Source organism: Protomyctophum bolini (assembly GCF_963924005.1).
Source record: "Protomyctophum bolini genome assembly, chromosome: 11".
Lineage (NCBI taxonomy): Eukaryota > Metazoa > Chordata > Actinopteri > Myctophiformes > Myctophidae > Protomyctophum > Protomyctophum bolini.
In genome coordinates, this window is record NC_137872.1 from 18,066,150 (window position 1) to 18,131,977 (window position 65,828).

At 43.1% G+C, this 65,828-nt stretch overlaps 1 protein-coding gene across 2 annotated transcripts; it reads right to left on the bottom strand.

Moving 5' to 3' along the window:
* Positions 1-6,315: 6,315 nt before the first annotated feature.
* Positions 6,316-44,583, bottom strand: gsg1l (gsg1-like). Of its 2 annotated transcripts, XM_080774986.1 has the most exons (6): positions 44,180-44,583; positions 26,249-26,296; positions 14,594-14,746; positions 11,604-11,715; positions 7,248-7,655; positions 6,316-6,880 (listed from the first exon to the last, which is right to left on the bottom strand). In XM_080774986.1, the coding sequence occupies exons 1-5, from the start codon at positions 44,466-44,468 to the stop codon at positions 7,262-7,264; spliced, it is 996 nt and encodes a 331-aa protein (XP_080631112.1). In that variant the 5' UTR covers positions 44,469-44,583; the 3' UTR covers positions 6,316-6,880; positions 7,248-7,261. The 2 variants fall into 2 exon arrangements, with proteins under 2 accessions (XP_080631112.1, XP_080631111.1); XM_080774985.1 differs by having other exon boundaries at positions 6,316-7,655.
* Positions 44,584-65,828: the final 21,245 nt, after the last annotated feature.

Below are 65,828 nucleotides of genomic sequence, written 5' to 3' on the forward strand. Positions count from 1 at the left end.
TCTCGCCTCTCCCCTTTTGTCCCACACAGTAAATCTTCCATCTCCATTTATAACGGCCGGCGATGCGCTGAAACAGAGGCTTTAACTGCTCAGCTAATCTGCCCACCCTGCCTCTCTACAGGCCATTACGGCCCGGAGAGTGTCCATCCATCACACGTGGCCGTGGCACCGCTATGGATCTGGAACAGTATATCTGGCATGTATCTGTGAAGGGATGCTCAAGGATACCAATCTATACACAGTTGGTTAAGTGCTGGGTCACCCTGGGGACAACGGCGTCCCTCTCTAGTGGTCTCTATATAGACCAGTGGTTTTCAACCCTTTTCATATCAAGGGCCATTATTTATTCTGCATTTGAGCCACGGACCACCATTTGATGAGATTTAGCCCTGCAGACTCAAAACTAAAGAATATGTCCACTTCCATGCTGTATTGATGTTGGTACCATAGGAGAGAGATAACGGACAAACCAAAATAACAATTCTTCTACATTCTCTAATTGTGTAGACTTAAATTAACTTAAGTAATGCAGATGTTTAACAATAATTTAACTCTTGAGAGCGAGTGTAAAATGAAACCACATGGACCCGTAAGGGTCACACAGCTACAGTAACATATTCACAGCATGGAGGTGAAGTGTAACAGCTTCAATCACACATAAATGGAGTATTCTCCACATACCTTCACATACCTTCACAGTATCATAGTCAGTTCCACTCCGCTCTACTGTTAGCCATTTCTCAGACTCAAGAACTCTACAATAGTCAAAGTGTATTGAAGGCCTGGTTGTTGCCTTGAATCATGTTGTTTATTACCCTGCATATCTGAGTCAAAGCATTAGTATCTCACTGTTTTTCTTTAACATACACTGTCAGTGTCATACCAGAAGATAATTTGGGATAACAGTGATAACACACATTTAGTTGACAAAATAGTCTAAACCGCCACAGCGTCACTATAAGAACATTTGGTTGTAACCTTTGTTCTCCGAGTGAGACTATCTCTCCACCCATACATATGAAATATGTATGGTCTCGATATGATAGAGAACATTCTATTTAGATATTCCCACAAGGACCTGCAAGTCAATTTAGGCTTTGCTGAATCAAGTCCTCATCTTGATTCATCACCAAGCATGGAATGATGGATAGCCTGCTCATGCACTGGCCGGCTCAAAATGCCACTCCAGCAGCATGACATAAGCAACAATTGGATTATATACCATCACATACACTCACTGGACGGCCACTGCCGCTGTTGAATGTTACTAATGAAAAGAGTTGGAGTGGATATGCTCATACTGCCATCATTACAAATGGACCAAACCTTTTCAAAGGTTTCAGCTCGCTTCCATATGGCTGGCCATTAAAGGCCATCGGCCTTGAACTTATTTAGCCTACTGTTATTGGTACCGTCATTTGAGGTTGTGAGTTTATTATTATATATAATCAATACTTTGGTACATTTGATGGTGAAGCAGATGAAGACATGTTGACGTGTGGATATTGTCACGGATGCAGACAGAGTTGAACCCAGGAGCAAAGTCACAACAAACTAGAGTAGATAATAAAGTATTTAATAAAGAATTACGAGATATCTTACACAGGGGAATGCAGGTAGGAATCAGGCATGAATCAGAATGACATCAAAGTCAACACAGGAACAGGCAGGACATCTATGACACATCCACATCCACATACTCCGCAGTATTCTGCTCAACAGGGCTAATGGGTTGCAGACTCATAATTCCAAGCCATAAAGTGTGGGGAGCTGGCTGGGGAGCAGGAAGCAATCCGGTCTCAAAGTCATTAAGCCTCCCACGGACAACATTCAAATGAGGAATAAAATGGCTAACCCATGGCTTCTCTTTGAACCACTGCTGGTGGGTTGAAATCTGCCATTGAAGTTCAGCACGCAGGTTAGGTGGTGAGGCAATGAGCTGATCAACCACAATTTCAAAATCCACCACCTTCTTCTTAATAATGCTGTAACTCAGCTGGGTTCATTTTTATGGTCAGTTCATACTGTCACAGACAGAGTTGAACCCATGAGCAAAGTCACAACAAACTAGAGTATAGATAATAAAGTATTTAATAAAGAATTACGAGATATCTTACACAGGGGAATGCAGGTAGGAATCTGGCATGATCAGAATGACACCAAAGTCAACACAGGAACAGGCAGGACATCTATGACACAGGTTATGAACTGACAATGAGTGTTTGCACTGAGTCCAGTTTTATAGGGAGCAGGTTGATTGGAGAAGTGTTCGCTGCTGGGCTGATGAGGTAGTTGAAGACAGGTGTGTAAATGGAACTGGGTGTGCTGGAATGGGATATCGATATGGGAGTGGCCAGTGTGGAGTCACAGACTGAGGGAGAGACAGACTGTGACAGAGATAGAATGACTCGGTGCAAAGCAATATCATCCTCCTCTCCACTGCTACAACATCAGTTATTGAAAATATATGGCTAACTGGATAAAACAATTCAAATTAGTGACTTTAGTTGCCCACTTACTGTAAGCCCAATTTGTTGTACGCTGAATAGAGAATATAGCCGATCTATTCACAGTTATTTTATACTACTATTATTGTTTGTCTTAAAAATGTGTTTATTTAATGTGCATGACTGTCGCTTATGTGGCAGACATGGAAATAAGACCATAATGGAATTAAGTGCTGGATTGTATTGCGTAATATTGGTGAAGCTTTAACTGTATGTTGATTCTTTAGCACAGTGGGAGCTGTTTTCAACTTCTTGGGTATTGCTTTTCTGTTTTCTTTTTTTCTTCTTATTTTGGTCCATTAAAGACATCTCCAAAACAGGGAGGTTAAACAGTTATTGTGTTTAGTGTTATTTTGTAGTAGCTGATACTGTGGTTAACATGCAGACATGACTGAAGGCAATACATAATTTGTGGTGATAATGTGATATGATTTAATAGCATTGAAGAGACATTTCACAGCCATTTCATAGCCAGTTACAACCTTTCCATTCACAGTTTGCCAATTCAATCTCTCCTAGAAATCTTCGCCACAGTCCGGAATTGATTATTGATCATTACCTTTGCCCTAAATTTAGCCATACTAACTAACGAAGGTACGTAGTAATGTGTCACCTATAGAGCACTATACCTCACCAGGGTCAAATACCTTTTTGTTTTTTAATTTCCCTGATCTTAAGTTATAACCACAGGAACTCTATAGCGTCCATAGTGACTAATGCCGTTTGGCATCTACAAGCTCACAACGCATCATTGACCGGCCATTTTTATAAAAGAGATTTGGTGTAGATGGGGAAAAGCACCCCTGGGGAACTGCGGACTGAACTCATCACTGTGTGGAGTAAGTGTCTTTATTTAAACATTGGCAGGATCAAGAATGAACTCTCATTAACTCATGACAAAGTACAGTATACTATATACTGTAAACATTTTTTCCAGTTTTGGCTACACAATTCAGACATGTTGCAGGGTAAATTTACTTGCACTTCACCTGTAAAACTTCTGTCCAAAAAAAGATGCAGGATACACAATAAACATACATTTATAGCCTATGCAAGTGAATGTAATAAATATATGCAAATGAATGAATACATTCAAACAAACAAAGACCCATAGTGCATTAGGAACGGGGGTGGGGTTGAAGACCGCGCACATGCACGCACACACACGTGCGCAAGCATGCACGCACCCCCTCGACCCTTCCAACCCCCTGACATTTTTATGTTATCCGAGTATAATATATCTCCCAGCCAATTTATTTGGTGGTGTTTACAATCCTGGAAGCCTGGGCTAACACTGAGTATATCAACAAGCACACAGAACAGTGTGTCCTTTACTAAAGCCGGCTCCAGTGCATGTACTCCATTTGTCAACTGCCCACCACATAAACCACATTTACTTGGGCATAATTAAAGCGGCAATCGGGAAATTATTTTAATCATGTGTATCGTTGCTTAGGCAGAAACGTTCGCTGACTTGGTCATACTAAAGTGTCACACAAAAGTAACAAAAATAGCAGATCTACAAGCTCCTTGTACGGTAGAAATCTGTTGTTTCTGCTGTGTTGGAAATAATTGTGAAAATGGTTGAATGTGTCAGTGGGGTTTATATTTACCAATAACATCGGATCCATTCGGAACACAGGCTCAGAAAAGGTTACAATTTTAGACATGAGGTTTCTGTCCGACAGCGAAGATACTGTATGTTACTATAAAAAATAGACCCCCGCAGGATAATCTCATAAGCGCAACATCTCCCCTGTCCAAGTGGGGATTGCTTCTTGAATGAGGGGTAGGCTACTGTTAATGTTTGGTCTCGGGTTAACTGTACACTTTCGGGGTTAAATAAACACTCTGCTCTGGTTTTGGGGAATATTAAGTAGTTTGACCCCACTATCACTATTGTTTGGGCGTAGTGATATGGGCACAAATAACATAGTTCTGTGTGAGGGGTAAAAAAAAGGTTGCACTATATGCACTAATTTGCTACCACTATATTAATTGCAAGTATTTCATAAAACAATTCAGAACTATATCCCTTTAAGTACGCAGAGGACAATGGTTTCCAATGGGGGACTAAATCCTACCTGTATAGACCTTCCAGATTATGCATCAGAGCACAGGATATCCAGAAGTTTAATCAGACTCTGTGTAAACACGCTATGGACCGATTTTTTGGTTCTCAGATCACCACTTTCAATCATAATCATAATTCATTTCTTAAAAGTGGATGAAGACAAGGCAAGCATCAATATGTTCGTGGATGCTTCCTCTGTGTGTACGTGCATGTGACTGAGACAATAGAACACAACACAATGGATGGATAATACGCAGCGTAAACTCCAGTTAATTAATCGTTCACCCTTGAAGTAAGTGTAATGAGCACAGTGGATTGTTTAATACCAGTCACCAGGGTTATTATTAATAGTTAACAAAAACTAACGAGCAAAACCAAAACGAATGAATATTTCAAAACCTGTACAAACTATCCAGACCAGCAAGTGGGTCGAAAATACACATTCCAGCTTTGCTCAAGTCTTACAGTACTTGCCATCAAGTCAAGGGTGCTTTAAGGGCAGGTAGTTAACGTTTACTGTTTCAGTTTCAGCTTCACCCAGCTGGTGGCTGCTCTGATGGTCATGTTGAGCGCACACGCAGGGAGCCGTTAGGGGTTAAGTGTCTTGTTCAGGGACACTTACTGGGCGGAACGGAACGGGGGCGACCTTCCAACTCCCAGGTGCCCTCTCTGCTGGGAACTCAGCATAATACTCAGCTTGGTCTCAGCTGTGATAATAGGTACTTCTGTGCTGCCTAATGGATTAAATTATGTAAAATTAATTTAATGTTATAGCATTGATCATTAACCTGGATTATGAGTCCAGTGAAGGGGATGCAAAGTGCAAGGAAAGATTTAAAAAAGAAAAAGGTCATGCATGTACTATGTAATATGCAGAACAAACTAAGACACTCTGGTTTCATGCCAATTACAATTACAATGACAATTACAGCCCCACGCATCTACCCATTACAATTGTGAGGGTTAATTTATCCATTTGTTACTCTGATAAAGTACAAATGTATAACCAAATTTGGGTTCATTTTGAGTATACATTTGACCTCACAATTCATTTCAGTGTTCTTTTAACTTCCTCAGTTTAAATCCACACTGTGGATGCTTTACTGCGCAAACAGCAAACATGAATGTTTGCAAACCGACGTCGTAAACATTTCATATCATTTGACATGATTCTTTGGCTATGTTTCAGACTCATCAACTGTTGAGTGTCTGTGAGTAGTGTGAGTGATGAATGTATGCTGCATGACGTTGCTCAAGGGTTATAAATGCATTCTAAACTACAGTAGCAACTTCTGCTAAAAACTGAATCCCTTGCGTGACTTCATCTGCCATTGCAGAGATGTAGTGGGTCTTTTAGTCAGAAGTTAAACAGTTTTATAAAATATGACCGGACAAACTGACCTTGAGCATGCCAAAGGCTCCTTTCACTGAAAATGACTGGATTTTCATTTAGTCCTGACATGTGACAACACACTCAGCTTCATAATAACAAGAGAAGCTAACAGAAAGCAGAAATGCACCATGTTTCAATCTATAATACTCATTTAATGTATACATGTTTTTAACTCCAAGAGACCCTCACATGTCCATTTGGTTCCATTTATAAACTCTCAGACATAAAGGTGCTGTAAGAGATATATATTTGTTAAAATATGTCGAATCAGCCTATTCACATAATTATTACTATAGACACGAAAGACAAATGGTGCTATATATTGTAGCACCAAAACTGTTACTGAACAAATATATATTTTCAAATATATAATTCAATGTGCTACAATGGAAACATCAATTTCAACAGATCAATAGGGGGAACTGTAACACTATTAAAGCTGATAATTTGATAAAATCTCTGTCCAATCTGAAAATATATTTCCCGTTTACTAAAGACCTGGAGAGACAGGACAACCCATGTTACTAAACAAATACTAAAGCAATGATTACTACCATCTCATAATACAGAGGTTTACGTTTATGTTACGACATACCGTATCACTTACAGCACCTTTACATTTACACAGAGGATTGTACTGTGTAGAGAAGATGCAGCAGATATAAAACACCTCTTTGTTGCTGAGTCATAGAAAAGCTCACAACGTTTCAGTGTCATTCCCAAAGGACCAGGGAATTGTTTAATGATCTTTCGTTCTACATTCACGTTTTAAGATATGGACATGTTGCGTACTGTATTCGACCAGCTGTCATTGCACTGAATGCCGTCGTCAGAGACAAACAACAACAGATGGGGTATGGTTGGCAGTGTTTAAAGAAGTAATCTGCAATCGGTTGAACATTCTCCCTGTCAGCATAAAACACAAAAAGGAGTAGGGGAGTCAGAAAATCCATGTCAAAATCCCTCTGGGGGACGGGAAGAAAAATAACTTTATCTTACTTGTTCATTTGTCAGTAAAGCCCCCCAAGTGACAGTGTAGCTGAACCAAACCCAAGATACCATTTCAAGCTGAGGCTCAACACAAAATACTTTGAAAAGAAATGCTAAGAATTGCACATAGTCTTTTCTTCACATTCAGTGTCATGAAGTAAAGGGCATGACATTTCACAGAGAAGTCTCTTTATCGTCGATATATCTGCTGGGGGAACGTGTCCCACCTCCCTTGGGCATACAAATAATCTTTATACACAGTTCTGAAGGTCAACCAACTCACCACATTCTCCCCCCTCAGCATTGCTCCTCCCCCAAGGCGTCCATGTTCTCCCTGAGGTCTGAGTGGGTTCTCATCATCCCGCACCGGCCCTGTCCCGGCGGACCGGCTCCATGCCCGCCCGGCCCCGTCTGGACCATGAGTCCTCCTACGGCCACCACGCCGGGCATGATGGTGCCGCTGCCGCCGTGTCCGCCGTGGCCCGGGTAGACCTCCACCGAGCTGGAGATGGACTGCAGGGAGCGGTCGCGGAAGTAGTGGAAGGCCTCCTGATCCAGGTAGTTCTGCTCGTCCCTCAGGCCCTGCTCGTACAGCTTGCGCTTGTGGCGGAACTCGATCACTGTCTTGGTGTAGGAGTTGAGCGTGGTGACGGAGGCCGCCATGCAGCAGGTGAAGGAGCCCCACGCCAAGCTGCGTGAAGGATGAGAGAGAGAGAGAGAGAGAGAGAGAGAGGCAGGGGCGTTACTAGCGCTATGCAGACAACGCAACTGGGTGGGCGGCACACGGCCGCTCACCCGTGCTGTCGGTAAAATAAAATTATTAATACATTAATACACTTAAAAGACAGTGTCGTAGAGCTGAACGGAGATGGAGAAAGGATAGGATAGCCACATCCCACAATATGCTAAAAAAAAGCCATGGCTGATTATAATTATCATTATTTTGCATGTGTAATAAGTACAGTAATAAGTTAATAACCCCCGGGTACTTTTTCAGACCATTAACTCAGCAATTAACCCCAGTCAACCCCTTGAAGCATCACCAGAAAGGTGTGAAGAGTTTCTCACCCATTTTTCAAGTAAGATTTTAACCATCAGACAACAGATTATCTCTGAGCCCAGAGCACTAGGGGAATGCCCCGCCCACCTCCCTGCTATGTTCACTCATTTCGAACCTGCCTCAGTCTCCCTGTCAACCCTGGAAGAAATTATATCTCACATGAAATCCTCCACCTGCACTCTGGATTTCATCCCAACCAGATGTTTTAGGACCCAACATTTTCAACTATAGTTGAAATCAAACCAACTGTGCTCACATGTATAGTGTGCAATGTGATTGTGATGTCCAATAAATAAAGTATTTTAGTCTTAGCCTTAGTCAACGCAATTAATACTGGTACAGTATGCGTATGAACTTGAAGCTGTTTTATTGTTGTCACCTAGGAACTACAAGTTTTCTTGTTGTTGCCTAGGAACTGAAAGTTCTGTGATTTTCCAACTCTGGTACACGCCTATCGCCAGCTTCCTAGGCGTGCACCTGAACAAGTTACTGGAGTGATCTGACAACTCAGATGCCCTCTACAGCCAGGGCTGGAGCAGACTGTCCTTTCTGAGAAGGCTCAGGTCCTTCAGTGTGTGCAACAGGATACTGCAGATGTTCAGATCAGACTGTAATGGCTGGTGTCCTCTTCTTTGCACTCTCTGTGTCTGAACGCATTAGGTGAAAGGTGGTTTGTGTTCTTCTATCTATGCAGATAAACTTAAGTAGGCTAAGAGTAAAGCAAAGAAAGTGAAGAAAATTCTAAGTAGAATGGTGTAAGGAGTCAGTCAGTTGAACAGATGGAGGGACTGATTAGTATACAAATATAACCTCAAAACACACTTTTTTCAAGCGCACAGGAATTCATCAAGTCATCGCGTCCGTGTGCGCACGCTCTTGAGCGTCCCTCGGAGTTGGAAAAGCACTGGTCAGTAGTAAAAAGACGAGGAGTAATTGACCAGATGGCGAAGAACAAATGAGGCAATTTCCTCCAGGCCTAATAGCACTCACAGTGGCATCTGGGGGGATGCTGCCAATGTACCACAGCAATTTAGCCTTTCTCTCCTCTCATAGCCTGCTTCAGCCTTGCTAGCTCCCACACAGGTCCTGTTAATGTTACTGGGAACACAGCGGATGGCCTGCTAATTGTGACGGCCAGGGGAACAGCTCCGGGGAGGACATTTCTGTGGTTGTTGGTCAGCCCCGTGCAGAGACACATTGAACTCCGAGAACGCATAAAGCATGCCACCCTTGTATTAACGGTGAGTATTTGAAAACTCATTAGAAAATCAAGAGGCAGAAACACTTCAAGTGGTCATCTTGGAACCACTTTAATTTACCTATTTCCTTTTTGTTTCCTTATCTTTAGTTACTTTCTGCCCTTTTATCAAGACCGATGTCTGTGTCCACAGACAGATTTCTTGAGCGGCCAATGTGCGTACTGGGACATGAATCACATGATGACTTGCTGAATTCTTGTGCACTTGAAAGAAGATCTGTTGTTTTTAGAACAGTTAGATCTGACAGGATGAGGAGTCGAGGACCAATTACTGTGTAAAAGATGACGTTGGCGATGCCCTCCTTTATGTAATAGATATCAGTACGTCCTCCACCACACATAATTGTGGGCTATCTTACCCTGCGAAGGATGCCTTCACAATGTGCCAAATTGAAAATGGCATTTTCTAACCCTCAGAAAGGGACAGACATTGATGCCTTCTTGCATTCAACATTCAAATTCAATGTGCTACAATGGAACCAGAATAAATAAAGTTTTGCTCTTATTTACATACACACAAGACATGAAGAACGCCTTGAACCTTGACCGTTAAACCTTGCACAGTGTCCGCATTACACCAATGGGCTTTTGTGTGCATGTGCGGATTATGTCCATAGGTTTTCACATGAACTCCAAACACACGCACACGTGTGGGTCATCAGCATTATTCTGACGGTGCGTTGGTCCGACTCACCCCATTACTAACCCTGTCCCTAACCGTAACCGGACACGAAGCCACGTTGTCGGACTAATGTGCCGTCAGAATTACGAGCGGAAACTCCTTCCCATCTCCTTCACCTATTTGTCAATTCATCTCCATTTGCGTGCATTTGTCCCTTACACCCCCCCACCCCACACACACCCATTGTGTCCTTGGTGTTACCTTCTGCCAATGCACCAAAGCGAGGAGATCTAACTCAGACAGCAGCTGCTGGCTGCGCCAAACTCCGAACGGAGAGAAGGTCAAGGCCAGGCTTGTCTGGCTAATTATCCCACAAGATAAGTCCCCTGTTGCTGAGCTGCTACAGTACCTGAGCAATGCCTTCTCAAACCACACCACAGCAGTGGTGAACTAAAGAGTACTGATACTATACTGATACTACATTACTCGACTACAAGTAAAAGTTGCTCTGACAAATGCGTACTTTCTTTAAAAAAAATAACACAGCATTCAAAAGTACAAGTTACAAACATTGTGACATTTCCCCCAAAGATTCAAACATCTAAAAAAAACAAGCTCTCAATATGCATCTTATCGCAGCACGTTGTGAGCTTAGATCTGCTATTTTCACTATATTTGAGATAGGACTAAAGGGGGAGTCAAAAGTACAATATTTGTCTTTGAAATGTAGTGAAGCGGATACAGTACAGACATTCAAAACATTGTGTTTTGGTCATTTGTTGGTCTAAAGACCTTTATACACCGGTGATGTGTTTTGTCTTCTCGCGCGATTAATTCACCTGAAAATATATATTTATTTTACAAAGTGTTGTTTATGTCAGTACAGCCGTCCAGAATGTGAATATTTACATTTACATTTTTCATCCGCAAATCAGAAAATCAGCCTGCATGAAGGAGGCATCATAGTTTTAAAGTAAAAATTTCACCAGAGATTTTCCTATTGTTTATGTGTCACGCCTTTAAAGACCTTTAAGCCAACTTTATACTTTGAATTATGAAGTGCCTCTTGCTGATCTACACACTAACAATACATTGCATCGATAGATTCTGCATAATAAGAACTTTTATCATGACAATGTTTTCTGATGCTTTGTACTTTGTTGTACTTTGAACCACAATTACACAATGTTATGAGCAAATTTGTTTATAAATGCTCTGCTCTGCTCTCCTCTCCTCTCCTCTCCCTGTTTCTGCCTGCCTCGTTCGTTCTGTCACTTTCCTCTCCTCTGCTCTGTCCCAGATTGTATTAAAAACCTTCATTAATGTGTTGAATCCCAGCACATAATGGTTAGATGTCGACGGCGCTATACTCAAGCCAAGCAGACTCAACCGTCCCCGTCCCCCCCTTTCTCTCTCTGTCCATGTGTCTCTGTTTGTCCCACAGCGCAGGGCATCAAGCCGTGGACATACTGCCAAATTCACGACACTCATGGCCAAACTGGAATGGTGCCTCCCTGCAAATCATGTGTTTTGTTAGTCACATGTCATAAGGCTGAACGGACACACACTCACACACCTCTGTGCAATGGGCTTTAACATAGCCCGTCACAGTGTGTGTGTGTGTGTGTGTGTGTGTGTGTGTGTGTGTGTGTGTGTGACTGTGTGTGTGTGTGTGTGTGTGTTTGTGAGAGAGACTGACCAGAAGGACCATCCGTAGTCCCAGCTGTGAGGCCTCCAGTCCTCTGGGCCCATACTAACGGTGATCTGGAACACCTGCGTGTACATCATGTGGGCCACCATGCCCAGCAGACCTGTGACACAGACACAGACACACACACACACACACACACACACACACACACACACACACACACACACACACACACTTTTAATTTATACATTTTTTCCACATTGACATTCCAATCAGGGTAGAATACACACCTGCAGAATGCAGTATACACAAACACACACACGTGCGGCATGCACGCATCTCGAATGCATGGCAATTTACAGTGGTAATTACCTTAAAGATAATAGCTTGCAAATCACACACACACACACACACACACACACACACACACACACACACACACACACACACACACACACACACACACACACACACACACACACACACACACACACACACACACACACACACACACACACACACACACACACACACACACACACACACACACACACACACCGAGACGGACTCCTGCTAAATGTGTCATCAGAAATCATTTGACAGATAATTACACTAATTAGTCATTATACAGTATCCATTGATCGAGCGTGCCAGCCTGCCGTCAATGTGACACACACACATAATCACTCATAAACACACAGTAAATCAACCTGCTGCCACCACGCTAATATAAGTCAATGTGAGAGAATAAGGTTAATGCAGAGGTCATGTATCATGGCTGTGGGGTGGAAACCTGATACGTCCAAAAACTGTTACTTTGAACAGAACGGGTAAAAGAACCCATGTGTTCCAATATGATGTACTGAAAAAATATGGAAATATGGAGATACAAGGTTTCTGACAGCAACAATCAATCGATCGATCGATCGAGAGTGTGTGTGTGTGTGTGTGTGTGTGTGTGTGTGTGTGTGTGTGTGTGTGTGTGTGTGTGTGTGTGTGTGTGAGAACGTGCATCATGCTGTACTAAATCTGGCTGAGGATTTACAGTTCTTTATAAAGGCAACATCATTTCTCTCTGGCCTTAAGACAGGAAAAAGTGTGTGTGTGTGCGGAGGGGGGAGTGTGTGCGTGCGTGCGTGTGTGCGTGCGTAGGTATCCAAATGACGTTGCATTTCCATTTGGGTATGGAACCGTTTAACCACGTTAACCCTGGCCTCTCTATTTTGGGCTTTTCGCTAGATGAAAACATAATCAATCAATCAACCATTTTCGCCGTACAGGTTTAAGTGTGCCCGTTCCTGGATTTTCGGGCGCAAAGTGGTGTGCCAGTAGGAAGACTTAATGACAATGATTGGTTTTAAACCCTGTGGTGGGAAAGCACAAATAATCTGTGAGTCAACACTCAGAAAGATGCTCCAAATACATGTCTGAATATTTACAACTGCTCATTGAAGACTACAGTCATCAATAGATATTTTCAAAGCAGCCATTAATCATTTTGACATGAAATAGTGTAGGTAAACTGTAAACACACTAATTAATGCCCTGTTCCACTCAGGTCAAACAGAGTCACGGTGCTGCTACTGTGCATGTTGGCTCTCTGGAAAGGCATCTGCTCCACTAAATGGAACTAAACCTTAATTAGTATCATTAGTAACAGCTGGGTTTACCCTACTATCTCATGTCAAAGTGGCTGCTGTGAAACATGTCTACTATAGAACCCTGCAAGCCTGTCGAGACCCGATCAGTGCCCGGCACAATTATAGGGCCGTTTCTGTATTTGACCATCAGGCCCATGAGCCGGGCTCGGAATCACAGAGTAGACCACATTATATTAATAACGTTAACATTTTGCACAGTGAATTTCACCTCAGCATGTGCGCTAGCTTGAATGGGGTGTAGGTGTGAGAGAGGCAGCACCCAAGGCTATGGGGCAGAGACCGTATCTTAGCAACACTGAAAGCGCTAAATCTCATTGGTCAGAGACAGAGACCAAGAATAAGAGAGGAGCTCACGCTTGGCGAACCCCTTGACTAGAGACTGATTTGACATCTTTTTGGAGGCCATAGGAAAACACTAGTTTGTGTTTACAGTGTTCCTTCTAGGTTTGATTGTCCCCTTACACCAAATGATCATTCTGAAGGCTGCATAACATAGCTGTCAGAAACAATGAAAACCATCTCATAACGGCACATTGTGCAGACACCTTCTGACAGTATCCTGACAGTAGACAAGACGGGCTGCATCTAACACCATTGGAAATGCGCCAGTGGTTTTCGGGGCCATGGCCCAGTGAAGGGCCAATAAAAAGGAGAGGAAAATGAATGAATGAAGATGTAATTATTCATTTATTATTAATGTATTTATTTCAAATTCAATTCATAAGATTAGACGACTATTAACCTTTTAGAAATGTCTTTAACATGTGAATCCAATGAGCTTGTCTCTGCAGGAGTAAACATGGTCTCTATCACCTCCTCTTGGACTCACCAATTCAATGCCATGGAATCTCAACCTACAGACCACATTAAAGTGCCTTTTACATGATTTCTTTACTTTTATGTTCTGGTCTTGAGTTCTTTCCCCAACATCACAGAAAAAGGACACATTAAAGATATACACCATTTCGTTTTAAAAGTAACTTTTATCTTTTTGCCTATAGGCCTATGGGGATGCAGGAAAGATTCACCCTTAATCATGGAATTACAGTTGACAATTATTGCAAGGGAAATAACTGAGGCTGAAGTGTCTAAGAAATGTTGAGGTCATATAAAAGTATCTAAGAAATGTTGAGATCATATAAAAGTGTCTAAGAAATGTTGAGGTCATATTAAAGTGTAATTTCTTATGAAAAAATCTATCAGATTTTTGGGTTGCAAAAACATTTGGCAGAGTGGAGAAAGTCGGATCAACCGGATCGCTTATAATAAAATGTCAAAACTCTGCTGTGTGCGTGCGTGTGTGCATGCGTGTGTGCGTGCGTGTGTGCATGCGTGTGTGCATGCATGTGTGTGCGCGAGTGCGTGTTTCCAGCCCACCTGACAGCACGGTGAAGACAGCGGCAAAGGCGTTGAGTTTGAGTCCGTCGATGACGTTGGAAGAGTGGAACAGCTCCAGACACATGAGAGTGAAGCCCACCACCAGCAGCAGGATGTACAGCACCTCCGACACCACCGAGAGCCACAGCACACCTGCACGCATGCGCGCACACACACACACACACACACACACACACACACACACACACACACACACGCGCACGTACGTCAGCATTGTGGCATTTGGCTGTTGGATGTTGTGTAAAAAAAATTGTGTAAAAAATAAATAAACACACATCAACCATTTCTCTTTAATGTATTTATTGTGATTGTTTCCATTTGATCCAAACAGTCACTGGAACGTTGTCAAATACACATTATCAATAGAATTCAATAAAAAACAGCTAGGGCGGAATTGTCCTTTAAGTCAGAAATTATGACAGAACAATGCCAAAACCATGGAGAGCGCCATAGATTTAGAGAGAAGAGACAGTTTTTGTCGGGCCGTAAACAAGGAAGTGAGCGGCAGTGCACATGTGTGAAACATCACTGAAGAAGGCATGGCCAAGCAACGGGAGCTGTCAAAAGATGGATTACAGCGATCCCGTTTTATATCATTAAAAAACTTTATATGATGGAGAATTCCATCAGAAGATGTGTTAACAATGACTAGAGTTCACTGATAAAAGCATACATTTCAAGCAATTTCCAAGTTGTTGTGAGGTCTGCTATTTTCTTCTAGTGCAACGTCGTCATATTACTAATTACTGTATGCAATGTCTAAAACAGGGCTCCAGTTGAACACATCAAAGTAAAACATTTGACAGATTTCTCCAACCTTTCCACAGGTTTCTCACACAGGGTTGGATGAACCTGACATCTGTCAAACACACGCAACCAACTGTCAGCGTGAGCCATCTGCTATCACTTAATGAGGATTAGCAGACATTATGCAGGTATATTTTTATGCAGTCAGAAAATGTCACTTATATTATAGTATAGCTAGCAGACCCTTTGGTTGTACAGTTTGTAGCAAAGCTTGTAAATCAGCTAAGAGACATTTTGGTTGTGACGTTTGTAGCAAAAGCTTGCCATACTGGGTTGCCAAATAGTACATTATACTGGATTCCTGACATTAAGCCATTGGCATTTTTAGGGCCCCTGTCACCTCAGCACCCCTGATGGTGTCTCCCTTAAACAAACAAACAAAAAAGGTCATCCTCTAAATGTTTTGCTCAGCTATAGACTGATAGGACAATCTCCCAGCTCTTATTGCTAGAACTGGGTGGAAACAATTGAGCGGTTGAGACGAATAACAGTCTAAGTCCACTAATTATCCATACTGTATATAGATAAGGGTTCAGGACAGATAGGCCTTTTCGGGGAGGGGTCAGAATAGATTATAGACTGTTATTCGTCTCAACTGCTCACGAATAAACAATGTGTAAATCACCAGCGACGAGTATGTAGCATCAAAACTATATTCACGTAGTAACCACACGTTGAGACCCACTGGTGTAGGGCCAATGCACCCCGACTCTGTTTTACCACACAAACTAAATTAATATAATTGGAAAGACCTGTGAAGGAAGTAAGGAAGCGGCCCAATTTCTTTCCCATATGGCTTCTGAGCCTATTCTGAATAAAATACAAATTGTGTAGCTTTATTGTCACGTAATATTAGCATTCTGTGTAAATGTTCCGTACTCAAGACAAACAGCAGTTTGAATTGAAATAACGTAATCGTATGAATTAAATGACCTTTAAAGAATTGTGGTCCTTCATGGGGTGTTGACATGATTAGTTTCCAAAGCAGTAGGCGTAGGTTTGTCAGTGGCCATTCTTGATATAGTTCTCCGATATCTGGCAATGTGCAGGCTAGTGTTTCCCTAAATTCCCCCCCCCCCCACTATTTACCACTTATGTACCATATGTAGGTAAAAAGAGGGGAGTTTCTTTTACCATGTTCCTATGAAAGGCTCCTTGGGGCCATTGTTGTTCGTACAAAGGGACCGAAATTACTTTTATTCAAAGACTTTCCCTTAAAAAAAAGATACTCTGCCTTCAAGACATCAGAAAAGTCCCTTTGGTTACAGAACACTGGCAAATTGTTGATTACGTCTCGTAACAGGTTAGCGAGTGGAGGGGGACATGCGTCTTCGAACATGTTTGTGTCTGGATTGGAACAGGTGGTGAACAAAGCCAGTACTGGGGAACAGCACTGCCATCAAAGAGAACATGGTATCAAACTGAAGGATAACCAACATGTGCATGCAGGCAGGCAGGCACGCACGCACGCACTCATGCACGCACGCACATAGAAACAAAAGTTTGTCAATACACAAACATACTGTACGTCAGAGACTCAGAGACTCTAGAGTATTGTGTTGGAGCCAGCTCAGTTATCTGCGAAGGCCACAGTGTTGGAAACAGTACTGTTCCAGAACCACATAGTCAGTGACTGACACAGAGAGAGAGAGAGAGAGAGAGCGCGCGAGTATGTAAACATCTGAAAAGTGAAGGCCATGCACAGTAATTCTCAGTGTGAATGTATCCATTTGTACATTGTCATGAACACTGTCCTCATAGTTACTCATTACTGTCACTCATTTACATTCAGCATGCTGCTTTGGCAATGTTGCAGCTGTTCGACTGACACCACCACACTGACAGAACGGACAGAGGTACTGAAAGAGAGACAGAGCATATGCGGTATATATGGTGGGGAATTGAAAAAGAAACAGACATTTACTGTAGGAGGCAGAAATGAGAAAGAAAGAAAGCGGGGAAAGATAGCTGAGCGACGTTTGAGAAATTATGCATTTTTCATAAAGCTAGTACTGCTACTGTACTTGGTAGTGCAGTCAATGGTCTTGTGAAAGCAGCATTTTCTCATTGTGGACACACTGAGGCTGTTCACTATGCGTAATGTCGCTTAACGCCTTGCCTGCCAATGATGACGTTTCTCGTCATATATTCTTCCAAGGCTCACATTGCCAATGTCATGATGTGTTTTCAGTGCTTTACAGTAGAGGGCGCTCTAACACATGCCTGTGAATAATCCCAGGATCAACGAAGAAATGTACACCGGAAATCACGTGATCACAACCTTTTCCAGCTAGTTTAGGATAATGCTCAAAGATGTTGTACAAACTTTTCTCTGCTCTCTGGTGGTATTTTGGGCAAAACAGCAAGCCACATTCAACTGCCTACTGTATATAACTATATGGAATGGATTATCGAAGCAGCACCGTTTTTCCCCCCCACTCTACAAGACTAATGCGTCTTTGAAAGTGAATGTCATGAAATGAAAAAATGACTCTTTCAAAAGCAAGACACACTCTGTGCTGTCCCAGTTATTCAGTTTATTAGATAGGTTTGACACCCCCCTAATGTGTGTGCATTTAGTCTAGCTTTGATGTGTAATTAGGAGCCAATTGAGGTTCAGTAATTTCAGGTGTGCAGGACAGCAGAAGTCTGTTGTTCTCCAGCAGCCTAGGAGCAAACACACACACACACACACACACACACACACACACACACACACACACACACACACACAGAAGCTGCTACTGTCATTCTTTGTTTTTGGCTTGAAACCATATGTAAGTTTGTTTGTGTACAATTGCCTTGACTCATGTTTTGTAAGCTTAATCTTTGTTTTATTACATGGGATGCTTAATATGTTTAATGATTGATTGCTTGCCTTAAATTATGTGAGGTAGAGTGTTAATATGTAAATTGCAAACTACTGAATGCTTAGCCTAGCATGTGCTTAGGTTATCTTATGTTATTGAGCTGATTGTGTATTTTATGTTTTCTATTTTTACAGTTTCACTCGTTGTTTATGAAAGTTGACCACCGGCATCTCAATAAAGGCAAACTGAGATGAATCCTGACTTTTATTGGACTGAGTTTGGCTGGCTGTTGATTTGTGTCACGGTCGACACCCTGAGAACAGTACACACTCTATGTTTTAGACTGGATTTTCAGAGATTAAAGTGTATAATAAGTGCAGAAGTCTTACTGAGGTAGCATGAAGTGTAAATATTCTAGGTTTGATGTTGTGACTTGCCTGTGAGTTGGGTATGGGCACTGATGACGTGGAGGAGAGAACACTCCCCCAGTGGGAAATTGGGAATAGAACCCAGGACCTTCTAGCTGTGAGGCGACAGCACTACTGTGTCAGAGTACCTTTTATGCCCATAAGGAGATTTCTGTATGTGTCTCTCTGTGTCCCTTTATTAGTGTGGTTGTCCAAAGGGCAACCAGACTCTAGTAATTCCTATATAGTTCTGTCAAGCATGCATGCACAAATATGAAGTGTTGTGATGTCAGAACAGGCCAGCTCCATATACATGTATGGAGATATAGGGGTGATCAGGTCCAGAGCCCGTGCAGAGGCTTTTGTGCTGGTTCTGGACAACGATGTATCCGACCATCTCGAGACCGGGCACAGCACTCTATCTATCTATCTATCTATCTATCTATCTATCTATCTATCCATCTATCCATCTATCCATCCATCCATCCATCCATCCATCTCCTCATCATCCTTCTGTCCGCCCATCCATCCATCCATTTTTATGCTGAGTTAAATTGTTAAATTGTATCAGTATTTCGCAGTATAACAGAAAAGTACAGTGGAAATAACAGAACAACATAAATTATAGAGGTCAAAAGATGACACCTCCCTCATGTTCTTCCTCTCATTAGCTACAGTATACGCCTAATTTACAGAACAGGTCGATGGAACCAATCGCCAAGGGTATTAGAGGCCTGAGGTGGAAACAACGAATACAAAACATTGACTATGACCCCCCCCCCCCCCCACAGGGCCATCTTATAGAATATGCATTACCAGGTCAAGACAGCTGAATTTTCATTAGGTCGGAGTAGGTGAATAAAACATGATTTGAGCGGTTTTGGCCGGGAGCCAGAACAGGGTAGCAAAAACGAGAAGTAGGAATTCCTCCAAACCTCATTAGACAACGAACACGATGATATCTAGAAACAGCCTGCCTCGTTTTCCAGAGAATATACTAATAACTAATTGAATCGTTGTGCCGGCATGCGTGGACAGTGCAAATGTGCTCCTGCTCCTACATGTATGTGAATGTGAGTGTGTTTCAGGGTAACTTATTACATTAATTAAGTAGGATTTTAATGTATAATGGTTGATTCTCTATGGCTTTTGCAGGAATGAGATACTAAAAGGCCAAGCTGTCTCACTTTTAGGCCACAGTATATACATTTTTCCTATTTATAAACTTTATTACAGGCTCGTAGCCCACAAGGTAAGACAGTACATCACATATACGAGAATACAAATAAATAAAAAATATAGTACATTTACCCAGCCCTACAGGTTACTACTCTAGGCGAGGCACTCATGCCAGTGTCCTACCTTACAGAACTACGGCCTGGGTCTGTCATCTGTCCAATGAGTCTATTCAGTGAGCGATCCAGCCTGCTCATGAATTTGAATGTCAGATTCCTCAACAGAGCCATGAATGTAGTGAGACCCAATGAACAGAAAAGCCCACTGGCTCTAGTGCACCTGGGTTTTTTTAACAGGATTCGAAGACAGTCATTATAGGCTACTTGCAGTTTGCGTAAGCTCTCCTTCTTATACTTCACCCACAGTGAAGCTGTGTAGAGAGGGGTGCAATAAGCTCTCCTTCTTATACTTCACCCACAGTGAAGCTGTGTAGAGAGGGGTGCAATAAGCTCTCCTTCTTATACTTCACCCACAGTGAAGCTGTGTAGAGAGGGGTGCAATAAGCTCTCCTTCTTATACTTCACCCACAGTGAAGCTGTGTAGAGAGGGGTGCAATAAGCTCTCCTTCTTATACTTCACCCACAGTGAAGCTGTGTAGAGAGGGGTGCAATAAGCTCTAAAGAGGTTTACCTTAACATCCGTATAGTACAATGGTGACATTTACGGACCAACATGTTGGCTTGTACATTCTCCTCTGTCTAAACATGTCCTCGTCATCCTCTAAGGTATCTGTTATGATATGCCCAAGATATTTTGTAATTTTGGACACACCCATAATTTGACCAGACAGATGAAAGGCAGGAAACTTAAGTTCCAGATCTTCTTTAGTTCTACATATAAGTACCATGCTCTTCTTTGCATTATAGTGAATATCAAAATCAATACCGTAATTGTATTAGGTGGCCAATGACATCACCCTGAAGTCTTATTTACACTTTGTCGTTCGATTTTGCCGCTCGGTGAAGATATATGTATACAGGCTCACAATACATGATGTGTCGTGCACGTAGATTGGTTATATTTGATGACTGACACTGTCCATAATTGATACCTAGGTAAGGGCATGCAGTGGGGGCTTTTAAATCATCATCATCAGTGTCTGCATTACAGGTAAAACTGGGGGAAATGCCACTGGACGGAAACACTGGATGACAACCTATTGGGCAAATTTACAAGGACACATGGATTGCAAGAATGCTGAGAGTATGGGAAATGTCAGAGGGATACACTAGGGGTGTGGAGATGCTGGGGGTCTTGGTGGCACTAAGATTGGTGGAAACAGTTAGATTGAATAGCGTAGTTATATGTACAGACTCTGCAGCAGTCCTAGGTAGTTATATGTACAGACTCTGCAGTAGTCCCAGGTAGTTATATGTACAGACTCTGCAGCAGTCCTACTGTAGGTAGTTATATGTACAGACTCTGCAGCAGTCCTAGGTAGTTATATGTACCTACTCTGCAGCAGTCCTAGGTATAGTTACAGTATACTGTATGTACAGACTCTGCAGCAGTCCTAGGTAGTTTCAGGTCATTCCACTCAAGTAGCCGTCAAGGTTTTCTAATATGAAGTTCTCCAGTCAGTCACGAGAACAGTAAAACAGTGAGGTCAGGTTAAACAGTAAAACAGTGAGGTCAGGTTACATTTCCAGCACATGTAGGGGTGAAGGGGAATGTGAACGCGGAAGACATGGCTAAGAAGGCTTTAGAGAAAGGGAAGGTAGAAATTAGTAGTACCGGTATTAGTAAAGTGTGTAATATAGGAGAAGGTTAATAAAATGTGGCAAGAAAAGTGGAACAGTGAGGATAAAGGGAGACATTTATATAATGTTCAAAATAGTGTCAAAGTTTAAAGGGTGGGTAGTGGACAGAGAGGAGAATAAATCGTATTAACAAGACTAAGGTTAGGGCACAGTGGATTAAATAAAACATTGGATATGATAGGGAAACATCAGTATGGGTTATGTGAGGGATGTGAGGAAGAGGAGTCAGTTTAGAATGTTCAAATCAATTGTAGAGGGTATGAGACAGAGAGGGGGGCCATGAGGAATCAGATGAGGGATTTAGGGGTGCAGGAAGTTTAACTAGAGGATTTATTAAGGGTGAAAGAAGACATAGAATATTAATAGTTTTTAAGGAGTGTGTGTGCGTGCATGCATGCGTGTGTGCGTTGGGAGAGGGAATTAGATACAGCAGCAAGATGTTTGGTTGATCCATAATTGGGATCAAAAGGCGGCATTAATGCACCAAAAACTGGATGCCAACCGCCGTTAAACAAAAAGAAGAAGAAGACAGAAGAAGACGACAACAGCAATGGACGGCGAGTCACACTCAGATGTTGAGGAAGACCTATAGTTCCCAAAACTACGTCAGTGGTATGGAACTATTTTGGATTATCTGGAACAGACAAGGACCAAACAAACATCATTTGCAGACAAGAAAATGTGAAAGCGACAGATGGCAACACGACAGGCTTACGAAACCACCTCAAACGCAAGCACCAGAGAGAGAATGCCGACAGTTTAACAAGGTCCCCCACGTCACATGTGTGAGTGTAAAAGCTGCATCGCCTGCACAATAAAGCGGAAGTAAAGTGTGTAATATGGGAGAAAGTTAATCAAATGTGGCAAGAAAAGTGGGACAGTGAGGAGAAAGGGAGACATTTATATAATGTTCAAAAGTTAAAAGGGTTGGTAGTGGACAGAGAAGAGAATAAATCGTGGTTCCGGCCAGCCTAGCAGTCCGGGCACCTAGGCTCCTAATGCAGCCTGACAGCGCATTGCGGGTTCGGGTCCCGACCTCAACGAGCTTTGCTGTATGTCACTCCCCATCTCTCTCTCGTCGCTTCCTGTCTCCACTTACTCTATCAATAAAGGCAAAAAAAGCCCCAAAAATGTCTTGAGGAGAAGAAGAAATCGTAATTACAAGATTAAGGTTAGGGCACAGTGGACTAATTAAAACATTGGACATGGTCAGTGCAGGTTATGTGAGGGATGTGAGGAAGAGGAGTCAGTTTAGAATGTTCTAATCAATTGTAGAGGGTATGAGACAGAGGGGGATCATGAGGAATCAGATGAGGCATTTAGGGGTGTAGGAAGTTACACTAGATGATTTATTAAGAATGGGTGAAATAAGACAGAGTTTTTATGTGTGTGTGTGTGTGTGTGTGTGTGTGTGTGTGTGTGCGCGCGCGTGCGTGCGTGCGTGTGTGTCATCCTTAATCCTTAAATTAAATTAATTGTTTCAATGGATTATAACCTTTAAAAAGTGGCCTTGTCTCTAAAATAAAAAATCTCCCTTAGAGATAAGATGAGAAGTTCAATCACGTGAGTTCTACATGGAGTAGAACTGCTGCTTCTTTGCTTGGAAAGGAGCCAGCTTAGGTGCTTCAGCGACTAGGGAGGTCCTCGCTGCACGTCCCACTGGAACTGCCGCAGGCAGACCATGGACCAGATGGGGGGATTACAACTCCACACTGGCCAGGGAACGCCTCGAGATCCCCCAGGAGGATGTTAATAATCTTGCTCTGGAGAGGGAAGTCTGGAGCTCTCTGCTGGAACCGTTTCTCCCGCGACCCAACTCCCGATAAGCGGTTGCAGATGGATGGATGGATGGAGCAGGCTACTTCTCCCAACATTGAAGAACACAGTGCGTAGTGGTACTGTACAGCTAAATTGCCTATACCAAAGGGGTAAATTAGATGTGTGTGCATGAGGGAAGCATATAGCTCCCCCAGTCATATGGAAGCACCATAGTACCTACTGTATAACATACACAGTGGCTGTGAGCGTGGTGTATCCTTGTGTCTTGTCTTAGGCAAGGTCAACGTCCTCGTTTATACAATACATCACATCGCCCGCCATTAACCTCCCCATTAGCCAGAGCACAGATGTTCCACGGCAACCATATGGGATTTACACGTGTGTACCCATCCCATGGCTTCTATTTTTTATTGTGTCTGTCAATCACCACTGCCTCTTCCAGTAGCTGTTTTACAACTTAAACAGACATATTTAACTGCTTGGGCGTGGCACGTTGTGAGCTTTTAGATGTGCTATAAAGATCTGCAAATGTTTCACCTGCATATATTTTGCCTATAATAATAGGCCAGGCCAGGTAAATAGAGCCAGGTTGAAAGTGGTTGTAAACTTGAAAACAAATGATATAGCAGTGAAACCAATATGAATACTTAGGGCTCTAATGCATTCTGGGAGAGAATAGGCCTCTAGCCAAAGCTAATTGTTGGTATGAACTACTTGCGTATACTTACTGTAGCCTAATATGAAGCAAGTTTAACACACCCATGATATGTTTTCATTTAACAATCACAATCACGCTAATCGGTCACATGACAGTGCAGGTATCAAGCCAGGATTTATCAATCTGTCGATGAAGGTGTTTGCATGAAAGGGGTGATGTTTGCAGCATAATTATGACCAATGATGGACAAATCTACTGGTAGCAGCAGTGTGGCATATTATTTTCAGAACTATTTAATTTTAAACACATTATCCAGGCTGAATGCAACAGAGTTGCAGCTGCCAATTGCAGGAAGGGCAACTGGCAAGCAAATCACTGACTGTGTGAATGTGTATGTTAATAGGCTTATTATGTCACATGCCCCCTTGACATTTGTAGCTGTATTCATTCATTTGCAACCCTGGCACTGTAAAACAGACTTGGCTTACTTTCATATCTTACAACTTGTAAGTTACTTGCAAATACAATCTGTGTTTATAGATCAGTCTCTGTAGGATGTTATGGGCATACAAAAGCACATGGCTTTGATATTGCTTGCAGCCAACCGCTCACGGCTCAAGAAGCTGACACAGATAACTCCTTCCCTCTGATGAGAATCTATACTTCTCGATAAATTGTCAGGGAAAGCCAAAGGCTGTTGCGGGTCTCTGATGAACACTCTTGCCATCTAGTAGCCTGAGCTATCGTGTTAGGTTTCTGGTCTAGAGGGGCGGGTCGTGACTGAGATTTGCGCACGCGGTGATTGGATGTCACCGATCTGTCCGTCAACCCCGGCCCCTCCTCTCCCCCCTAGTACATCACATCATTTGGAGCGACGCCCACCCGGAAGGTGACTAGAGCGGCCAATGTGTTCCCCTATGGGCTTTCACTTTTTGCGCTGATGAAAATGAAAGCCTGGGTACCGAGGCTAGCCGTCAAGAGACGCAGTATCACGATCTACACAATGATTCTCCTATGAATGGTGATGCCATTTTCCAGTGGAGGTCATGAGCTGTTAACATGAGGTGTTATGGGTTAAGGGTCAGAGGGTCTTACTCAGGGACACTTTGACACGTACACATTAGTAGTACACAATGATTACATATCGCCCAATCGCAATTATTTGAGATCATCACAATTATTATTAATTGTCATAATCCTTTCCATGTAGAAATAATTGTCTAAATATAGTGGAAATAGGCAGCAGATCTAAATTGTGACGTGTTGTGAGCACCGTTATTTATAAAGTAATTAATCATAATTTTCTTTGTATTTTTAAGTTATTTGCCATATGTTGTGTAATCCAGTACAAATTCTCTCTCTTGATTGGAGAGAATTGATATCCCAACAAAGAGCTGGAGAGACATGCATGAAGTAGGAGTAATCAGGATATAGAGCTATTTAACACTTATTTTAACAAAACAATATCACTTTCCTTACCTTAAAATTGTTAATTGCAAATTTGTATGACAATTTGTATGAAAGTACACTTTTATGATCGTGTCAGGCTTACACATGGGCGGGCCGGCAGGTGAACCAGATTACCTCTCTCTACCTGCTAAGCTACGGCCGCTGCACTGTTACATTTTATACTGCATTACAATGCAACACAACACAAACTACAATTTATGATTATGCAATATGCGTGCAGGCTTTGTGTCATGGTTTAACAAGAGCATATGGAGACTGCATCTCCCTCCCTCACAAGGACTCTGAAAAACACAATGCCTGCTTTGGGACCAAGTGTTTCCTTCGATCCGTGCTGAGCCGGCCTCAGCAGACAGAAAATGCCCCTGTCGTTCGGGGCACGGGAGCCCGTTCTCGCAGGCAGCCTTTGCTGGAGGATTACTGCATGGCATGCCTACAAACTAGGATCACGCCCCCGCCACACACTGCAGGGCCTCCCACCTCCCACGGCTTTCCTACTACTGACTTTCTCTAAGCTTCCTATCTACTCGTCTCTATTTGTAAAGAGAGTCAACTGCCCACTCTCCTTAATCTCTCTCTCCCTCTCCCTCTCTCTCTCTCTCTTTCAGGAAAGGAGAGAGATGGCGGGGGGTTGGGGTGGGTTTTGCCATACTCAGTATAGAGGACAGGTGTTGGGGAACGGACGGCACCTAATGACGGTCATTACTCACCTCTCTCGGACGCAGGGGCCAGATCAATGAAACTCCGACACTTCTCACCTGAGAGAGAGAGAGATGAAGAAAGAGGGACAGAGGAGAGAAAGAGACAGGAATGGACAAGGTTAGGGTCGAAGGGGAAAATAGAGGGATTGGGTGGGAAATGGGAGGATAGGGTAGAGATAGGAGAGAGGGAGGGGGTAAAAAGAGAGGATGAAAGAGATGAAATGAGGCGGGAATGAAGTAGGAAGCAGTAAATGAGAAAGATAGATTGTGGGGGGAGAGGAAGGTGAAACAGAGAACGGGGACATGCAGCGATTCGTCAGACGAAGCAATTAGGAGAGAGGAATGGAAAAATGGAATGAACGCAAGCATTAAAAAGGAGGAGAGGGAGATAAGAAAAAAGGAATATTTGTTTAGTTCAATTCTGTTCATGCGCTCCTTTTGGCATCAAAGTTAGAGAGCATGTAAGCATCTGTCTGAATAGTAAAGGCTCTACGCAATAATTGTCAGTGTACATTTATCCATTTGTAACTCAGAGAAGGTGGAAATGTAACCAAATGGACCCTCACATATCAATTTGGTTCCATTTACACACTCAAGTTAAATTATTGCTGACAAATTTACTGGACAAAAGGCTGTCTTGCTTTGTATTCAGACTCCGTGCTAAGGCCGTATACAAAATCCAGAGTATCAGTGGTTCAGCACAGCAGCGGCTGAATGGCCATTGTGTCATGGAACATATAAGGCTGAATGCCCACATCAGCTGCTACAAAATGCAGTTTTCACTCGGACCAGACAGCTTTCCTTGAATTGGCTCACAGTGCGGCCAGCCCAAACAAGTGCATTACTTGGTCTGGAATACTTGTAAAATAACTCGCCAAAGACTATTTACTGTGGAACTGCTGCTTTTACGTAATTAAGAAATCTGCATACTTCTTCCACCGCCGTTCGGAACCCCATGAGAGTTGTCATGAATTCAAGGAGCGTATACTACTTGAATTTTAAGATTTTCATTAAGAGTGTTCTCAGTATTCCCACAGGCTGGCAGTGCAAGAGCCACAGTTTTCCACGAAACCCCTTGTCAGTATTTCTATAGTGGTGGGCTGTGATCCACCAGTACTGTCACAAGTACATCACACCAAGATAAGAGGCACTTGAGACAGTGGAACAGCAGCTTATCGTACACTCATCCAGACCGGGGCATAACCACATGAATCCTATCATCCCTGTTCTGGACATAGGCTGTTAAAATCGGTGATCTGCTATTTTCATAGAAAATATTTGGTATATAGTGGAAAAGGGAGGGGGCCAAGTACAGACCCCTGGGGGACACAGGTTAATGAAGAATATAAGTATAGTTAATGCAGAACGTAACATTTGCGTGCAGAATACTGTAACCATTAAGAACCACCTGCACGTTTTAAAGCTTAGTTTAACCTTATATGTGTTCATTTTATTTTGCTGCTTGGCGTCAGTGACAAATGAACCCCTCACTATGCACTCATCATTCTCCATACAAAACTATATATATATATATGGAAAACCAACTGGGAAAATAAAAAAGATATTTGGGGTATTAAAGCTGCAACAAATATATGACCCTACACCTACACTGCAGCATCTGTTTGCAATGCTGTGCAGAGTGAGGACAATAGCCCCATGCATCAAACAATGAGATGGTTTCTAGTTTTGTTGCTAGTTGCTGATGTTCGCTAATAGATTATTGATTAAACTGCAGTCAGCTGGGCGAGGTCCGAGACCTAATACAGTTGCTGCGATTAACACAGATTGTCAATTTTTCAGGTGTCAATTATAGTATTTCACTGAAATGTGACAGTGCTTAACATTGTCACAGGTGAACTTGACGTTTGAACATTTTGTTTCCATACAGACGGTCTTGACAAATTGAGTTGGATCAAATTTGACCAATAGTTTTCATGACATTGAGTTGAGAAACACTTCCTCTCACCAGAAGCGACTTATCAGCACTGTAAAGTTGGCCGAGTGGCTAAGGCTCCAAAAAGTGATAAAATCCAGCAATAGCATTTAGAGGGTTTTATTTCTCCCCGAAGCAGCAGTATTACAGTGGAAGGCCTGACAGACCAACAAAAACACTGAAGGCTAGACTCACAAAAAAAGACAAATGAAACTTAGCTTGAAAGCAAACAAAAACCCAGAACTTAAGAAACTGTATGAGGCCATACACCCTTCCAAAAGCAGCTCTCCCTGGGTGTTACCTGCTTGTTGCCCAAGCCACTACTGACCCTCGGCATCCTGCAGCCTCCATTTTATTTTGTAGGTGAGACCATACCAAGACACATAACTAATTGGTAACCACTTAACTCAAATAAGGCAAACTACTGCCCATGAGTTGATTTACACAATTATATATGGTTTTACTAAACCTATTACAAATAAATTTCAGGCACCAAATCATTAACATAAGAGAACATATAACACAAGAGCTCTTGAAACAAAAGACAGACACCCCTCCTGCTCTATAGCACTTGGTATACCTTCCCCCACTCAATCAAGAGGATCACCAGTACTGCAGGAGAGCCAGGTGCCACACAATCACTAGACACAATTCCCAATCAACAGAAATGCTGTTAAAACCCATGCGCCATCTTTGTGTCCTTTTATAATTCATTGTTGGTACCAATAATAAAATAAGAATAACATGCAACACATATGTCCAGTCACACAGTCCTCCAAGCCGGCTTGCTGTTAAATGGAAGCAGCTGTGTAGTAGTCAGTGTATGCCTGTTTGTTCCTCTTTAGTCTATAGGGCACGGGCTGCCCCGTGACAGGCACAGTCAACAAAAAGCATTACAACGCCAAGATTGACCAACCTCTGGTCTTACACAGAAGCCATCCTGCACCTAACAATCACTGTACCCTCTCTGCTGTCTTTACAGTCAAAATAAGGGAAAAGGTGTGGATCACTACAGTAGTCTGTGCTTTCCTCGGTCTATTCCCAACTGCATGAACACAGAATTAGTACAAATTAGAAAAAGTCTCCATCAGGAGGATAGAAGTGTGTGATTTTTGGCAAAATGTTTAGGAAGCTACTCCTGAAAACTTTAGAAGCCAATCTTAGCCAATCAGGATGGATTATGAGAAATCAAACAAACCCGTCTTTCTTGATCACATGACTATGGAGATCATGTGTACCGATTTGCGTGAAATTTTGATAAAATCTGAAGGAGTATTAGAAAATGTGTTTTACATGTCGGCCTCCTGGTGGCACTGTATACAGAGCAGATGTGAAAAATTCCAGGCAAAGGTTTTTCCTTGGTCTCTAGGGAGTGTGCATACAAGGTACATACAGATCTGTGCAGTTATAGGTAAAACACTAATTGGCCAGTTATAGCGCCACCATGAGGCATTTGTGCTTGTCGTAGACATGCACAGAGCAAGTTCAGTCAGGGAACCTCAGTGAAGTTGCTGCCGCCTCAGCATCACGCTCTCATTCACATGATTCACTCAGCCAATCACACACTCACTCCATCTTCATACCGGCTACTTTAACCGGAGGTTTGCATTCCTCCTCCTTCTTCCTTCCTTGCTTGCTGCTGTATACAAACCGGCTGCTCACCCACCTCCACCTAACACTTGTCGTTTTGGATCTACTGTTTAGGTACGGGGGATTCAGAGTCTCTATGGTCGGGACTGATGCGCTTGATCTGAGTACCTAAAAAGCAGATCCAATACATCGCCAAACCATAATAAATATATTGCTCATTGTTATGTTCTAATAATATGGACAATGTGTTATATAATGGTTGAGATGCCTTTAAGAGACTGGTTATTATGGGATGCTACGTAATACACAGCGCGGGAAATAACAAGGCAGTGTGTTCTGTACTGAGACAAGGAACTAAGTAAAGCAGTGTTGTTTCTGGTTCAATCGTGTGTGCGTGTCACTCTTTTACACACAACACTCATCTTATATTCAATAAATATATATTCCATCCATTCTTGAGTTGTCCTGACTGAAACTCTCTCCCCATGCCTTCGGCCTGGTGGAGACAATTACCGGTAGTAATCTACCCATTCGTTTTGCAGAAACTAATGCGTGGATTGTCATGTAACTTGCAGAGCGTATGCATGTTACCTGGAGGATGAACTCTAACCATTTAATGATTCCATGACCTTTCCTCTAACGTCACCATCGGAACAGAATGTCAACTCTCATTTTATGCACTTAGTGAGATCACAGGACTCATGGCGGACTCATACGGTTTGTTCAAAGAGCAACACAGCCAGTGGGGCTTTTAGACTGAGTTATCAGCTGTTTTGTGTGCAGATATCATCCCTGGTTTTGGAATATGCAATGATTCATTCAAGTAAGAAATGACTTTCCAAGTGAATAAATGGCTTTTTGGGAATGACACCTCATATCTCATATTTGTGAGTGATTTATTGCCTTAAGGCAGGAGTAGTATGCAGAGCCAGTGCCTATCTTGACACAGTTCTTCACATTTCGACAGCAAAATAAATTCTGTATCTCCCAGTCAGAAAAAAAACATGTTTCAGAGTGGCACAGACTTTGCTGGTCTACAACACGGGACAGATTAGGCAACTTGTTTCTGAGATGGAAAATTGAAACCCCCCCCCCCCCTCACCACTAATATGTTTTATACGGTAATAAAACATATGACGTTGCACTTGAAACTTGGCACATACAAGGTAATTAAGGTCAATAAATGTATATAAAAACTTTAAATAATAAAAATAAATTAAATTAATTTGAATATATATACATTTTTATGTTTGGGTCAGCCCTACTTTGTTCTGCTGTTCAAACAGCTTCTCGCATCGGCTTTAATTTAATTTGTAACTATAATTTTATTCATTCAAGTTTTTGCCCAGACATTTATCAAAATCTGAGCGAATAACATTAATAGCAGTGAAGCATGCAGCCAAGGATGCCCAGAATGATCCAGCCTGCCTGTCAGGCAGCCAGCCAGCCAGCCAGTGCCAAAGTCATAGCAGCTTCCAACACCAAAACTGAGGCAGACGTGATAGTAATGTATTATGCATTTGTATATTACTAGTCCTTACCTGTTCTGAATATATGAACAGCAAATTATGTTCAGTGTGGGCAATGCAATGTAATAGATCACATTACTGATAGGGGGGGAATTGTTTACAGATGGTCTAACAACAACAGGGTTTATGTCCACCCGGACGGGGAATTGCCTTGGCAACAGTTACAATCCTGTGCACTTTTATATCTGTTGGATGATCATAACATTATGAATACTTGTGATGGTGATGTTCAGTGTGAGCTGTCTTTCAGGTGCCTGTGCGCGTTGGCCGCGATGCTTTCCCAAAGAAGAAGTTCTGTCGACTGACGCAAGAGTAGCTAGTAGTATCCGAGTTTTTTTCCCCCGTGTGGGTCTGTTACGCGGAAAAGTGTGTCCCAGTATTAATCTGTGTCCGTCCCAACATGCATTTCACTGGTGACCCGGAAGTGGACAGACAGACAGCGATTGGTGAATTTAGTAATGATGATACACTATGTAGTGTATAATGCAGAACTTTTTTATTTTTTTTATCAATTATCTAATGTAATCCTGGGTGCTACACTTCCTTTGCCAACCTGGGGGGCAGGAGACTGACTTCATGCTGCCTTCTATATGCATGCAGTCCAAGCTGCTTCTTTTCACCTGACAGGGGAGAGTTTCTCCGGCTGGACATAGCGTGTGGAAGGAACGCGTTATTGTGACCAGTTCCTTTCACCTCCAGGTAGTTTAGAGACCAGGTTTACTGCATGTTTTTTGTGAGGGTACCTATACCTACCCTATGGGACACGGGGAGAACATGCAACCTCCACACAGAAAGGCCCTTTCACCAACCCCGCCTCGGGTATGGGCACTGATGACACGGAGGAGAGAACACACCCCCAGCGTCCCCAGTGGTAATCGAACCCAGGACCTTCTAACTGTGAGGCGACAGCACTACCGACTGTGCCACCGTGCGCTCATATGCACAACATTCTTATCAAGTATTCAAATCAGGTGTGTGTTTGTGATCGCCATTGAACCACTTAAAACGGAGTACACTTTGTTGACTGGAGTACTCCAGGCGTCTATCCTTTGCCCTCCTTTTTTAAATCTCCAAGCTGAGTGGACATTTTAGCCAAATCTCTACCTATTTGGCCGAATATTCGCTTGTCATGACAATAGGGACGCTAGGGTTCATGTGGTTCAGCCACACTGGACTCACACGCCTTAAGGAGAGCCAGTGAAGACACCATCATTTTGTTCCAGCATCATCCCGGAGAGTGTACGAACGGAACTGAATGGAACCGTAAGGGGCAGGGCCCATTTACAGTGGTTGGTTCCATTTACAGTGGCATCGCTGTCAGCACTGATAGCCACTGACAAACCAATTCATCACAGCACGAGGAAGCTGCGTCATCCTCGTTAACGATGGACAGCCAAGGGTATGTGTGTGCGTATGTGTTTGTGTGAATGAGAGACACTCCTTTCTTTGCTTCATTCTCTCCGTCTGTTTCTCATGCACTCACTGTTGGGTTTCCTACCCAAACGCATTTGTGTGTCGTCACCACCTGCAAGTGAAGACGGAGCCCCCACCGGGAGGACATAAGCCTCTATCCTATCTTCCCGCCCAGCTGACAGGTGCCACCTGAACCCGTAGGAGCGCCTTGACAAATTTCACTGAACCAAATGGGTCCATTTGGTCCATTTGTGACCGAGGCTAAATGAAGTTCAGTCTTCTCGCTGGGTCTTTTTTTTTCACAAGGAGAAAAACCTCTAGTGAATTTCTTTCTACAGATTTCTGTTCCGTCTAAAATGTGTTAAAGCCACAATAGCAATCTGGTAATACCAGGCTAGATTTAGCTTAGATGTCAAAGCTTAAATTGCCATGAAGACAGTAGAGTTATGGAATTTACATAAAACATTGTAAATGCAGCTTTGCCTTGAATAAACAAACAATGAGCGACACCCACAGCCACATTACTGAAGGGAGCGAGAACAACGATCTGGTACCATCCACTTATAAAACAAACATGGGTACATTCTCCTTCTACAGCACTGCCACCCAAGTGTGGAACGCCCTGACCCCTTCCCTCAAACAATGGCCCAAGGGAGAGGAAATTATCCCTTTTTACACCCCCATCTTTTTTCTTCCACTCATATAGTGTTATATATTTTGTGATGATATGGAATTTTGTTGCTATTTCATGTCATATGATGCGTGCGAATTGAATACATAGGACAGGATATGATTGAGAGGGAGGTCGAGGGTTAAGTGAAAAAAAGTGACGCCTACTCTTCCTTCCGGAGATGCATTCAACAATAAAGGCTTTCATTATTATTATCATTGACGATTACCAGGGAAAGAAAACTGAAACTCACTAAGAGCAGCTGGCAGCCGTTGCTAGGCTACAGGTAAGGTAAATAAAGTGGATGCATTCAGTGTGGAGTGCTATTTCTGGAGATAATTGCACTCTCAGCCAATCACAATGCACGGTCGGAAATAACTAAAAACGGTCGGCGTAATACTAAAGGACATACTGTACTGTACTGTATGCCTTAAAATAGTCTTTTAAATATGTATCGCTAACTAGAGAGCAAATTGCTTTGTTGGGATGTCATCTCCACTTCCATTAGACATAGGCCATTTATCAGTATTGTGATGCTTCCCTCAATGACACATGCACAACAAACAAGACGTACTGTAGAGAGTCTGGTAAGGCTGTTGAAGACGTAGTGTAAAGAGTCTGTTAAGGCTGTTGCCTCCATGTCCAATCTTGAACTAGCAGTTACTGTGCACTCAGTGGTGAAAAGTAACTAAGTACATTTACTTAATACTAGGTACTGTACCTAAGAACAATTTTGCGGTATCTATTCTTTTCTGTACTTTACCTGAGTATTTCCAAATTCTAATACTTTTACTTCTACTCCACTGACCACTACATCTCCGATCCAAATATTGTACTTTTACTCCACTACATTTATTTGACAGCTTTTTGTTACTAGTTACTTTGTACGTGTGTACGTATGTGGATAATTAGTATTAAAAAACATACATTAATCACTTCAGCTATATACATTTAGGCCATTTGAAAATAGCTGATCTACCTAAACAAGCTCACAATGTGTCGGTTGCATTTGTACACTCTCTCTGAGGACAACGCTCCACACGTCCCAAACTCTTCTCCCTTCTGGCTCCAAAACTATGGAATGCACTTCCCATTACAATCAGAACTGCAGATTCACTCCCAATCTTCCACGCAGTCTGAAAACACACCTCTTGGCCAGCCGGGGCGCCTGATGGAGGGGAAAGGAACTGGTTGGAATAACGTGTTCCTTCCACGCGCTACGTCCAACCAGGGAAACTCCCCCCTGTCAGGTGTAAAGGAGCAACTTGGACAGGAAGGAAGGAAGGAAGCATGAGTTCAAGTCCGTTGCTCTCCCCAGGTTGGCGGAGGGTGTGTAGAGCCCAGGATCACATTAGATGATTGACACAGGGGTGAAAATGGGTTACAAAATCGTGGGATAAATAATATATAAATAACACACCTCTTCAGACTCCATCTTAGCCCTCCTACAGGCGTATGCACAGGCTCAACTTATTTAAATAGCACTTTATGTAGACATAGCACTCTATAGTGTATACACAAGTTTCCTTAGATAGATATTTCACTTACGTAGGATTCATGATGACTTTTTTATGTTTTGATGTATTAGCATGATTTTTTGTTTGCTTATTGTAAATCACTCTGGATTAAGAGTGTCTGCTAAATGCCTAAATTGTAAATTGTAATTAAATGAACACTCAGGATTTGACAGTGTAAACTCACCTCCGAGACGCTAGCTTGCTAATAGGGATGGGGGGACATGTCTGAGGTTAGGAGCAGTATAAATCTACAGTGTGTTTTCACGAGAGCAACTCATAACTAAATAATACTGTGAGAAAGACAAAGGTGAATGTCGTGCCTGTGTAGCACCACGTGCTCATCCATCATATAGCATGGTAGGTAGCATAGTGTCACGGACGCTAGAGTTTACAATATCCCTGGAGAGTCCAACCATAGTGTTTGTGTCTGCGTGCACACGCCTGCCCTTGTCTGTCTACTGTTATGAGGATGAAGTGTCCGCTCATCGAAAGTAAGGTGATGATAATACATCTGTTGGCAGTCCTCACAGCCACAAAATACTATTTTAGGGTCTGGTACATAGCTTTAGATATATTAAACGTAAATTTGGGTTAGACCAACAACTGTAATCAATGGGCAGAGTTATGACTATATGGGTGTGTTCGTGCAATGGAATACAGATCTACATTCCATTGCCGTTACCATTCAAACTGAGGGTAGAAACTCATTAAGTAAATAAAGTAGGTAGTCCGTTTGAGAACAAAGGTGTTTAACAAAAAGTATTTATATTTTATATAAATATTAATTGTAACAGGCACTATTCAAATATAATATAGCTTTAACAAGATTTCCCCCTCCGGGTTATGGGATATAGCCTACTGTTAAACCAGTAAGATTTTGTGCACAAAACCTCCTGTTTTTGTTTTCCAACCATGCATTTCCCAATAAAAGCCAATATACTAATTTGTTGTCTGGGGTACCCTACGAGTCTATACACGTTGCCCCCTGAAGCTTTCCCTCTACATCAAATATCCTCACCAAAAATACCCATCTAATCTCAGCTAGACAGCAGATCTGGTATTGTCATTGAATGTTCGCCTATTATGCATTGCATAGTCAAAATTGTGATGCTAGGGTACATTTAGTTTAAGTGTGTTGTGGGACCTTAGTGCTCTGACATTGGAAATGTGTATGGGGATATAACAGTAATGAGTGAGCAACAGGATACACAGAGAAAATGTCCACGATCAATACGGTACTGAGAAATAGTACGGTGATACTCAGCCGTGTCTAATTTCTCAGCACAGCTATTCCCAGTATTGACAAACTGGGCAGCTCGTGGGCATGTTGACTATAGCATGGTGATGCTCCGTCTTCCCTCGGGCCAAATGGAAAAGGACAGATATTTATGCATTAGTGATTCACAAGAACACTATTTGTTCTTGTAAACAACAAGATTCACTGACATGTGTTCAGTATGCATTAGATTACGCCCTAACCTGATTCTTGACATTCCCCATTAACTTTCACTTCACCGGGGCTTCACTTCGTGGTTGTCTGGCATTACAGATTACATTGTGGATCTTCTGTAGTGGAATAGTCATTTAACTCCTTAAAACCTCACAGCGCATCACTTCGTGCTACGCTGAGTGCTTGTACAGTACTTTGACCCAATGGGTAGAAGTATAACAAAGAAACACTGTCCATAGCAACGTGTGTGGTGTTATACACGCTGCACGTATAGCCCACAGCCCTGTACAAGTACGTCCCTTATCTCAGCAGATGAAAGCCCGTGGCCACGGGTCACAGATCACTGGACACTGCAGTGTGCCATAACTCAGGCTCTCTCCTGTCTTAACCAGCAGGCTGGATCATCCATAACCCACGTTGAACACCCACGCCCTCAGCCTAGACAGCAGGCATGCAAAGAGAGGGCCCTTCCTCACCACGGCTCATACTAGATAAAGAAATACACTGTCTTACACGGTGTACACAGTCAAAATGTGTTCATTTAATCCTCGGCGCGTAGACGTGGAACCAAATGGACCCTTGCGGATCTGTAACTCTGAGAGTGTACAAATGGAACCAAATGGACCCTCACAGGTCTTCTGATATAAATATTTCATACTGGATGTATACTCCACTCATCTCAAGTCCATTGGCAAACATGGCAAGCACCACAACCCACATAGGTTGGTAGGACGCTCTGATTGGTTCAGAAACTTCAGACCGGTGTTTCATGTTGAAACCATCTGAAACGTCAAAATAAAATGATCACCATTTCCGTTTCCCTACACCTTTAACAGGGACTCGAACATTGCAAAGAATTAAAATCACTAAACAATTTTTCTTTTCATATTTTTCTAAAACAGCAACAATAACCAATCTGCAAGCTCACAACACGTCACATTGTGAGCTTGTAGATCTGATATTTCCGCTATTTTGTCATACAATTGAATATATCACAGTCAGAAATCAGGACTTAACTTGGACCGAAATAATTAAAAACAGCTCTGGTCTGATGCTACTGGTTCAGCCACTTTTTCAACAGCTTGTCATTTTGAATAATGTACTATATTTCTGAGAGGACGAGTCACTTTTATATGGGCTTCTAGTTTATCTGATCTGGGTTCTGTTGATTTGCAGTCTGCATGTTGACATTGTTCTCACAATGGAAATTTGCAATTCCTTCCATGCGTACTGAATAATGTGGAGGTAGGGACATAAAACTGCAGTAAAGGTCAGACATCAGACGTCAGCAGTAATGAAAGGAGTTTTGTTATTGTTGTTATTTGACAGAAGGCCAACAGAATAAGGCGCTTTAGTATAAATCGGAGGTAATGGAGCAGTGTGTTGATGGTGCACTAAGTCAGTTCACTCATGACAATCATTCTATTTTTACACCTGTCCATCGTATCATCAAAAAGGGAATGGGGTATTTTGACACACATGCCTGCATGTACACACACACACACACACACACACACACACACACACACACACACACACACACAGAGAGAGAGAGAGACAGACGCACGCAGGGAGGGAGGGAGGGAGGGAGGATATCATACAAACATTTGTCATTGCCTTCGATTGGATATACTCAGTGTAATGAGTGATGGGTGATGATTTGTGATCATACATTGCATAGTCTTATTGATTCACAAAGACAATGAGGAAATGTTCATTGTTATGCAGCCATTCTGTGAACCATAAAAGGTCAGGTGTTCTGGTTCCTTGGTGGCCAGATAAACTCCTGTGTCTCCTCAGCTGAGACTTAAAGGCAGTCCATACTGTCTCCGACCACAAAACTTTTCGTCGGAAAGATCGGACTTAAATTTTTTCTCCGAAGTAGAGTTCGGAGAGTCACAACATATGGGAGTGCAGCTTTCAGAACAAAAAGGAATGCGTTTCAGAAGTTGCGAGTGACGTGACGTCATGTTGTAGTTGTACCGGAGCTTTCCGACAGTATGGACTGCCCTTTAAACCGCAGCAGAGCTAGAGCATCATTTCCACATTTGGTGATTTTTGAAAGTGACTATTTGTGACAGAAAGAGTCACAGAGTCCAGTGAATGTTTTTTTCAAGGCTGTCTACTAAAAACGTAGGGCAGCCAGTTTATCAGGGGAGCTATCACTAAAACTAATTAGAGGTGAGTGTGTAAAGCGGTGTGTGTGCTGTAATAATGTAAACGTGCCAAGTCAAATGGCGAGCCTGGCAGCCGATTAGACCTGAATCCAAAATGTAATTAAAGAGTGACTCGGCTCGTCAGGGACCTTATGACTCCTCAAACATCACAATTAGTATTCCTAGACCTTGATCACTCAGGATTGCTGAAATAATGCAATAACATAAAATAGCCCCTGGTCAGATCTTGAGTGTGCAGTTAATTTCCATTGCAATAATATTTTCTATGCTCTAGGCCAGGGGTTCTCAACCTGTGGGTCACGACCCCCCGAGGGGTCGCCAAATTATTTTGGGGGGGTCCCAAAATTATATATTAAAAAAAGGAAATTAAGAGTACGTCGTGCATGCATAAACTTTCCATATCTGGTTTCAATATTCATTTATGATATATTTTCTCTATTTTTAAGGTTATTTTTGCAGTCAGTTTGTACTGGTGGTGGAGAGGGGGGCGAGGCGGGGGTCCCCAGCCAAAAACATTGAGAACCCCAGGCTAGGGCATGGTTTCTCAAACTAGGGTGCTGTGATGCAAGTCCATGGGTGCAGGATACTTTAATATATATATGTCAGTCAGATAACTCACAAATAGATTTAACCAATGTTTATTGTAGAATGAGAATAGAGGGTATGCGCGTGACATCATCATCATACCCAGAAGTTATGCGTGAACGCCTACTGAGTGGCAAAAAACTACTTTCTGGCCTTGACAGCTCATACATCCAAACAGAAAAGTCCTGTCTGATAGCATTAAATGACATATACAATATTAAACTCACTTTGCTACTCACTTTGCCATATATTAGTGTGTGCATATAATAGTTTATCTTGGCGTTTCTCCCTGATCAGCACAATTAAACACCATAGATTTCTATACAGGCTCCCGGACGACTCTGACGCGAGTTTAATCACACTCTCCACGGGAGAGCAGATACTCGTTCCCACGGTGCAGCTGCACACATCAAAAAGATAACTTCAGTGCAGGCAGGCGGCGGAGAGTCAACCCAGTGTATTTATGACGCAGCTTGCAAATCAATAGAATGTGAACGTGCTGTAGTCTGCATGCACAACTTAGAACTGTGGACTCTGTGACACAGTTTCTCATTGTAGCTGGTCACATCTCATTGCTATAGTGCTACTGTTTGGCTGATATTTCGATTATTTGACTTTGTTACAGAGATTGATACTGCAGCTTCTGCTGCCACAAATGCTGGAGATGTCACTCTCCATTTTTCTATATATTTTAGGTGCATGGTCTAGTCTAGTGAGTCATGTGACAATGACTGTCAAAAAAGTTTTTTGTGTGTTTAATTCACTGTACCGTGCAAAGAAAGTAACCTACAGGCTGCTGCTCAAAGGTCGCAGCGATATCAATTTGACTGCTTATCACTGTAGCTGGATAATAAATGTTAATTACAATAAGAGTGTTTAATTACTTTCTGTAAATCTCGCAAAAGTTTGCCCCCTCTCTCTCTCTCTTACACACACATGCACGCACGCACGTGCACACACACACACACACACACACACACACACACACACACACACACACACACACACACACACACACACACACACACACACACACACACACACACACACACAGTATACGCACTCAATCACACAGGCACTCAACACTTAATCTCTGTCTTTCCCTCTGTTTGTTCCTGTGTGCCATCAAACCACCTCTGATGTCACCCAAAGGTTGAATGTGTGTGCTTGTGTGTATGTGAGAGAGAGAGAGAAAAAGAGACGGAAAGAGAGAGACTAAGTGCATGCATGTGTTCAGGTATGGCCCCCCCATACCTGAACACATGCATGCACATGCATGCACTTAGTCCAGTGAATGAAACTGAAACAGAAACAGGCAGAGAGAGACAGAGACAAACCGAGACAAAGACAGACAGAGAGCGAGATGGAGACAAACATCAACAGAGATAGTGAGAGAGAGACAGAGAGTGAGAGAGAGAAAGAGAGAGACAGAGAGTGAAAGAGAGGGAGGAAAAGATTGAGATGAGAGGAAAGTGAGAGAGATAATGTCATTAAACAGCATGGCGGTGCGTGTGAGAGTGGAACAGCTCTTTCATCTGCTCATCCACAGAAAGATGCACGCTGCAGGAGCGACAACACAGACTTCCAGACAGTGTATAGTCACTGGAATCTCACCGACAATATCATTAAGCCCAATTTATGCTCCACCGCGGGACACTGTCGGAAATAGCAGACCTACAAGCTCACAACGTTGTGGGAGCTTGCAGGTTGCCTATTCTCGGCCCTGTGACACCGGCGCACGACGAAGTATGACTGTGCTTTTCGAACGCTGACATCATTACCACAGCTGGACAATGTATGATCATAAAGTAGCGGAAACAACACTGTTAACAGCTATCGAACCAATATGCGGCTGAAATAATGTGTCCGGGTCATTTCCGTGACAATCTAATTCACTACCATGCAGGAGCATAATTCAAGCAATCAAAGCAGCACAACGTAACGCTTCTTTCTCACACCCAAATGAACCATTTTAGGCTTATGTGTTTTTGGCCCATAACAGCAAATCTTTGTTCATGCGTCCCCGTGTGGACAAGATTAACGGAAGTTTATAAAAAATACCTGTTGGTGTATGCAGCCTTAACCGACGATCAACAACGTGGAAAATAACTACAAGCTCACAACGTGTCACATTGTAGATCTGTTATTTTCGCCCAATGTTATTTTCGCTCCATAATAAGGACGCTAGGTTCATGACTGTGGTTAAAATGTATAGGTTTCTATGTTATTAAGAGGTTACTGCCACTGGTATGCCTTTGCACAAAATATTAAACCAGGCTCTCTTTATCTGCAATTCTGCATGCCAATTTTAGATAGGCTACTGCTGTAGGTCTGCTATTTTTTGAAAAGGACTGACATAGAAACATAGCTTTTTCAGAAAACTGTCAGGATGTAGAAGACATTTTTTTAATCTGATCTCAGGTCAGAATGGGTTAAGAGTGACTCAGAATATGAGTGTTGCCCTTCTTTCCACACCAGTGAGAAATGTCCCATTCACTGTTGTCTGTCACCTTCATCCATAACTTACCCCTGGCTCCTTCCCTCCATTATAGGCCAAGTGTGATCAGCCAGCAGGGACACAATATAATACGGCAGGTTGTATTACTAGCTGCTTGGGCACAGCTTGACTGAATATAAATTGCAAATATAGAGCAGATGGTTTTCCACTCATCCTTATCTATTACAGTACACACCCAAAATGACCATGCCTGAACAAAAACATAAGCAAAACACCTGATATTGTAGCAAAAACACTCAGGGTTACTTGAATACAGCTAAATGTGGCCTACTTTAAACCACATGGACCCTAACTCGCCAATTCTGGACATAACTCATACAGTAACATACAAACAATCTGCAAGACTGGGCGAACAAGCTCTACAACGATATATATCTTGTAAATTGGGGGTTTAGGGTGAGATGTCTATATTTCAGGTAGACTAATGACCCCACCCCTAAATAAATAAATAAATATATAATTATCTACTTACAGATACCATCTATGCATTCTTCAGGCCATACAGTACTAGTAGTAAGGAGTGCAGCTTATTAATGCATCCTTCACTCTTTAGTAAGTTTAGTTAGACGAGATGCTCCACAGTGGGCAGCAAAATCCCTGAGTGGAGTCCATTTTTACACTGACAGATATTATGCTCCTAAAATATGTAGCACGTGCCCCTGCCAAATGATAACTCTAGGGACATTTTAAGAGGCGTTTGAAAACTAATCTTTTCAAGTTAACCTCCAATCCACTGTACCAGCCCACATGTATCCTCATTTAACTTGGCTTTGTGATTTGGCTTCGCTGCTATTCTTTATACTGCCTCCCTATTGTCTTTACCACTTTAAACCATCTATACTTAGTCAAAGCGGACCTGAGTTGCAAGTAGTGTATTTTTCCCCGCTCTACACCAAATCTCTTCAACGAGTTCTACGTTCTACAAGCTCACAAAACAAGTTGTGTTATGATCCGTTGTGAGCTTGTAGATCGGCTATTTTTGCGGCGAACATTCCCCGAAGAGTAGGGCTGCTGTAGCCAGGGTTCAAGTGGTTAATGCAATGAAGTACCTCGAGCTATACAGTCCAGTCTTTCAAGAGTGGAGAATGTAATATTAGACAGCCAGGAACAGAGAACTCTCTCTTTCTACTGTTGCACTGTGACTGGCTGTGAAGTTGCACAGGTACAGTAGCATGGTGGGCTCAGACAAGCCTCTGTTTTGATACCCCCCCATATGGTCATCCATTTGTATTGCCGGCGCCGGTGGGGATATGTTTTATTCCTGCTTCTGGTGAGAATTAATTACATGTGCATGCATTTCCTTGTCTTGTTTGATTAGCCAATATAATTAAACATGTACGTTAACATGAATCCCTATTTCGCTATTCGTCATTGGACAAAGTACTGTACTATTAAGAATTAAATTATTAAGAAAATGTAACCCCCCCCCCCCCTTTTCTGTTTGTTTGTTAGTTTTTTACAAATCAAACCCTGTACACAATAATAACATATCCCTCTCTGGTTGTTTGTGACAGATCGGATGGCAGATGTGTCCCCAGACTGCTCCATCCCAGTAGCCTCCTTAACACCTCCCAGGGACAGGGTATCAATCATTAGCTTGGCTGCAGGGCTGCGGGGAAGCCTGCTGTCCTGTCCACAAATCACTGCACTGCCTCAGGTATCAGTGGTAATAGTGGTGTCGACAATAGATTGTATGGTGAATGATGAGAATGTAAGGGAATGCAATGGTTTGCGTCCAGTCCCCCACGAAATGAATGCAAAACATCTTAGCATCGACAGATATTATGCTCTCTCTCTCTCTCTCTCTCTCTCACACACACACACACACACACACACACACACACACACACACACACACACACTCTCTCTCTCTCCACAATAGCCAGGTTGGCATTTCGCTGAAGTCAGCAAAAACTAAGAGAGATCACGAACCGTGGGCTATTTATAATGCATAATTGGGTTTGCCTGTATTTATCCGTGCGCCAAGACACGCGCAAGGCAAGGCATGCATGAATATGTAGCCTCATGTGCTACATGAGGCTACATGGGAGGATATTACTGTATGACCAAAAAACATACATGGAAGGATATACCATGGAGGAATAAAATAACTTTGTGAGCTTAGAGCAATAAACGGGGTGGCACTTTTACGCACGTGGATAAACGGCGATTTTACGCACTGTAATCCTACAAATGGAACCACACGGACCATGAGGTTCTGTAACTCTGACTGCGTTTCACGCCACGGGTCCAAATGTAACCAAATGGACCCATTTCGTACCATGTGTGCACTCTCAGAGAGATAGGGTAACTTGAAAATAAAAAGTTTGAGAACAACTGTCTAGCGTGGACTCCTACCTAATAGTGCCATCATGGTAAAGGATATTCTGAGGAAAACCTGGAGACTGACACTCAGTATTTGGGTTATGATCAAAATAAGAATGGTGTAAATTGATTTTGCAATCGTCTCTAGACTAGAGTTACATGGACCCGGCCGGTTGGGAAACGGGGTCCGGCCGGGCGGGTGGCACCCCCACCGAAGCTCTCACCAGACTCACCTGTCCCGTGGATGTTCTCCTCGCACGAGTACCAGATGCCGGTGTGGAAGTGGCGGAGGATGAAGCGGTCGTCGCCGGTCTCCCAGCTGTAGTGCACCTTGCTCTGGTCCGTCTCGTTGACGCCGTAGTCGATGCAGTTGTGCTTGCGCTGCTTATTGCAGGTGGGCTTGGGGACGCGCTGGGTGCCCTCGCACCAGTACGTGGTGACGAAGGCGGTGGTGGAGAAGAGCAGCGCCACCAGGTTGAGGAAGACGGAGAGCAACGCGCGACACTTGCGCGTCGTCTTCATCGTGCGAGACGCGTGGGGGGAAAGTTCATGAAACTATGGATGGAAGAGGACTATAAAAAGGCGCACGCGGGGGACGGGGGTTGAGTGGGTGGGGAGACGCGTGTTTCTGCTTCTCTCTCTCTCTCTCTCTCTCTCTCTCGTCGTCTCTCTCGGTTAAATAATGAACGCCGACGAGGCTTAAAAAGCGGTCCAATTACCGTCTACTTCACATCACATCTTCGGGCGCGTGTGAGGAGTGCGCCACGATCCAGCGACGGGTTCACAGTGTTCACTGTGGCTGTCGATACATCGCACTGTTGCCTCTCTCTCGCTCTCTCTCTCTCTCTCTCTCTCTCTCAAGCTCTCTCGCTCTCTCTTTCTCGCTCTGTCACAACACACACACACACACACACACACACGCACACACACACACACACACACACACACACACACACACACGCTCTCTCTCTCGCGCTCAAACTCTCTCACGGACGCACGACGCACGCACGCACACACACACACACACACACACACACACACACACACACACACACACACACACTTTTCTGGCATAGAGGGATCGGCAAAACATATCGCTGTCAAATTGTCTCACATAGCCTACTTGAATTCACTTTTCAGTTTCCACGTTTGGAATTTTGCCCGCGTTCATTATAGAGAGGAGACTCAGGAGAGAGAGAGAGAGTGAGAGAGAGAGAGAGAGAGAGATAACAGGTATGGGCTTTAACACTTAAATAAAATATGTGACTCTATCGGTAACTTGGCACATCGCAGCAGCCCACTTAAAGCTCTTCTCATCTGTAACCTTTTTTTTATTTTCGAAGTTATGCCTATAATACTGTAATATGCAAAATAGCATATTAATAGCAAAGCAATTCATATAGCAAGTACTCTACACATTTAATGTGGAAGCATCAAGTTTCAACAGTCTTGTGCATTAATAGCACTATTCTTCATTAGCAAGCTTTTTTTAATCAGCGAATGTTAACACAGCGTAGAAGTTGCACTGTCTGTCTTTTCATTAAACTATAGGATTGGAATACTCACAGTCCTCCATTCGCTTTCATCTGATAGGACTGCAGATCAGCTGCGTCCACTAAAGTATGAATCCCAAAACTGGTCTTCTCTCCTCCCTTAACGCCACTCAGACCCTATTAGATTACATAGATGACAGAATGACAGAATGAAGTGAGGCAAGGAGAAGGAAATTAGGTTTGGGGTTAGATTCTTTCAGTGCTCCAGCATCACAGATGAGATGCCAGTGGTTGACAGCATCAAACGAAACTATGTGCTCTATGTATGGGTTAGAGCAGGGCTACTCAACCTTGGATGGCTCAGGGGCCACTCAGCAAAATACCAAAAGGGCCGCAAGCCCAAATAATGTTGATCCTATATTGGATTTTTTTTGTCCGTGATTTTCTAACACATTGTGAGTTGTCTAAAAATTGAGGAAACACACAGAAAACTGACTACATTTCCATCTAGGAAAGGCCAAACCTCATTGAACAAAATTATTGTCATGACATGGAATGATTATTAATAAAATTAAGTTACAAAATTAGGCTTTTATTCACAAAATGTGATGAGAACATGAACAGACTACTTAGAGAAACAGATAGGTTGTTATTGATTGCAACATGACTTAATAATCAATACAATAAAATAAAATCTTGCACATAATAGAAATGGCATGGCTCCAATGTGGTACTTGAGTGGGATCACAGCCTTGACTTCCATTGTAAAACACATAAAAAAAAAACACAAAATAGTGCAGGCACTTCTGTGGCCTACACTGTCACTGGCAGTGTGCATACAATATTTGTTGTTGATCAGTCCAGCAGTTTGCAAGACTATAGCTCTGGACAGACAGACAAATGCATTTAAATGCATGCTAGTGCGAGGGTGAGTCTGGAGCTCTGGAACTGCTGGACCAATTAGCATCAAACGTTTTGTGCATGTGATTGTGATAACAAATGGAGCCAGTTTTGGACTATGTCAAAGAGAGCAGACTTTGATTCTGACCGTTTCATGATTCGTACCCTGTTTGTGTAAGGACAGCTCACCCTTATTTTCTTTCACAAGCCTGTACCACTTGGAAATTATTTTCTTTCGTTATTTTTCATTTTTTAGTTTTCATTGTTTTTGTTTTTATATTATATAGTATAGTTAATATGTACACTGTCTTGTATGTAAGTCTGTCGTGTTGTCTGTCAGAAAAGAGAAACTCAAAATAAATTATGAAAAAAAAGCAATGAGATAACCTGGTGTTGGATTACTATGCAATTTTCACACTGTATTGAAATTAATGGAACAAATGGCTGCATGGAAGGGCAGCGTTGGATCAGGGGGTAGAGTAGCCATATGGTAACCGCAAGGTTGCCAGTTCGAACCCAGGCTCCCCCAGAGTTAGTGCCAAAGTGTCCTTGAGCAAGACACTGAACTTGAAATTGTTCCTGATGTGCTGGTAGGGCCTTGCATGCATGGTTTCCACCACCATCGGTGTATGAATGTGTGTGTGAATGGGTGATAATGCACAATCTTTGCAAAGCGTCTTGGAAAAATGCACCATTTACCAAGTTAGGAAAACACATTGGGAAATCAAAAATAAAAACAGCGTCTCCCTTGCTGTTTTTTTTTTTACAGGTGAGAGAATCCTATACTTTCTTCAAATTGATTTCTCCTCCACTATTGCCACATGAGGCACCATCCATTAAAAATATTAAAGAAATACAAATAATAACATCTAGTAAAAGTCCTGGCATTGCCCTGAGCTGTAGACCTATAGACAGAGGCATGATAAGGTTTAATTCAGTTTGCAAGGTTTACTGTAATTCACAATTTGCGTCCTTACTTTCGTCTTCAATGTTTGTGTTCTCACTCAAATGGCCAGCTTTGAGTGTGTCAATAGCATTCAATGTTTGTGTTAACACAATGTTTGTGTGTGCACATATATACATATATGTGCGAAATAAAAATTAAATTAAATGAACCATCAAAGCTGGACATAGCGGGGAATAGCGCCCTTCCCAAAAAAAGAATGCCCAAAATAAGGATTCATTATTCAAATATTGTTTTATTAATCGATTATACTTCATAGTCGATTCAATGAACTAGGATTAGTGAAAGAGGACATCCTTCACATTGATCGGCCAGCACAGTGGGCATCAAAACCACCCGGACCACCCACACACCCCGGACCACCCACCCACCCTCCGTCAGCCATCCATCACCATCCATTTCAAGGGTCCAGCCCCCAATCAATAGAGGCTGAATTGGCTGTGTGTGTGTGTGTGTGTGTGTGTGTGTGTGTGTGTGTGTGTGTGTGTGTGTGTGTGTGTGAGTGAGAGTGAGAGAGATAATTAATTAATTTGTGGGTGTGTCTGTTTGCATGCATAATGCTTCATGATTTCATGTTCAATGTGGACTCCAGGAAGATTAGCTGTTGCTTCCGAGTGTGTGTGTGATGTGTGTCTGCACGCGTGTGTGTGTGTGTGTGTGTGTGTGTGTGTGTGTGTGTGTGTGTGACGAGATCCAAAACCGCCTTAAACAAGCCTCAACATCTTTTGGTCGTCTACGGAGAAGGGTGTTTTTGAACAGAGACATCAATCTCCACACCAAAGTGCTGGTGTACAAAGCAGTTTGCGTCCCCACACTACTGTATGGATGAACCAACACCAACTCAGGTGGCTGGGTCATGTCATCCATATGCCCAGCCATAGACTCCCACGCAAAGTCCTCTACGGCCAATTACATCTTGGTCAACGCAGTGCCGGTGGGCAGAAGAAGCGGTTCAAAGACCAAATTAAGACCACACTGAAGAGAGGCCAGATCAACCCCTCTTCACTGGAGGAACTTGCTTCCTGTCGCGACCTCTGGCGTTCTCGCTCCGCACAGGGAGTGCAGCATATAGAAAGCCAGCGCACACAACACCGTGCAGCAAAGCGTGCAAAGAGGCATGCCCGCAAAGCTACCCCTGTTCCCCCCAGTACCGCTTCCAGTACCACTTTCATATGCCTGGTCTGCAACCGTGACTGCGGATCCAGGATCGGACTATACAGCCACCAGAGGACTCACAAATAGGAGAAGATGGTCATCATCGGACACGATGGACAACCACAAGCAAGCAAGCAAGTGTGTGTGTGTGTGTGTGTGTGTGCGTTTGTGTGTATTTGGGGGGAGGGTTGTATTTGTTTTTGTTGTGTGTAAACATGTGTGTGTGTGCATGCGTGTGTGTGTGTGTGTGTGTGTGTGTGTGTGTGTGTGTATAGCATAGCTTTATGACTATACTGGGAGAAATGTTCCCACAATGTTCGATTTCCCCCAGGGAAAAGGAAACGTGAGGCTGACCTGAGATCACCTGGTGCAGAACTGTAGAGGAAAATTTCTGTTCCAAAATGTGATGTCCTCGCAATACAATTCAATTCAACAGAGCTTTATTGGCATGAGAACACATACCGTACGTTTACATTGCCAAAGCAAGTGTCACGTAGCATATAATAAAACCATTTACGAATAAATGGGGAAAGTATTTATAGGCCTACCGTTTACATTGTGTGAACAGAGCTGTCGCATTACAACTTGAAAAACTGGCTTACAAAACCACTAACAAAATAACAATGTCCATGTCTGCGTGCGTGCGTTTAATATGGTGCGCCTGTCCTGGGTTCGATTCTTGCTGGGGGACGCATGGATGCTGGGGGCGTGTTCTCTCCTCTGTGTCATCAGTGCCCATACCCTATAGGTGTGGTTGGCGAAAGGGCCTTTCTATGTGGAGTTTGCATGTTCTCCCCATGTCCCTTAGGGAATAGGTATTGGTACCCTCACAAAAAACATGTAATCCTGGTCTCTAAATAAAACTGCCTCCCGATGGAGGGGAATGGAACTGGTTGGAATAACCACGCACTACCTCCAACCAGGGAAACTCCCCCTGACAGGTGAGAAGAAGCCACTTGAAATCCTCATGCAGTGAAGAAAGTATAGGTCAGTCCGTTGCTCTCCCCAGGTTGGCAGAGGGAGTGTAGCGTCCAGGATCACATTAGATCAGCGGCCCCCAAACCTTTTTGGCCGTGCACCCCGTTACCTCCCGACCTAGCTGACGCATCCCCCAACGCCAAGTCTCGTTGCATTTGGCCGAGAATTATACATTGTTTATATGATTATGGCAAATAATCACAGAATGTCACTGCACTGAGAGACATGCAGTTGCTGTATACTCCCGCAGCTATATACATCTCCTTACAACAGTGGTTTACTGGATTTTGCCGTTTGTGCGAAATAACATCACAATACCGCCATTATCCTTTTCATACCACGCACCCCCAGAGAGTGTTTGCGCACCACAAGGGGTGCACAAGTTTGGGAATCCATTCCTAAATTAGAAAATTGTCACTGGGTGAAACGCCAGGACAACACTCCACACGTCCCAAACTCTTCTCCCTTCTGGCTCCAAAACTATGGAATGCACTTCCCATAACAGTCAGAACTGCAGCCTCACTCCCAATCTTCCGCCGTAGTCTGACTCCACCATGGCCCGTAGCACTTGCCATAGCCTAGCCCCTTAGATAGCACTTTAAGTAGACTTGGATAGTATTTTAGACAGACTTATAGCTCGTTACGTAGACAGCACTAGAATTGCATTTCATGTAGTCATAGCACTTTATAGTACACATGTATATTGTATAATATATAATATAGTATAGTATGTATAGTTGGCATAGATACTCCACTGTTACGTTCTTAGTTTATGATAACTACTTTTTATATATGTGATGTATGCCATGCTTTTGTTGGCATACATCATGGGGTTACAAAAACGTGGGATAAAAATGTAGTACAAAATAATGGTGGCTGTCGAGCAGAGACTTATCTCCAAATTTAAACTTAGTACGTTTTATATTTATTTAATGCCCATCGTGCAAGAGTGTCACGTAAAAGTAGTAAAATAGCATACTATTATTTAAACATTTCGTTGCATTTCCTGAAAAGGAACGGACATACAAGGTCCCGTCCCGTCCCCCCCCCCCGACAGCTTTGATATGCTATATGCCTGATCAATAGCAGCCCTGTCTGATTCAGTGTGACAAAGTGCCCCAGGAACATCAATAAATGGAGCAGGAAATGGAGTTGATAAATCTGGGTGAAATACACCAAGCCAGACCCTTAAACCAGATCTAACAGCCAAAACACGAGTGAAGTCAGGTCACTCATTATTTTGGGAAATCAAATATTAATGGAGCACACTATACAATGCTGAGTGTTGATATCACTCTGAGAGAGGGTATACAAATTGAACAGCTACAGCACAGACCCATAAGGGTCTGTAACTCTGAGAGGGTGTAAATGGATTTGGTTCCGTTTTGTACACTCGCAGAGTTAAATTAACATCTGTGGTGGAAAGTACCATGCAGTCCTCCACACCCTCCTGTTTAGGGTCGGGGTCTTGAGATCTGCAGTGTTGTTATTGTTAGCTCTGCTGTCGCGTCACAGTGTATATCAGACATCGACCTCAATCTTTTCCTTGGAGTGCCCTGGGTTGGCTCCCACAGTGTCAGTATGCTTGCCACAAGTTCTGGGTGCCTGACACAGTGCCCAGCCAGCCTCATCCGTCTCTCTCGATCTGACCTTGTCTGTGACCCGTGGTAGGTCCACGTTTCTGATGTGGTCCTCCCATGATACATCAAGTGCCATTTGTAGCAGTCTTGTGTAGCTTTGTTCATTTGCACATTTAGATTATATAGCAAAACATATACCAGTATTAACATACGATGATGCATTATTAAGCTACTTGACATTAAAACACCTTTACCAGCTGCAACATTACAGGGATGATGCACAAGGAGTGTATTTTGATGGCAACACTGTGCCTAAAAAGTAAAAATGTTAACACAGGCCTTGAGTATTTCTCTGTAGCATACATTGACTGAGTATTTCTAGGCTACATTGTGATATTGTGGTATTGCTAGTTTTACTAGTTGTGTGTGTGTGTCTCTCTCTCTCTCTCTGCTGAGCTGTCTGTCAAAGAAAAGCAGATGCTCACTAATACAATCTCAAACCAATCAAATCAAATATGTAGAAAACCCTGAGGGCCGTTTTGGGAATAATTGGAGAAGGAAAGCAGCAGTTTGCCAGTCTGTATTCAAAATTCAGTTCATTTGTAAACTGCAGTGTTCTATTAACATATCGTACTGATTAAACTGAAAGTGAGTTGACCTTAAGCCTGTGTGTGGAGCAGCAGAAAATGTACTGTATATGCATACATTATCAAAATACAACGTCTCTGTAGTGAATCAGTTGATGCTATAGTTGTGATCCACACTAGATATTAACCAGTTACTGTAAGCCTATTTTATTCTAAATTCTATAGTAGCTCTAGCTCACATCATGAGTTGACGCACTGTTTGGCTATTTTCATTTCATTTAATTTCATTCACACACACACACACACACACACACACACACACACACACACACACACACACACACACACACACACACACACACACACACACACACACACACACACACACACACACACACACACACACACACACACACACACACACACACACACACACACACACACACACACACACACACACACACACACACACACACACCAACACATGTCATACCCTTTGTTGTGTAGTTGGAGAGATGCCCCTGACAAGATTTCCCACTGGATATATGGAGCCATCTGTGGGCCCAACCCGGCTTTTGTTTTCCGTCTGAATTAAATCCCGGCAGCAGTCTCTGGATCACGACGTTCCGGCCCAGCGTCGCGAGGCTTTCTTCACACTCACACTGCCTGCTGTGACACAATAGCCCCGTTTCGAACCTCACCCTCTGTTTGCTATGAGAAGCCCTTTTCGCAGTACCGTTTCCAAAACCTAAAGGTATATTTTGATGAGCTACAGATGATAAACTTTAGGACAGGAAAGTAAAACATTTAGACCGGGGTGAAACCATCGCTTACAGTACATAGCTTATGTCAAAAGTGTGTCAGAAGTTGCAGCCGGAAAGGCAGCATTAAGTAATGGGAGTGATTTGTGCAGTTAATGATGAGTCGAGATAACGCGCTGTAGTGACATTCAGATATTCAGACAGACAGACATTCAGACATTCGCTGAATTATAGTATGATTATATGTCTTCTGTTATTTGCCAATAGCGATTACTTTACAAAATATCTCAGTCATTCAGAAATAGTGTTTGTTCATGAGCTGGTCACTGAGCTCTCATTGACTCCAATGCATTCCAGGGGTAGTTTGACTCCCAAAGAAGAATCTGCCGCCTGGAATTGCGTGATAGCAAAAATGACATTGGTGACCTTACCTCCATTTCACATACCTTGTGGATTCTGAGGAAGTGAGTGTAGCAGAAAACGTGAGTGAGTTTGCAGTCCTGGCAGGGGAGGTGAGGATCATTCCACAGCTTGGGGAGCCAGGGGAAGGAGGGAAAGAATAATGAATTAGTTATAGGGAGGAAAAGGTCTTGAAAGAGAGCTCCAGAGAGTGACTGTATCTGTGTTAGTGAGTCTCTGGTAGTCTCATCCCACCAGCTGATCCTCAGTGTGCTCACTGGGCTGAAGTCAGCCTGTTAAGGCCTGGGTCTCACACACTCTCACACAAAATAAAATGGTAAAACCGGTCTAAAATGGACACAACAAATGAACCCTACCCAAGACCTTTAATGCTATACTCTCTCAATATGAAGTCTAGACTGAGTAAACCACTTTGGCCATGCAGACTCTAGTGTTCAATAAAAAAGTAGGTGCATATGTGATTTGTTATATTTCCATTCTGTTTGAAAGGCTTGATACTGATAGCTCCCGGCATACATGTCAATTTATGTCCTTCTAAAAACTAAGCTATGATGACTGCTGCGTGCGCTATATTTTCATATAACGCAATCCTGTGTGAGTGGGCTGCCTTCAGAGAGAAGAGGTACAAAAACAAGATATATGAAGCAATATGAAGCAGCAGTGTCAGTAACAGGTGTGGGGAGGCCCTTTGATTCATCAGGCCTGCCACAGCAGACTCTCAACATGTGCTGAACAGCTCTGCAGCATTTTTTATTTTATTTTTAACGTATCTCTTCAACAACAGCGGGTCCCTAAGTTATAGAAACAGTCCACAATTGTCCCAGTTGCCAAAATTAGGACCCCAAAGTCATTAAATGACTTCAGGCCTGTTGCTTTGACTTCATTAGCAATGAAATGTTTGGAAAAGCTAGTCAAAGATAACATCCTAAAGCAGGTGGAGAAATCTCTAGATCCCCTGCAGTTTGCATACAGGTCTGGAAGAGGTGCATGTATAGATGATGCCACTATCACCCTACTGCATTTCCTGTACCGCCACCTTGAGGGGAAAAAAACAAAGGCCGATTTTTCTTCTGCCTTTAACACGATCCAGCCACATCTTCTAGCCCAGAAGCTAATCAGTTATTTTAAACTGGATCTTAACCTTGTTGGCTGGATCATAGACTTCTTAACGGTTAGGTCTCAGTGTGTGAGGGTAAATGAGGTCCTGTCTTCTCTGCTGCTCTCCTCCACTGGTCCTCCCAGTCCTGCTCCTACACTTATAAGGGCACAGCAATTGAAGTCGTAGAGAGCTACAAATACTTGGGTGAACAAACTCTCCTTTGACTCTCATGTTGCCTCTACTTAAAAAAAAGTCCAGCAGCGTCTTTTTTTTCTGAGGAAAATGCGTTCTTTTAATGTCTCATCTGTAATGATGACTCTTTTTTATAGACGTTTTATTTAATCTGTTCTCATGTTTTGGTTGCCTGGTACGGTAATCTGACCCTAGCAAACAAGAACAGGCTCAGCAGCCTCGTCAAAGTGGCCAGTACGATTTCTGGGAGAACCCAAGCCCAACTTATAGATCTGTACAAGAGGCAGATGCTTAAAAGAACCTCCTCCCTCCTGGAGGTATCGGATCACCCACTTCGGTCTGAGTTTGAACTGTTTCCCTCAGGTCGTCGGCTGAGGGTGCCCGCAACAAAGACTAATCGGTTCAAACTATCCTTTGTCCCAGCTGCTATTCAACTGCTGAACAGCAAATAGCACTTTATTCTTGCCCCTTTGCACATACTGCCCACTAATGCACTTTTGCTGACTTGCTACTACTGTATGTCATGAATTATCTGTCTCTAGTGCCCTGTTCTTAGTCTTGTATTGAAGGACATGCAGCAGGTGGAGCCTTGGGACGCTTGCTGCTTCCATATAAGAGACAGAGAGCAGGCCAGGAGATGGCATCGCAGACAGACAGGCTGATTAATGCCCCCGACAGGCCACCATCCAACTGGGAAAGGGTCTGTGTCTGAATGCCCCCGGTGGACATTTCCAATCGCAGCTCATCCCCTGAACCTTTTGTCTTCCCGGCACTCAGTTGCAATGTCACTCTTCTGGCTGTCGCTTTGAGTAAGACGCTGCTCCATCTCCTCCGCCACGGTGCCCTGTACGCTCAGACAAGCGTGCGTGCATGCACACGACTACATCACAGAAGAAGAACGGCCATGTCGACTTGAGTCAAGAAAGTGACTGACATTCGACCGCTGTCAGTGGCCGGTGCTTGATCGCTGCCTCTGTGCACGACCTTGGCTGAAATTAACTACGACCGATGAACTCAAGCGGCTCTCGTACTCAATCAAAGTCACTCACCTGACACTCTGGATCCATACAACACACCCAAGTATTCGTTCAAGGACAAAATGCTTGCTGTGCCAACTGCTGCTGTCAATAGATTAACCACATGAACTATAGCATATACTGAAGCGATGCTTTGTGAACATGTAGATCGGTAATATATTTAGTGTAGAGCGAAAGCAGGAGATGGCCTAATTTAGAGCCTTTGGGGAAGAACTATACAGGGTTTAACCCCTTGAATACGGTATTTACTGAAAATACAGTAGTGTATAACGTGACATGGGCTTGTAGTTTGGCTATTTTTGGGAAAGATATTTAATGTAGCCTTATGTGAATACTGCAAAGGTTATAGGGAATAAGTAGGATTCTTCTATGCATAATTATGTAAAATGAAAGCGCCTTTCTAATTCAAAGACCCCCTTTGTAGTCCTAAGATTGACATTTAAGTTTGGGCAGTACAACAAGAGATTTGAGGAATCTTCGCAGCTCCATAGTTACGAACAACTTCGAATACTTTCTTGATTGTAGTGCAAGGCAGAAAACTAAATTCACAAACAATACATTGTTGTGGTGATCTTGGGAGTGTTCAGGGCTATATGTGTCTCTACTACTGTTGAACCCCACACTCACACCCAGGCGTGTTCCTCGCTTGGGAAAGACTGTTTACACTGGAAGTATTTTAAAAAGTTACATTTGAGGAAACTTGGATTAACCGGTTACTCTTTTGCTGCTGCCAATCTCGAACCCTTATTTTCTTCAATTCGTTTTGGATTCATCATTCGCCGTGAAGTAATGCAGCATAAACAACATTTCTTCACAAATTCAGGCATGAGTAACTGACAGATAAATAGTCATTTTGGGGTGAAGTATTCCCATCAGTCCTGTCACTTAAAGACTCGGTGTACTCCGGCGTGCACAGGGGCGGTCCGTCAGACTTGATTCCAAGGCTCTGATAGACAAACGTGGAGCTGAGATGCTGATGGGGGTGAGGACACATGAAAACACCAGTGTCTCAGAGGCTATACATGAACAGAATTGATGTCATCAATATTAAGCCCATATACGCCCATGTGAGGAAGGGATCTTCAGCGGATTCCATCGTTCTTCCAGCTTCTTGGAAACGCCCCCAGCCACTGAGTTTCGTTTTACTGAGGTTACGTTTAGGTATAGTTTACTGAGGTTAGGTTTAGGTATATAGTTTTTCTGAGGTTAGGGTTAGCGTTAAGTTTAGGTATATTTTTTACTGAGGTTAGGGTTAGGGTTAGGTTTAGGTTTAGGTGTAGGCTGTTAATCACAGCGACTGGCCAGTCACAGCGCACCCCGCTGAAGGAACCATGCTCGCAATGCCCTATGGAAATCCCTGATGTCATCAATATTGGCCAGCAACTCTACATCTGACCTCAATCCTAAGAACCCTTAAATCTCCATATATGAGCTGACCTGTTCTGACATTTCATTTGTTGATCCTCCCCCACCCGTCCTTCCTCTTCGATGTTTCCCTGTTGACTGATACCTGTCCATTCAAACTCTAGACTGGCCCACCCCTAGGTTAGTGCAGCTAATTTGCTCGTTCTCAACAGGCCCCGAAAATGTATGCAGAATGTTTGCAAACATTCTGCGAAAATAGCTGAACTATACTATTGTGACAGACCCAGTTAAACTATTCACGCTTATCAAAGAGTGTGGGGTGTTTGTCACAATGATCATCTCCCTCCTCACTGAGGTCAAGTTAATATGCCATATTATGGAAAATGAACTAGGCCTACTGTAGTTTTGTATGGCACTTAATCACAAGTTATCTAATAACACTTTACATATAGGGCAGGTCAAACCATACTGAGAAACCACTTGGTGATGACAGCAAGGGAAACTCCTCTTGAAAAGCACTTACCTAAAAGCACAGTATTCAAAGTGCCTATGGGGAGACCGCACACACATTTGAAATGTTTATTTATATCCACATAATGAGAAGTACAGGAATACCTTGTACAAAGGACACACACACACACACACACACACACACACACACACACACACACACACACACACACACACACACACACACACACACACACACACACACACACACACACACACACACACTTGTCTCTTCACTCTCAGCACACATGCAATATACCATGGAGGCTCGCAAATGAAGCTCCACTTTCAGCGAAAATAACCACCAGAATCAATTCCACGCTCATCGGCCTCCCCGTGGTTGTGTTTTCCAATTAAAGGGGTTGGCGGTGGCTTGGTGACTGGATTTGTGGGTTGGCAGATATGGGGAGGCTGCTCTTGGAGGGTGCGAGGTAAGTTGTTTATTTTGGCCAGTAAATTACATTTATGCACACCAACGATGTGATTGACTGCTGACACCGGCTCACAGTGTGGCACCGGATTCTTATTTATTATTTTTATTACGATGCTTGTGAATATCTGCGGTGACTTTGGGAAACGTGCATGGACCATGGTCCGCTGGCTGTCAGTGTCAGTCAAGTGAGTTACGACCAGACGTTCAGTGTAAAGCCTACGGAAGCTCTGAAAAGTACGACGTGTGTCAAGAAAACTATGAGTCAGAGGAGGTGGCGTCCCCACAGCGGCCAACACAGCTACAGGGGTCAGAGGTCGACGGCCAGGTAGGCCTTACAGTAATATTCCATAACCCATTGATTGCCAAACAGCGGGTCGGAAACTATTTGTGGGTCTCGGACACATTTTTATGGGTCCGTATTTTTGGTTTCCTATAAAAAAAAACATTCCCAAAAAAAGCTAAGATAGATTGCTCCCTATGACCTTGTTTCACACATGGGCCTGTCCAGGACAACCACAGTACAGTAAGACGCCAAAGGGCGAGGTCGCGTGCACGCATCTGCCTGGGTGACAGCAGACTGCTGGGTGGCATCAACATATGGAAGGAATTCTGTACTGGCCATATATGGAGCGTGTCTTGAGTTTAAAGGGTTTGATGAGGTCAGATCAACATATGGAATGTCAGAACAGGTCAGCTCCATATATAACTAGAAAAAGTGCCGTTCTGGGCACAGGTCGCCACCAGGAGGATAGGACTGTGTGAGATGTTTGGCAAAATGTTTAGGAGTAATATAAACATGTTTTTTTGCAACAATTTTCTTAATTTTGTTGAGGAAATGCAGAGCCAGATCACTCATAGCATCTCTGATAGAATTCTGAATGAGCAGGACATGTGCAGCATTTTTAACGAAACAGGCCACTCCTGAAATCTTTGGAAGGCAATCTTGCCAATCAGTGTAGAATCTGAGAAATCCAACAGACTCGTCTTGATCACATGACTACAGAGATCATGTGGACCGATTTGTGTGAGATTTGGATGAAATCTGTGCGACTAACATAAGCAATGTGTTTTGCAGAAATCGGTCTCATGGTGGCACTATAACCGGCAGATGTGGAGGGATGCAGGGACAATGTTTTTCCATGGCCTCTAGGCCTCTAGGGAGTGCGCATACATCGATGCAGTTATAGCTAAAAACAGGAATTGGCCTGTTATAGGCTGATTTGGGGGAAAAGAATTGTGGCATGTCGTCCTAGGCCTAGTGGAAATGTGCGTGCATAATTTCACGGAAATTGCATACAGTGTTTGTGATTTGTGGCATTTTTTCGAAACGGACCAATCGTGTGAGCTTTGGAAGCCAATCTTAGCCAATCAGGATGGAAGATGCGAAATGGTGCCGCTCCGTGTTGATCACATGACTATGGAGATAGTGTATACCGAATTGTGTGATGTATGGATAAAATGTGTACGAGTAATCTACAGAAATGTGTTTTGCCTAAATCGGCCTCATGGTGGCGCTATAACAGGCCATTGAGGAATATTTGGGGCAGAGGTTCGTCGTTGGCATCCAGGGAGTGTGTGTGCAAAGTTTGCCATGGATCGGGCCAACAGTGCCGGAGATTAGCTGATAACGGACGGACGGACGGACGGAAGGACACACACACGGACGGAGTGCTGGTGGAACAACACTGTATAGACCGGGCATGCGTGATTTAAGGAATCGACACGGTTGCGTAAAGACCCGCCACTGAGTTGCCATGTCGAACATTGCGAAGTTCGATTGAGCCTGCTCAGCACCGTTCAAGTTGCAACCCGATAGGCTGTCTCAGGTGTGAACGGCGCCTTAGGTGCCTAACCCTAAATAGACACATGGGTGCACCAAAACTATACAATCAACAACGATTGGCTGGAACTGAACATGACACAGGCACACTCAAGTTAGCAATCAGGGTAGGTGAGACAAGAAGCAACAATTAGAGCAGACAGGAAACACTAGGAACAGAACTACACAATAAAAGGTACACATAGTACAATGAGTACAGTCCATGGCAGCTAGATAGTTCCAAACTCAAACACTTTGAAAAATTATCACCTCCACGGAATTGCTTGACAATAAGGGAGATGAGTGTAGGACGCATGGAGCGACAGCCAGTGTCGTATTAGGGCTGTGGTCCGGCCACCAGGAGTCCAGGGGCTCCCCGTCTAAATTATTGATATTTAGGGTATGGTCCCTTGCAGGCCATTCTCTGATTTCTGGTGCCTGTGGGCGGCCTAGTGCATGCCAAACCAGGGTCTGTGAAATCCAACCTTTTATGAAGCACTGTCGCAGGGAAGTGAGTTATATGTTAAAAAGAAGGGGAGCCGGGGGTGTCATGCCCTTGACTGTGTCAACATGACCCTGCTATGCTGACATGTGAAGTTGTTCTTGGACGGTATTCACTGTAAAACAGTGGATGGCTGCAAATCAATAGCCTACGCAGGACACAGTGTTGCATGACTTATGCTTGCTTGCGTTTGGTGGCATGCAGCAGCAACAACAAAAAAGATCTACAGATCTACAAACACAATATGTCCTGTGTTTATGTGTTTAGAGTCAGATGGGGATGTTTACCCACTAAATTAAATGCAACACCTTCATGCTAATTTCAAAGAATGACAGAGGAGAGAGGGAGAGAGAGAGAGCTAGACACAGAGAGGAGGATAGATGGCACTCTCTGCGAACAGCTGTTGACTTCTCTCCTCCAATAAGAACAACGGAGAAGCAGCTAAAAGGTGCCATTGACAGCTGTGTGTGTGTGTGTGTGTGTGTGTGTGTGTGTGTGTGTGAGAGAGAGTGCGAGACACACAGGGTGACCGGCATCCGATCATGAAAAGACAACACAATTTTATCACAGCTACAAGACAAAATAACCATCCATACAGAAGCAGCATCATAACCGTCATCTGGATTTATAAGGCATTTAATAATGATTTGTGGAATCTTATTCTTCTTCTTTTCATCATCCCCCCCCCCAAAAAAAACACCCGTCTAGAAGAGGCAGTGTCACCAGAGCGTGACCTGAGGCTTGACACATTCACAATAAAAAGATGATCACTCAAGATTTCACTCAAGTAATGCATACACTAGCTGTGTATACAAACCCCAGGATTACTGCAGTGTACGCTGTGACATCCTTTTCCTACTTTATTGTAGCCTATATATAGTGTCTTAAAACTTGTGTCACTGCTGGATCTCTTTCTCTATGTGTGTGTGTCCATAAAATTGTGATTTAGATTAAAGGTTAAAGGAAACATTACGAAGAAATGACCTGAAAACGCATCAGTTCTCATCAAATATAGTCGGTGCCTCGTACATCGATGTCGTTATTCTTAGGGGGAAAAACTTTGCCAAAAATATATTTTTGCATTAATCACACAAAGTGTGTAATGGCTAAAGGACCTTAAATGTTTTAGATGTGTGGTGGCATACAGTAAGTGAAAGAATTGTATGGTTACTTGTAACTTGTAAGAATGGTATTTGCTGGTTCACCTTACACCAGTGTGCCTAGTATTAGAGCTGCAAGACCAGACTGGCTTGCGGTTTCACATGGTATATATATATTGAGGATGACATGGAGTGATGATTTTAACTGCACAAGAAAGAAACGGTATAACAGTCAGTACTCACTAGTGCAAACTAAAGGTACAAATTTGGGCATAAACAAACAATACGCAAAAAGGACAACAGATAGAAAGGAGCAAACTTACATGTACATATTGCATCAACTTGTGGCACAACTGTCAGGGTTCCCACAGTAGGCTACTTCTCTGATAGAGGGCAAAATGTTTGTGAGGTTACCACCTGGGCCTATAGGCCAGCCGCAGGTGTGCCTAACTAGTAATTAGTATAGGGCCCCACCCACCACTAGAGGAGGAATGAGGCAATCAGCTCCCACTCCACCCCACTCTCAGCTAGAGAGTGAGGGGATTTCGTAAGGCTATGTTATGAAGAGAGCCATTCCTTTTACTGTGGATCCAGCAGCCTTTTGACATCAGACTGCTTGGCACAGGTGTGAACTAATGATAGAGGGATATGGGAGAAGCTTCATCGGTGGCTAAACTTTGTTAATCAAAGTCGGTCGGGGCAAATTGAGTCGAGGAACTCCAGGTGACACCGGTTTGTCATTCTGCCACCACAGCGGCAGAAATCAACAACGGCAGACGGACGGAGGTGTGGACAGCTTTTTAATGGATCAACAAAACTTTCACTAGCACAGAAATGCTGATGGTGCAGCCGTTAAAGTCCACAGAATCCAACTGGATTTAGGATTAAATCCCACCACAAATCTCCTCCTCTGTGTCTCCCCTGTGCTGACTGACCTCCCATCTTAACAATGTCTCAGTGAAGAAGAAATGACACTATGATGGGATGTAGGCTCACTAGGCTGCTTAAAACCCTAGATGACCGGTGTACCCCAGGACTCAACATAGCACAAGATCACAACGCATCACAACAAATGTTTGTCACATGCACAGAAAAGGGAAACATGTGCTGAAATTATGACAAACAAGACACATCATAAATTGGGTGGAAATCTTGCATGTGCAAAACTGTTCCTTTTTTATCATTATTTTTACAACATTTTAATGTTGTGAAAAATTGAAAATAGCAGATCTACAAGATCAAAACCTGTTGCAATTATGCGACACATTGTGAGCTTAGTTGGTCGGTCGGTCCATGCCTATTGGGGAGTCTATAGGCATCCTACCCAGTTACAGAGCTGCATGGACAGACAGGCTTCGTGTCCCCTCCCCACCTGTAGGTGAGGACACAAGGGAGGGACAAAAAGGAGAGCAGAGGGGAGATTGCTGAGGGACAGAAGAAGAGAGACGTGGTATTGAAAGAGGAGATTGAGGGGAAAGACTTGGAGCGAGCCTGCCTGGCCCTGTCTACGAAATGAGACGAGATGAGGCTCTCTGAGTCCCGTTCCACCTGAGAAATATCTCTCATCTGTGACGTGAGCGCCCCCTCCAGAAATACTTCCGGGTCCCACTTTTGTGTCCCCATAGAGTTATACTGTGTCCCTCCGTCGGACTAAATCGGAGACGAAAACAACCATGAAAGTCTCATTTTACCGCTTTCCTTGCAACAACAAAGCTACTGGTCTCTCATGTGACAGGCCGTCTGCCCCACAGTGAATACTATCGCCATTTTATTTAATTGTGTTAACTAAATACTCATTAATGCAAACTAGATTCAACATACTCAACCCTGCACACATTCTAAATATGCCCCCGAAATATTGTACTGAGCAAATGGACCACCTTCAATAATAATGATAATAAGTCTTTATTGTCTCCACATCATATATTTTCTTTGTCACAGACCCTCAAATTCTCAATGGCTTGAGGTATGACATAACTAACCACTTACACTTCTATATAATTCTGTTTTTGTTATATTTTAATTTAATATTTACCAATATAATTGATCAGATGTTTTTAAATTGGTTTACGTGATTGCGTGTGTAGAAATGGCATCTGCAATGTTCGTGACCGTGATGTGCGTCAGTTTCCACTGTATTAAAACTGATATTCCATAAAGACCAGTGGTCCTTGTCAATATAAGGTATGCCCAAGGCTGCATGCATGAAGTGCGTGGCAAAGTGAATGGCAAAGTGAGTTTAACGCCATTTAACGTTGTTTAATGAAATCAGATAGGACTTTTCTGTATGGGCTGTCAACTTCAAGGCCAGGAATTAGTTTTTCCCGTGTAACTTCCGGGTATGATGATGGTGATGTCACCTGCCTACTCTCTGCACTTGGATTTCTGAGATAACCGATCCGTTCAGGAAGTCACAGCTTCAACAGCATTTGTGCAGCAATCTGCTGAACTAAATGTAGATGAAGTCTCCTGTGATGAGACCATGGGGAAGGGGGGCATAATTCAGATTATACAGTAAGCCTATTCCGTAACTTGTAATAAGCACAAAATCAATCATATAGATTCATGAGACAACAGATACATTTGTGAATGTCAACACAGTGATAAATGGGTGCATTCCTATATTGTGCACACACACACACACACACACACACACACACGGAAGTGCAAGAACCTGGTGATATGTATCACGTTACAATGGTTACTATTTACTATATTGCGATGTATTGCAATATTGTAAGCAAGGTTATTTAATATCAAATCAAATTTCAGGAAAACTGTCATAGAAGAACACACCATGCATGCATATCTGACAACAATGTAACTACCGATAGGAAATTATGGGGATCTCAGGATCAGCATATAGAAATTGCATGGCAAAAAAACGCTATAGCCAACGCTAGCTGAAGGAAGCCAAACAAAAATATTTTTTACTCTTATGTACCTGTACACAAGATGTAACAATAATGTACAACCTTGAACCTTGAATGGCTTCAGTCTTCTATGATAAATCTATGAAATATGATCAGAGCCCCTTTGACTTTAATAACAGATTAAAGTTAAATATAAAACATTTGAACAGCAATGTTTTATCAGTCTGGTTGTGGTTTGCGAGATTCAGCTCTGGACAGACAGACAGACCAGACAGGGAGGGAGGGAGGGACAAAGCAATAATTTCTGGCCCAGTCTATGCCAGCTTGGCAGACAATGAATAAAACTTATATGGCGTAGAATTATTACAACACACAGATTAAAAAAAACGTTCTTCCGTTCAGCTGTCATCATTAGATTGCTTTTACTGAAATTAAAAGGGTTCATTCGAGATCGCAGACAATTAACGTAGTTAGACCGAGCCTGTCCGCCGGTCTTACCTTGTTCTCTATATGAGTTCTTTGACTCTCCCCCAAAAAACATGAGCAGATTGCTTGTATCTGTCTTGATGCACACACAGGGCTGCTGCCAGCTGTACCGGCCCATCCAGTGCCATGCAGCCCAAACACTTGCTATATAATGGTATATATATAAAAAACAATTATTATTTGAGGATGACATTTTTCCCTGGGTTCATTATACATATTACCACAGATGAAATGTTCCCAGAAGCCACGGGTGAGTCTTAACCGGCCACGTAGTCGTACTAACGGGATGTCCCGAATGGGACGGGAGTGAAAATCCCCTCTAATAAATATGCATGCGATATGGTACACCTAGCTCAGGACAGAGTCTGCTCATTAAGTGCACTTTGAGCTTTTACGGAAATCTACAGGGTCCATCGTTGCTGTCAGTCTCATCCAGGAATCCATATGGGAGAGGTGACGCGGCCATCGTTCTCCTTTTGAAGGCATCTCATATGTCACGCGTCAAGATTAACCAGCCGCGGAGATGGAGCCTGTTTAAAAAGGCTTGCAGGGCCTGACACCTGTCTGGCCAGTGACATCTGACTGGCTGATCTACAAGAGACGGAAACATCCAATTTGTCTGATATTTTACTTTGTAATCAAGGTGTCAGGGGGAGAGGATCACGATAAATCTACCTGCAGAGAACAGGGTGTGTACATGCACATGCACATGCACATGCACATGCACATGCACATGCACATGCACATGCACATGCACATGCACATGCACATGCACATGCACATGCACCATGCACATGCACCATGCACCATGCACATGCACATGCGTGCATGTTTGTTCAGTTGAAAGGTTGTGCGGAGACAACTGGTTCAGCTCAGTTTGGGGTCCATGTTTTATTCATGTACTGTTTCCAACCTCGATCTTCACTTCCCTGGCATTTTATGTCTCGTCTCTGGTGGAGACTACTACTAGGTGAGAAAGACAATACAGTATCTCTGGTGGAGACTACTACTAGGTGAGAAATGGAGAAATGAGTGCATTTTACAGTGTAGAGTAGGGTGAGTTTGGACACATTGTTCTGAATCATTGTTTGCACAATATTCCTCTTCTCTGGAATATTTTTGTAAACTGTTTTTGAATGGCTTTGCCACTTTAGCGACGTTGGGGAAGGGTGTGGGGGTTTAGGGGGGTGGATTGCCATAATAATGAAAATAAAATCAAGAAAAAATAAAATATTTCTGACCTTTGCAGATGACAGCGATCTGTGTCTGTGTCTGCCAACACGGTCAGGTATGTTCTGTACTGTCTCTCTCTGTGCTGCTAAACTCCTACAATTGCACCCAGCAGTGCATACGTCTGCCAATGCAACTGTCAAGATACATTAGAGGTCCTTTCCACTTTAGAGTGATTACCTACTTGAGAGTAAATTTGGCCTTGACCTTGATTGTGATCTTTTCAAACCCAAAAGTGAATCTCCTCTTCAGGGAAGACTGGTCGAGTGAAGCCTGTACTGGAGAAAGCCTTCACCCCCGGGCCCCGGCCCTGTGGGAGAGCCGGCCGGGTGGAGCTGAAATAAGGTAATCCATCAGGGGAGGAGATCTTCTCTCTATCTCATAACACGGCCTGACAG

What these genes read in the sequence shown, in the direction of transcription:
- gsg1l (XM_080774986.1), bottom strand. Translation starts at nt 44,468, where the DNA reads ATGAAGACGACGCGCAAGTGTCGCGCGTTGCTCTCCGTCTTCCTCAAC. An exon ending in GGAGAACATCCACGGGACAG is followed by an intron (nt 26,297 to 44,179) that starts GTGAGTCTGGTG and finishes TCTCTCTCTCAG; the next exon opens with GTGAGAAGTGTCGGAGTTTC. An exon ending in TGTCTTCACCGTGCTGTCAG is followed by an intron (nt 11,716 to 14,593) that starts GTGGGCTGGAAA and finishes TCTGTGTCACAG; the next exon opens with GTCTGCTGGGCATGGTGGCC.